At 37.3% G+C, this 72,089-nt stretch overlaps 2 protein-coding genes and 1 pseudogene across 3 annotated transcripts; all 3 read left to right on the forward strand.

The window, feature by feature from the left end:
• Positions 1 to 2,626: 2,626 nt before the first annotated feature.
• Positions 2,627 to 18,281, forward strand: LOC149846645 (potassium channel KOR1-like). Its single transcript, XM_089996470.1, has 13 exons — positions 2,627 to 2,832; positions 7,179 to 7,403; positions 7,556 to 7,619; positions 9,181 to 9,520; positions 10,143 to 10,438; positions 11,525 to 11,605; positions 12,517 to 12,615; positions 13,122 to 13,343; positions 13,607 to 13,795; positions 15,548 to 15,623; positions 15,743 to 16,037; positions 16,620 to 16,741; positions 17,942 to 18,281. Exons 1-13 carry the CDS (start codon positions 2,627 to 2,629, stop codon positions 18,190 to 18,192), a joined length of 2,466 nt encoding a protein of 821 aa, XP_089852596.1. The 3' UTR covers positions 18,193 to 18,281.
• Positions 18,282 to 23,196: 4,915 nt separating this feature from the next.
• On the forward strand, positions 23,197 to 53,036 carry LOC149846646 (NAD(P)-binding Rossmann-fold superfamily protein). Its single transcript, XM_089996471.1, has 11 exons — positions 23,197 to 23,363; positions 23,616 to 23,692; positions 24,883 to 24,991; positions 25,158 to 25,305; positions 32,575 to 32,787; positions 33,640 to 33,774; positions 34,734 to 34,868; positions 35,135 to 35,350; positions 36,310 to 36,434; positions 41,248 to 41,305; positions 52,542 to 53,036. The coding sequence occupies exons 1-11, from the start codon at positions 23,275 to 23,277 to the stop codon at positions 52,656 to 52,658; spliced, it is 1,422 nt and encodes a 473-aa protein (XP_089852597.1). The 5' UTR covers positions 23,197 to 23,274; the 3' UTR covers positions 52,659 to 53,036.
• Positions 53,037 to 67,836: 14,800 nt separating this feature from the next.
• LOC149846647 (mitogen-activated protein kinase kinase 9 pseudogene) lies at positions 67,837 to 68,991 on the forward strand (annotated as a pseudogene). The gene has a single exon (XR_016430302.1). The product of XR_016430302.1 is annotated as a mitogen-activated protein kinase kinase 9 pseudogene (transcript).
• The last annotated feature ends 3,098 nt before the right edge of the window (positions 68,992 to 72,089 follow it).

Raw genomic sequence — 72,089 nt, forward strand, 5'->3', positions numbered from 1 at the left:
TTTGGACACTTTTCTTTATTAAGTTCCAAGAAAGGTCCCAAAAGCAGTTGGTGTAGTGGGGTAGGGCCTCGGCTGCTAGACCCGCAGTCAGGGTTTGATTTTCATGGGTGTCACTCTTCTGTGCAAGCCAACACCCAACATAGGCCTATGGTGAGGGTCCTTATAGCTTTGAAGTTTTAATTATGTCGTCGGCATGATGACTGCAGATTAAGAGTGTCAATGGGTCGGGTTTGGTTCGAACCCAAGTGAAACCAGACTTGGACTAAATTTTTGGGTGTAGTATAGAGTCTGGATCCAGGTTTAATCAGGTCTACTATAAGAAAAATCATACCCAAACCCGATAAAAACTACAATAACTAATCCCTGGCCATACTTAGTAAAACCATATTTTTTATCATTTTTACATTGAAAATTTGTAGGTCTTAATCAAAATCGGGTTGGGTCTGGGTTTGGTATATAATTTCACAAACTAGACCCGGGTTCACGTATGAATCAAACCTTCAAGTTTGGACTTGGGTATTAATCAGGTCTTCTTATTTATCACCATACCTGAATCCTATAGGGTTTGGTTTGGGTTCGATCTAGGTAAACCAGACCAGTTGACAGTCCTACTAAAGGTATGGCTGGCTGAGCCATCGTGACGAGGTCTTTGTGTTGGGTGTGGTTTCTTCCGGTTATGAATGACAACTATCGCGAGATATATGAAAAATATGGCAAAAAAAATACTTGAAAGTTAAAAACAGTAATTTCTTGTGAGTTTTTGGTCAAAAACATAAACATCACGTGTTAAACATGATAAACAAGATATTTATGTTTTTATCGGCTATTTATCATGAAAATTTGTGTTTTTTATTTATATTTCTTTATAAAAAAACATTTTTTGCCGAAAATGCTAGATTTTAAAAAGTTTTCCATTACTCCCGAGTTTGTGGCTGCCGATATTTTTCCGTTTTCAACCCTTGTCACTATGTTCCCAAATAAAACCTCACGTTCGCCGCCGGTGGCTGCAGTCATCCTCCACACGTTTCTTCCGTCAGAGATACTTCTTCAAATTTTCTATTAGGGTATCCTCCTCCCTCCCTCCTCTATAAATATTTGCTCCCAGCGGGAGTAGACAGACGGACTACGACTCTGAAAACCCTACAGCGCTGTGGAGCTACCAGTGGCGCAGAGGAAATCGGAGAGCGAAAGGAAGAGCACACCGATGATTTCTGGTGATGCACGCCTTTAACCGTTTTGAGTGCAAAAGATCTGATGCTTTTAGGCGTCACCGCAACAAGGAGGTCGTGAAGCTTCACTGTAAACAGAAAAAAAGAAAAGAAAAGAGTTTCTGGTGAGGTAGTGACGAATTGTTTTATATGTCATTTTCTTTGTTATCAGAATAGTTGCAAAAGAGATGAATGGAGGTGAACGTCAAAAATGTGCGCGTTTGATCTTCGTCGTTCTCGGGTTATCTCGAGTTCTAAATTCTAATTGATCTGATTCACTTTTTTTTTCTCTGGTTGCTGCAGATTTGGAGATTGCCGATTTTTTTGGTAATTCTGCTATCTTTTGTAGTATTTTTCATGTAATCATGAAACTATCACAGGAAAATTAATTTTTTGGTTTGATATTTACACGGAGAAACCGCCCCCAGGATCGGAGACATAGCCGGCTGTGCCTGCCGTACTTAAGATCACTGTCTTAACAGAGTAAAAACTCTGTGAGTTTTTCTCTTGCTCCAAGAGAGTCACCACTTTTTAGGTTGTGCAATGGGTGACACCCATGGGATTTGAACCTAGACCGACAGACTAGCGGCCTAGAACCCATTTTGGGGCCATATATATAGATCCTATTTTCATTATTTAGCTTCAAAATATCAGTATTTCTTGAATTTTCTTTTCTTCAACAATTGAAATTTGAGCGTGAATCTTGAAATTTAAGTCAGAACTAGATTTTGATCAATGCGCGCAGGATGAAATTCACTTGGTTTTTCGTACTTTCTCGAGTTTTCTCCCGGTCATAGATTCGATTTTCATTATCTATTTTCATTTGAATCTTCGAAATATCAATATTTCTTGATTTTTCTTTTGTTGAAAGATTGAGGTGTGCAGAATTCGGACAATTAACTAAAAAATCAAGCGTGAATATTGAAATTTAAGTCCGAACTCGATTTTGATCAATGCAGGATGAAATTCACGTGGTTTTTCGTACTTTCTCGAGAAAAAGAATACTTAAGTTAAATCTCAGCGAGTTTTTCTGAATTGTCAGTTTGAAGCTTCGATCCTAGTGTACCTTTTGATTTCTAAGAAAATTTGAGTTTTTCTCTCCCTCTTGTTTCTGAAGGTCAGCTGAATGATTTTTTCCTTTTTTTTAAAGGAAGAATTCTTCCTCCTTTGAATTGCATATTCCGGATCCTGATTTCGAGGGTTTTCAAAAATGTATCACTTTTTTTCTTACTGCAACGTGATTTTGATTCTTCTTGTTGTCTATTTGCTATTTATTTAATTCATCGGGAATCTTCCGATCAGAAACGGTTTGTGATTCCGAGTCGCTTGTCGTGATCACTCGTGTAGGAATATTTGGATCCTTGGAGGGAGTGTGGCCGGAGTCTCTTGATTCTACAGGAGCGTAAATATCTATCGGCATGGCTTCTCGGGGTGGGCATGAGGATTTGGCTGAAGAGTTCGAGGTGGAGGAGGTGGGGGAGACGATCAAATCGTCTCGGGGGAGCCGGTTCAACTTGATGTCTGTCCAGTTGGGCCTGGATGGGGGTCGCCGACTCGGGAGCCGGGGGAAAGTCATCAAAGGCCTGAGAGGGTTCGCCAACTTCATCATTTGCCCGGATAACCCGTATGTAACTCTCTCTCTCGCACGCACGCACGCACGCACGAGCATACACACATACACATAATAAGGTGACAATATAGGCCCAGTGACCCGATAGGCCAAGCCAAGCCAGCTCATCATGGGCTGGGTGTGGGTCAAGGTTTTAGGCCCTCGCCCATTAGTTAGTAGACTGAAACCCAGCCCGTTATATAATTGGGTCGGGGTCGTGTCAGCCCAAAGGGCTATCAGGTCGACTTGATGGGCCTGAGCTGCCTAATTAATTTTTCAAATTGCATAGTAACTTGAAAACTATTGTTATTTACTTAATTAGTTTTATTGATTATAAGAGAAATAAAATGATAATTAGATAGGTGCATTAATCTTTCATTTAATTCACCGTTTTTGGTATTATAAGAACTAATTTATGAACTTCATTAAAAAATAACCTACAAATAAGTTTGGGCGAGGCTGGATTGGCTCGCTGAACATTGACATTGGACCAATGGATCAGATCATAGGCTGCTCTTCAAACCCGAGACTGTTAAGAACGGCGTCATCTCTGAGCTGGGCCACACTTAAAACCTGATGATCCGAACTGCTCTAAACAGGCCTGGGTCAGGTGGGGTTGGCCTGTGGGCAGGGCACCGTACTCGTACGTCATCTGGATACGGTTAAAACTGTGCGAGGCGCGCAAATATTGTATAGTTTTTCATGAAAGAAGTAGTAGATACCGTCACTCTACGTACACGACAATAAATTCAAGTATCTCTGTGACGTACACACAGTATGAGCGCCATGAATGGCATGTAGTAGAACCATTGAATCTCCCGATCAGTACTATCATGTAACCAGATTGCTGGTTATGTTGGGTCACCACTGCACATACCAGTGGTACCAGTTGATGGAGGTGTGTGTGAGCCCCACTTCCGCATATCCCAAGTGAGACGTGCGGTGGAGATTGAATATAACCTACCATTGGTAGTATACAAGAGTAGGCTGAAAACCCAGAAAAGCTAAGTTGTGGCTTGGCTCAAACATGCACATGAATATGTCAAAAGCATGAGAACTATGGATTCCATATTTGCATCCTTAACTGCCATCAACTATGGCATAAAAGGTAACCCAATGCCTCCCTCACCTCTCAAAAGGGTTGAACACTTACACAGTGTTCGCCCTGAACACTGGATCATGCCTCCGATCTTTATGATGGTTGGCTACTAATTAATGAATAAATGATCATGACAGTAGCCTTATCTTGCATACATGGTGACCATACAAGAGAGTCAGTTTGGTAGTAGCATGGAAGCTTGCACCACAGTGGGGGTAGTTTGCATGGTCATCACTCATCAGGGTGGTTACGAAGGCTCTGGATCAAACCTTGCTGGCACACAAGTTTGTTCGTAGCTTTCAAAGGTGGGCTACTTAAAGGAGAGTGGTTGTGGGCCCTACTCGAGGTTTGCCTTGCTGGAGACGGGTCTGTTAAGTGGCACGATTCCTCATCATTAAAAAATAAACAAAAAGGACGTTGCAGGTTCAAAACCCAATGGTATAATTGTATAACTGGTAGGGGTCTGCCTAACCCCAGCTTGCCTTTCAAAAAAAAAAAAAAAAACGAAGCTTGATCTTTACCGCACCGCGTATCTCACTTGATGGAAATGATAGTAGTCCCTACTTTCCAAAAAGGATCCCATCAGAGGAACTATCCTAGCCGTCCAACTGATACATTTAGATGGCTCCAAATCTATGTTAAGATGTGAATTAATCCAGGTTGTTGATTGGATGGCTAGGATTGATATAGAATGGATTTCATTACCTGATGGGATGCATTCCCCCGACTCATTCTCCCAAGTGAGACGCCCGTCGGGAATTGAATGTAAGAAACAATTTAATGTAACCAACAATCTGTTAATATACTTTCCAATCGCTCAAATAGGTTAGAAGCAACACAGTATGCCATAATGCAGCGCGTCTTTATGGGTTCACCGCATCTTCATGTGCATATGGAGGCACAATGACCCATGTTTGTAAGTGCAACTAAAGAGCAGATTCATCCGTCACTCTAAACCAGTAATAGCCTCTAATTAACCTCAAATAGGTTCTTCATCCCTATCTTCACACCCTCCTTGAGATTTCATTGATGCAAGTTGTTTTGATCAAATGAGACTCCACATATGAGATTTATATCATTCATTTAGTGAAAATCAATATTTACATAGCCAAAATCCAACTTTTGTGCAGGATTTTCTCTAGCCATTAAAAAATCAATGGTTGACAAAACACAAAATTTTGTGATTTAAAAAATCATACTTTTTTGTTAAAAAAAATAGGATCCACGGATCAATTCCGATTAAATCGATTGAACCCATGTATAGGGTCAGATTTGATCAAAACAACTTTCTTCGTAAGATTTAAAAAGGACAGATGAGGGATGACATTGATAGCTGAGCATAGATAACATTACACTTAATTTGAAGCATCATTAAAGATTGGATAAAAGTGAGTGGCAGTTTTTTTATGAGAAAGAAAAAACTAGCATTTTGATAAGCTCTTTGCACCATCATGAACCTGGAGGAATTCTTTAGCTGATGATGATCAAACATGCTTAAAACCTATTAACCATGACGAAAGTGGCACGTGATAACGATAGATATCGGACAGTAGTGCACGTGACAGTCTCTTAGAAGTGCCCCCATCAGTGAGAACTCCTTTTGTTTACGTGATATGATTTAAGACGAGACGAAAAGTCTTTGTCATTTAAAGATAACAAGTACTAGCAGTGAACCACTTATGCTTATTGATTTGCGACGAAAGAAAGGGGACATTAGGTTTTTGACTCACAAACTAGAAAGCATTAATAATTAGAATTTTTTATTTTTAAGTTGTTCAGTCCAACGTCTTCCTGTAAATTTTCAATCCTTTTAATTAAGATTTTAAAGGTCAAGAAAAACGTGAAGAATCCATGAAAGAAACCGCACCAGCTGGAATTAGAAACCTTGGTTGAGAATTTTAAAATTGATGCCTAACAAGTAACAACTTATTGTTATAACAAGACCCTGTTTTTTTTTTATGGCAAAATGGAGGAGAAACCACTTTGTTCTACTATCTTCGAGCACAAGGTCCCCCTTTGCCTACTAGGAATCAATGTTGTCGCTATAGGTATCGGCCCTGTATCGTTTGGCCAACGATTCAGGTGAATGGGCGATACCGATACTCAAGTGAATCGTTTTAAATCGACCAAAAACACAATTAAAATGATTATGTATCAGTGAGAACGTGACACGTGTTAAAGACATTAAAATAATGTTAAAAATATAAAATTTAAATGTAAATGTACTTTTTATATTTATTAAAACGTAACCGATTCATTGATACGCACCGATACTGACAACTGGGGTGCGATTTCCCGGGGCCCACCTTGACAACACAAAACAGCGAAAACGGCCGTTTTCACGAAAAACCCTCAACGGGCGTGCCAAAATACACGCTTGACGTGGGGTTTCCGCAGAAATGGTTCCCGTGGAGGTGGTTCCGATTCCGTTTCTGCGGTAAGGGTTTTCATGAAAAGGGGTGCCGTCCGCGGACAGTGCATCCTGCGCAACCATTTGGAATACATTTTGTTGTCCTAAAGTGTTTGGCCCTCTCCCTTGGAATAGAACAGGACAGGACAGGACAACCTGAAAAAAAATGCTTCCGTTCTGTCGTTGTCCAGCGCTGTGTACAAACAGGACAACATGACCTCCTTGTTCTCTCCTGTCGGCGAATCAAACGCCCCCTTATGAGCCATCCCTACCAAATGAATGGAACCTCATGGGCTAAGCGGTACTAAGCTACTAGTAAGATAGAGTTGGGGGATCTCAAGTATTCTTTACCAAGACCATGAGGACTCACTTCATCTGGTGTCACTAAGTTGAGGGACATGACGAGTTTGAAACTCATAGAGACGTTCCTTGCTGCAAGATCGAAGCTGGGTTACTCTTTAATGGCGGGGCCAACACCTGCCAAAATCACTTTGGACGATTCTCATTCATTTATATGTCATTGATGGCATTCATGATTCATCTAGTAAGTTAACACCGTCAGATTTATTTTTTTGTGGGGCCCATCCAGTTTAAAACCGACCTTTTGGATGCCGTTCATCTCCATGATGAATGGCATCCGTGTACCTTCCGTCCAAGGCTTCTTGGACTTGATCCGCTCTCAACCCAGCCCCACGTCTCTATTTGTGTATTTTGTCGAGTAGATGAGAAGGAATCGGATAACTTATCCGAGTCATCGGCTTCTTTCCGATTCCTCCCAACTTCTGAACTAGCCGACTCGACCTGCATCGTAGAAGCTGGGTCTCACTGTGGCTCCCTTCTTGTGTGAGGCAGGTGGTATCAAGCATGGACGCAGTTCATACTCGTGTGGGCCATCTATTCTTCCTTCTTCACTCCTTTGGAGTTTGGGTTCTTCCGGGGGCTGCCCAAGAACCTGTTCTTCCTCGACGTTGCTGGCCAGGCCACGTTCCTCATCGACGTTGTCATACACTTTTTCGTGGCTTACAAAGACGCCCAAACATATAGGATGGTGTACAAGCGTAGGAATATTGCTGTGAGGTGGCCATTCCCTTTTTTCTTTCCTTACTATGGAGTTACTATCTCTGTGTTTTCTCCTTTCCTATTGTACTAGTGAGGAGTATGATATGTTGGTAATGATTGGTTTTCTCAGAAAAGCTGATTTTCTCTAGTGTTTGAAATGCATCAATCAGGTACCTGAAATCTGGATTCCTTTTGGATATTCTTGGATGCATGCCGTGGGATGCTATCTACAAGGTAATCTCCTCAACCAACTATTTCTTTTCTCTTTTCACAATGATTTTTGGATTGTACTGGGTGAGACATTTTACTGGTTGGTTGAAGCTGCTGCATAATGTGACTGTTATTTAATCAAGTTAAGGATGCTATTGTTTGTGCTCTGTTTCACTAAAAGAAAATTGGTGTAAACATGTTTCATAGACCAGCATGGCTGACATTCTTGTATCTATTGTTTCTGCGATGTAACATTGGTGTTATTCATTTTTAAACTACTTTGGAATTACCTCGTGCAATTTGTGATTCAGGGGTTCTGACTTGACCTTTTGGTCTCTTAGGTGACATGTGTTTTACACTTCTTTTTTCAAGTACTTCAAACGGATCATTGTGGTGCTTTATAGGGATCTGGGACTGATGGAGCCAGGGTGGTTCCTAAAACTGGTTTAGGGTGTGGTCATGAATCGTGGGGCATGTGTGCCAGAAGGAGGAGTCAAATCTCCATTTGTGTGATGACACATGCTATTTCTTTGAGCTATTCCAGCCCCTTCTCTATGTGGTGATCCTTTTGATGAAATCTCTCTTTGTTGGATTTTTTTTTTTCTGTTACAACTGTTTTGCCATAGCATCTACTATATAGGCAATCCAAGAGAATTGATATGATCCACCATTAATTCTGGAGAATAATGCCCCACTATCCAATAACCACCTCCATAACAGGGTGTTAGTTACATATAACTGCACTTCAAGGGCCCACTAACTTAGTGGTTCATTGGATTCCTTTTGTGAAACCCAATGGCCATACTTTGGATCCAATACTTGGATCCAACAGGAACTGCATCCATTTTTTGTTGAGCTATTTGTGGTGGTCACAAGATGTACCTTCTGTGAGCATGCAGGTAGTTTTGCAGCCTTTTCCTTCGTATATTTTGCTAGCAGAGATAGTAAATGTGGTATGCCTCAAGTGTAGAAAAGCCAATTGAAGTTAAACATACAGATTCCTGAATATGTTTTCTAAAGCTTTGATGATGTTGTTTTTTTCTGTCTTTATGTAAACATGGCTCTAACTTCTAAGGTGTGGATTTGGCCTTGTTCATTGGCCTTCTTCTTATTTGGCTACAAGCCAATATGTCACGTATTTATAGTTTCACCTGATTCTACTTTTGATAGTTGCTAAAGGTTACATGTAAATGTATAAATTCCTATATTTCTCTTAAAAATTTAAGAAAAATAAAAACGAGGGTAGACAAAGTTGTATACAGTCTCCTCTGATCTCGAGAGATTCGTCCAACAACTATTTAACTACCTTAAAATTTGTTAGGAAGAAGGTATCAGCCAGTTTTTCACCCCAATAAAGATGCACACATAAAGTATTTGTGGAATATGGATCGTGCACCTTTTGATGCAATTTAGCATATTTATTTTCTTCTTATTCCTCTTAAAAACCTAACAAATTTTACTGCTCAACCTTCAAATCTACCACAAAGATGCTTGTTTTCTGTGAACTCTTCATTTAATATCCCTTTTTCAAGCATTTCATGACAAAACCCATGGGTAATTACACTAAGTAATGTGTTTTATCTAGGCTTGTGGGAGAAGAGAGGAAGTAAGGTATCTTTTATGGGTTCGGCTAAGTCGAGTGCGGAAAGTGACAGATTTCTTCCAGAAGCTAGAGAAGGATATACGTATCAACTACTTGTTCGCGAGGATAGTGAAGCTTATCGTTGTGGAGCTTTACTGCACACATACAGCTGCCTGCATCTTTTACTATCTAGCGACAACTCTACCTGCATCAGAAGAGGGTTATACATGGATAGGAAGCTTAACATTGGGAAATTATAGCTATGAGAATTTTCGAGAAATAGATCTACAAAGACGCTACTTGACATCACTTTACTTTGCCATGGTGACCATGGCAACTGTTGGTAATACTTTCTTGCCTCTAACTTTCCCTGTAAACTTGGTTGATCACTCATAATCCTCAACTTCTTATATGATTCTTATCTTGTGTTACAAAACCAACCAAAATATGGTTCGCAAGGGAGATTAACTCCATGTATTCCACAACATAAGCTTTCCTATCATAGTTTGAAACCTTGTCCATGAATCCTTTACATCACAAATATAACCTGGTGTTTATCATTTAATAGTGGTCTTGTATCTACTCATGCAATTTTTTTCTTTTCACCTACTTCATTCTTTCTGCCTTCTGTTAAGGAATGGCACTGTTAATCTTTTTTCTGTTGTTACACATCTCTCTCTCTCTCTGGTTTCCTTTTTTGAGGTCACACTATCTTTCTCTAATTTCCTTTTTTAAGGTGAATCTATCAACATCCAGATACTTTGACATTGACATGTTATCTTTCACTGATTTCCTTTTTTAAGGTGAATCTATGGTCTGCATTCAACCTGTTATACTGAACCCCAAGTTCTGTACTAAGCTTTTCTCAGCTTCATTTGTGCATCCAGTTTTTTCATGCTGAACATGCTCATGTTGATGTTGAATATGAGATGTACCTTTTGACTCATACACATTACTTGGTGCAGGATATGGAGATATACATGCTGTCAATACTAGAGAAATGATTTTCATCATGATATTTGTTTCTTTCGACATGATCCTTGGCGCTTATCTAATTGGTAACATGACCGCATTGATTGTAAAGGGTTCAAAGACAGAAAGGTTTAGAGATAAAATGACAGACCTGATCAAATACATGAACCGAAATAGACTTGGAAAGGAGATCCGCGACCAGATCAAAGGGCACGTTCGGTTACAGTATGAGAGTAGTTATACTGAGGCTGCTATTCTTCAGGATATTCCAGTTTCTATACGTGCTAAGGTACTATGAATTAAGTTTGATGAGCTTTTAATTAGAAAAATTAGATGAGCTTCTCACTAGAAAACTTAACATATACAACCGCATGTTTCCGTTTCAAATTAGGTTTAATTTATAGGATGATATGGCACAAATATATGTATGCTTCTATGTTTCTATTTCAAGTTATGCTCATTAGGATATGCTGCTGGATGTTGTAACTGTTGTTTCTGGAAAACCATAGTGAGTTATAGAGCGAGGGGCTAATGTTTCATAATATACTTGATGGAGCTTGTTATCAATATCTCAACAAAAGACCTTGTCAATAACATTAAATGGAAATGCTTCATTTGGTCTAAAGCTGCTCCACTAATCTGAGGAATTTTGTCTTGATTAAATAGCAATGACCTCTACTGGAATTTTGGCAACTTGTGCTCCTGCGGCTTATTATCTCTGTACAGGTTGCTTTGGTTATACATTAATAATGACCTAGGTGCTAAGGCTTAGTCTTCATGCTTTTTCATCGTTTGTTGCTTCTATCACGAAATGGTGCAGATCCCGATGCACTCCAAAATGATCTCTAAGAGTCAAAACATAATGCATTTGGACAAAAACATAACAACAAAAGTGAAACACATTGAATGCGAATGAATATCTTTATTAATAAAGAACACTAAAAAATACAAAAGAAATTACATAAAATCCTCACTACAATACACTCAAACACACAAATGCCTAACACTACCCATCACTCTCTCACATTACAAAGCACACACACACACCCCTATTTATAGAGAAGAAAGGGAGGAAGAAATAGAGGAAAGAGAGGAGAGAAAGAATCCTCTCAAGCAACGGAGGGACCTTCCAACGGCTAGAATTATAGCTTTTGGGAGCAAGTCAACTAGTTTGATTTGATCCCAAACATATATTATATACATATTTAATTACAATAAATATATATATATATTATGTATATACTATATACTATACTATCTACATAAATATGTATATATACAAAAAAGGATACATTCATCTTAACAACTTCTGCATACCTTTTGATTTACACATTGGTATCATTTATGATTCATGAGATTAATCTCTCTCTTGCAGATCTCACAATCTCTATACAAGGAACTGATTGAAAATGTTCCGCTCTTTAAAGGATGCAGCTCTGAGTTTGTTAATCAAATTGTAAGTAGCATTTATGTTCTGTTTCATGTGAGTCATGGAGATCTATTAGTTTGATTAGGTTGGAAATGCCATCTATATGTCCACACACACACATGTTATATATATATATATACATGTCTTTTAATTTGTATTTAGTTTATTTTTAATGTATTTTTGTTTTCTATTTTTTGTATTTCAAATGCCCTTCCAAGGGCATTTTGGGCATTGGCTAGCTAGCCGTTGGGCTAGGTCTAACGGCTAGGTAACTAGCCATTGGACTTAGCCAACATCTAGTTTGCTAGCTCTCTCTCTCTCTTTGTACATTCTCTCTCACTCCTCTCTTGTATATATATAGGGGATTATTCCCTTGTTCTTTATGCTTCTCTTGAGCATTTGAGGATTAATAAAATTAATATTTTTTTAAATTGTTGTCTTTGGCCGTTTGGTGGCTTGTGTTAGTGTATGCTCTTGAGCTCTTGTTCTTGCCTTTGGCGGCTTATTTGTATTGCCCTTAGTGGTCTTGTGATTGTGCACATCTTTGTTATTGTATTGCCCTTAGTGGCTTTTGTATTGTGCAATTGTCTTTGTAGTTTCATTACAACACACACACAGAAACATCCGCACATGCACACACACAGATAGCATATCAATATTTTCCTATGCAATTATTCTTATCTCCTAGTAGCACTTGAGTTAAAATGTGAAGTCTGTCTCATGGTTCAGGTTTTGTCATGAGCGATATTGATGTTATCCTCAAACTATGAAACCTCCTTTCCTCTTATAAGTCTAAGAGATCTTTTTACCAATTTGTTGCTTGTAGTGTTCATTTGCTTGCCTAACCTGTTTTTGTGAAGTACTATTTGTCAAATTATTGGTAAGGTTCTTTAAAAAAGAAGAATTTTTCTTATACCATTTTTTTTGTAATGTATCAGGTAACCCACCTGCATGAGGAATTTTTCCTTCCCGGGGAAGTGATTATGGAACAAGGGAATGCAATTGACCAACTCTATTTTGTTTGTCATGGCGTGCTGGTAAAAGTTTAAACTTATCATCCTTTTATTTCTAATTTTCAAGGTCCATGAAATGTCCTTATACAATGAAATTCAGCTTCATGTTTCCTCTTTATATATTTGGGAGATAATCTGGTTCCATGTGGCTATTGACATAGAGAAATGTTTTGCTAGTAGATTTTCTATTTGCATTTCATCATACATCCTGTCCAATGTGCATAGGATCTGATCACCTTGCATTGCCGATATGCATTCTTGGGTCAGTGCATTTTATTTGGAGTCATTTTGTGTTGTCATTGTATTTTTCCATCTTATCCTTCTCAACTTATGAAGCTTCTTGCACTCTCAGAAAGAATATTTTGTATTACTTTTATTTGGAGAGCAGTTATCACGAGTTGATTAATGTTGAGTTATTTTTTTGTTTGATAGCAGTTGTTGGAAAGCTCTTTGTCTTCCACTGTATTTAGCGTTTAGGTTCGAAAGCTTATTTGTATCACTTACAAGGTTGACATGATTTTCTTGTACAGGAGGAAGTAGGCATAGGTGAAGATGGATTAGAGGAAACGATTTTGCAGCTTGAACCTAATTGTTCGATTGGTGATGTTGCTATCCTCTGCAATATCCCTCAACCTTACACTGTCCGTGTATGTGAATTATGTAGACTTTTGCGGCTTGATAAACAGTCTTTCACAAATATCCTGCAAGTTTATTTTATAGATGGGCGGACAATTCTGAGTAACCTTCTCGAGGTAGATATTTTAACTCGCCTGTTACCTTATTGACTAAGACAAGTGGAGATATCTCATCTCCATATATAGGCCACACATTTTATTTTATTTTCTTGGTTTTGTTTCTGAATTTTGTCTTCATAGTTCTACTTCGTTTCTTCAGGACAAGTTTTTCTTTTACCTTGGCCTTGTGGTTCTTGGCCTATGGATGTAAATGTCACTTTATTCTGTTAATTGTACATGTTTGAAACTTGAATTAGGCAAAACAGTTTGCATTCTGACAGGTGAAAGAGTCAAATATTCGGATCAAGCAATTGGAATCAGACATCACATTTCATATTGGCAAAAAGGAATCTGATCTTGCTCTGAAAGTAAACAGTGCTGCCTTCCATGGAGACCTGTATCACTTGAAGGGGTTAATTCGAGCTGGAGCAGATCCCAATAAGACAGACTATGATGGACGCTCAGCTTTGGTAATTTACTAATTACTATGTTATCTCATCTATTTAGATCAGCAATTAATCAACTTTGCCGTGTTCAGGTGTTAATTCTTATTAATCTTGTTAAAGTTAACTGCATAAAAGTTTTAAAGCTTCTGTTCTTTTTATACCTTTTCAAGATGTGTCTCAAGATTCCATATAAGGCACATTCCTTGAGCTGAGACTTTTCTTTTTAGAAAATATAGACTAAGGTTATTAGGAGGGTTAAAGTTCAATCTTTAGGAGTATCTGAGGCAAGCAAATAGCTATGTTGTAACTGCAATTATCTGGGATTTCTTGTCAATAGTGCTTGCCTGGAAATTCTAAAGGTTCACATTTTATCGAAAAACTAAGTAAATTTAAGGGAAATTTAATTTATTCATTGACTCTCTTTGAGTTTAAGGAAAATATTCAGGTACGTTGTAATATATACATAAAAAAGATTGGATTTTATTCCTGAATGGTTAAGGTATTTCTGATTTCTTGGTTTACATAATTTCTCTAAAAAAAGGGGATAGTTTCAAATATTGGAGAGTGACAGAGGTAAGTAGCCCTGAGACCTAATTAGAAGAATGTTCATGCAAGAAAACTTTTATCTTGAATAAATTGTACATAATCAGTCAAAATTGCATGAGTGATGAACATCAGTATGCTATTATTCGGGTTTATCTGTGATTCAAAGAGTTTCGCTTTTTGGTTTGAATTTCTATACGATATTTCTGTTGTTCTCAGTATTGCACCTTCACCTCTTCAATTTTTTTACTACACCTATGCATTTAATAATACTGATACAAGCATCAAGGAACATGCTTATGTTTGCCTTCACCATGTTTTATTTCTATAACTTTATGTGTGAAACAACACAGGTTGAAAAACAGATGAATTGGTGCACAATTTTTTTGCACTTTTATTACCCTAAAGTTTTAACCTTCTATTTTCAGCTTGTGCTTTACTTTTAATTTTAGTGATGATATAAAGTAGCTAAACTCACCTCCGAAGTTGCATGCCTGTTCTTCTAATATCATCCTTTTTACCTTCCTTGACTCTTTTGTGCTTATGCTACCCTCAGAATTTGTACAAGTGGGACATATCACATCACACCTTGAAAAACTTTCTAATATGAACTGAATGATGTGTACACACTAGATGAACGTACATGCATGAGTTGAGTGAGACATGCATGATAATATAAAAGGCACAAATAAATATGCGAACACATCATTTTTTCCAGTTATTCACATTGAAGAGATTTTTTTTTTTAAATAATGCCCTTGAAGATATTAAGATGTTGTTCATGAATAATCCAAATGATGCAACAAATGGTTGTAGCTCTCAGAATAAAACATATACAGATCATGATGATCTCAATTGAAGAGAATATTTTTTTTTTAAATAATGCCCTTGAAGATATTGAGATATTGTTCATGAATAATCCAAATGATGCAACAAATGGTTGTAGCTCTCAGAATCAAACATGTACAGTTCAAGATGATCTCAATTGTATGAAAAATCCAGTTTTATTATAGTGATCTTTCAGCATCATTAACTATTACATATGTTTGTGTTGTTTGTATTATCTCTTTTCCATGTTGTCCATTTGATAATCGTAGTGGAGGAAACTATAGCAAACATATACCTGCAATCTTATAATTTGATGCCTGATGTTTAAGCACTGTTTTAATTGTTATGTTGATCATGCTTGAGATCATTATCTTAACTTTACACCAACTTCCTTATATTTTTCAGCATTTGGCATCATCAAAAGGCTATGATGACATCATTGCTTTCCTCATTCATGAAGGAGTTGACATTAACTTGAAAGGTAACCTTGTTTGCTGATTGATGTTGCTTCAGTTTCCATCTTATAATAGAAGATTTAAAATATTAAATCTTGTTATGATTTGTGGACCCAATAGTTAAGCAATATTTTTTCATTATCAGATAATTTTGGAAACACACCACTACTGGAAGCCATCAAACATGGACATGATCGAGTTGCTTCTTTATTGCTTGAGCGTGGTGCATCCTTAAACATTGATGATGCAGGAAGCTGTCTCTGTAAAGCTGTTGCTAGAGGAAATTCAGATTTCTTAAGACGTCTTTTGTTGTATGGTGTAGACCCAAATGCCAAAGATTATGATTATAGAACACCTCTTCACGTCGCTGCTGCACTAGGCCAGTATTTGTTGGTGAAGATTCTGTTGGAGGCTGGAGCAAATGTGTTTCTGAAGGACAGGTACTATTTGACATTTTTGCATTCCATCCTTTAAGTTATATATATATATATATATATATATATATATATATATATATATATATATATATATATATATATATATATAGGGACAGTATTTTTTAGCCTTGTGGGTGAGAAACCTCCTAGTTGGAACTCATAGTAGGAGGTGTTTTGAGTCTTTGACCAGATCTAACCCCATGAATGTGTTCAGTATGGTCAAAGACTCAAAATAGTAAGAATATACTCTTGGGTCATACTTTTTGGACGTAAAAATACAATTTTATGAGGGTTGGAAATTTGGTACATGATAGGCTGTTGATTTTTCAACCCTGCAAAATCTTGCATGCACGGAATGATTCAAGGACCAATTTCTACTACGACAAACATGTGGATCACATCTGAAGGGTCAGATGTGCAAAAAAACGTTAAAATTTAAAAATATTACAATTTTTTACTGGGGTTTCCTTACCCACGATGGTGGCAAATATTAACACACACACACATATATATATACATATATATATATATAGAGAGAGAGAGAGAGAGCCTTTTGTTAACTGATGGTTGCTTTTTCTTTTCTAGGTGGGGAAACACCCCTATTGATGAAGCTCACAAATGTGGAAGTAAACAAATAGTGGATTTACTTGAAGCAGCCAAGTCTTCCCAGTTGTTGCAATTCCCGGATTGCTTTAAAGAAATCCAAGGTAAATTCAGATAGCTTTTGTTTCTTCAACAAAACTTTTCAAAACAGTCAACTCACAACAAACTAATCAAGCCATCAGCGTAGCAATGAATACTGCATTGTTGACGAGTTGATTCATCATCATAACTTGAAAAATCAGCAGTTAATAGTGTCGTGTTTGAAAGGTAGGGTTTGTTCACCTTTCTGCGCATGTTTTTCAAAGCCCTACTGAGGTTTAATCTGCTGTCCAGCTCTACTAGAACCATGAACCAATAAAAAACCAGTTAAAGTTCTTGCAATGTTGAAACTTCTTTGTAGCATAGGTTCAAATAGTATGATTCTATCAAATTCATCTGGAGGCATTGAGTTAAAAAAACATGTTTAAATGGATAATTGTTTCTGTTAATTCTGGAGCTTCCTTCTGTACGTGGATTCCTGAAGATGTTTCTATGCAAAAGTACTCATAAAAGTCCTCTGTTCTTTCCCTCGAATGTATATATCTGTAACTTTCTCTGGCCAAAAATGTGTTAGCCTGGCTAGATTTCCTGTTTGGTGTTGGTCTTGGATGTGCATCCATGTCTCAGGACTGTGATAGGAATGCCTGCATCTCTTATACTTGAGATTCAATCCAATACAAGCTGTTTAGAAGTGTCCCAAATGACAAATTATTCAGGCAGGTCTTCTGAGGCAGGGGGCCTAAAGAGGATGGAAATTGTTATTTGACTTGGTTCTTTTCTTTGTATTTTGTTCAGAAAAGATCTGTGTGTCAGGCATCTTCTGTTCAAAATGTACCTTGAGGGAGCATTTGAATGTGCATCTCGTGTGTCGCACAGGACACTGGTGCAGTCAAACGTGGGGCGCACGATGGTAATAAAAAATAAAAAATGTCCCGCTGGACAATGTGTCCTGGATAAGAATACTGTCTTGTCTGTGCTGGACAGTGTGTTCTGTCTAAGCTTGAGCAAGCAGTCACACACCCTGAAATGTCTCTTTGGACCGTTCTTGAATGTTTTGGTTATGGAAATCATTTTTCTTTGCGATGGAGACAATTTCATCTTAAGAAATATAGTGTTGTGGTTTGATGATAAAATTTTGCAACATTTTGTGCAATTTCACCGGACTTTCTTTACTTCCATAACATGGTAATTTGCTTAACAAAAATTTGTATCCTTGACCCTTCATTGACAAGTTTCCTTCACCATTACAATCTTTTCAACAATAGAGAAACATGGGCGGAAAAAATGCACTGTCCTGCCCTTCCATCCATGGGCTCCAAAGGAGAAGAGGAGGGAAGGAATTGTGATGTGGATACCAGATACACCTGGTGAACTGATCAAGTCTTCTGCAGAGAAGCTCAACTGTTCCGCTTCCGGTCTCTTATCTGAAGATGCAGGTAAAATCCTTGATTTGGAAATGATTTCAGATGGTCAGAGGTTATATTTGGTTGATAATGATGTCAATCATGTATGGTGACCATAACCATGGCAAGATGTACCATATCTTCAGCAGTGCAGGGTTGTATTAATTTTTTGAATAATGAAACTGCATTTGTTCATCCTGTACATGAGTTGGTGAGCAATTGCTGCCACTGCTGATTAAACTGATATGGATAATTGTACAGTTGTATCATTAAATTCCACTAATTTGTAAATATCAAAATCAGTTTGCAGTGCCTACTTCTTTGGGGGAGCTGTAACATCAGGATATGAGATTTAAAAGAAAATTCATATACTTTCCTGGAACTTGCAATAGTGGCTTCCAATATGAGCAGTAGCAGTGCCAACCAGTCATTGAAATTAATTTTTTCCTGGATCAGATCCGATTGTGAACAAGGCTGGCTCTGATCAATCTGTGAAAAATGCACTGTTGGTTTTCTTGCACGAAAAAGTTGTAGCCATTGGCAAAACCATTTCCTTGCCAAGATTTGGACCCTCCTGGTAGGGTTGGTAGACAGGCTGAACAAACCAAATAGAAGGTGTTCAAGCTTGGTTCGTTCTTTTGGCGAGATGAGCCTAACTCAAGTTCATGGTGAGCTTGAGTTAAAAGATCCGAGCTCTAGCTGACTCGTTCACAAAAAAATACACTTTTCTAAATGAAAATTAGTAGAATTGGACTTTGAGCCTATTGAGCCAAACTCGAACTGGCTCATTTGCAGAAATAAATGATTTTCAAAGCTCTAAGTAATAGGGTTTGAACTCAACTTATTGCTTGCGAGCAAAGCACTTTACCATCTACACTATGATATAAAATGTATGTAATTATATAAGCTGAGCACTCACTGCCTATGTTTGCCGACCCAGATGCAGGAAAAGTGATGCAAAATGAAAAAAATGTACGATTTTTTTTACCCTTCTAAACGAGAGACTTTTTTTTAGAGAGTTTTTCTAAAAAGTACACTTTTGATAGGAAACATTCCTCCATGCGGGGAGGGGATTGTTTTCTATCAAGAGAAAATTTATTTTTACACTTCCCACCATCTCACCATCACCACCACCCACTACTATCACCACCACCCTCCTCTCTCATTTTTTCACATTTTCCCACTTTGTTTTTCTCATGCTACACTAACAAGCGAAAAAACTTTTTTTTTGAAAAAAATCTCGTATCAAAAACTCTGATAGGCAATACTTTCTTTTCCTATGAGAGTTTTTCTCCCTTTCAAACTTGCCCCAAATGTGATTTCAAATCACATTCTGTTTCTTATTTGCATGGGATTCCAAATTATATGTTTGGTTATCTATGCAAATAAGATAGATTCCAAGTCACATGTTTGTTAGCTGTGAAAATGAAATTCATTCCCTTATGTTTGCATTAGATTTCAAATCACATTTGAATGCAACCAAACATTAATATCATCCAGAGAGGGACCTGATTCTAGCACCACAAAATTATACCTGATCCAGACACATCTGGTCCTGCCCAAAACCAAATTGTTGTCAGCCCTAATCCCAAAAATATAAACCCAGGACAAGTGCACAACAGGCAATCCGGTTAAGTGCTATGTTTAACTTGCAAAATGTAGACTGTCATGTGAATGGGAACGTAATAACAAAGCAATCGTTATGGCTCTTCTTCTGTATGGCAAGAAATTTCCGGAAGTCCAACTTCCAAGTTGGGATGTCAATGGATCGGATTTTACTATATATCTGACCAAATCTGTCTTTGTTTGGTAGGATTTGGTAAACCAAAATGATATCCGATTATAATCAGATTCAGATATGATTTTGAGTTTTTGCAATTGAATCTGACAAATATCTGGATTTGATGGATATCTAAATCCGATTACATGTGAAAAAATAGATACAGTATGAGCTTTTCACCATCTGAATCCAAATCCATTTAGCCAACACCCAATTAGTAGAATTTGGTATTAGCCACACTCGATTCTATTCCGAACCCTTTACATCCCTACTTCCAAGAGTGTTGTAAAAATGATTTTTCCAACCACAATTTTTGGTCACTTTGCAGAAAGTTAGTGCAGCCATGTACTCAATATTTTGGAAATGGAAAATGAATGTACTATATGGCTAATTTGATGCATTTTCCTAAAAACTTTACAAATTTCTATATTCTCCTCACGTCCAAAATCACAAATATCTGGATTTAAAAAACTTTTTTACCCTTTGCAAATGCAAACTTCCTCATATATATATATATATATATATATATATATATATATATATATATATATATATATATATATATATATGAACTTCCTCCCAAATATGTTACTTTTTTTTGCATAACAATCTTTGTTTTAAGATATGTATCTCTTTGACCCGATGTTGAAAACTTGTGTTTTTATAATTGTTGGAGCTGAGATACATGCCTATAACCTTCATGTTTTGAGTTAGAACCAAAAACCTCTATTTAGGGTTCTCGATTCTAAATTCCAAAACCAAAATAGAAACATGTTGTATAGACCGAAACAATAAAAAAATTTATTTTTTAGAGGATGTTTCGACTCATAAAATGAAGGATTTCATAAAAACACAAAGAACAACAAATAAACTAGTCAAAAATATGTTTCTAATGACACTTGATTCGTTGAAAAACAATGAAGTAAAGTTGTGATATAGCCCCGATAGCATTCCTAAAACACGAGATGAATAAGAATGGATGTGCCACTTCCTTCTATTCTATAATATTTTCTGGCCACCTCTGCCAAAAATCTAAAAAACAAAACAAAAAGTAAATAGAAAGATCATAACGTTAGCTTTTCACTATCACCAAGATCATCTTGATCTGCTGTAGAGAAATATCCCCTAAAAAATAGATTGTTACTCTTAAACATAAGAATAACAAATATAGGCAACGATGAGGATGTCCACATAAAATATATGTAGACTCGAGGAAGTCCGCATAGAATATATGCGAATTTCCTCAAGTCTGCATAAAATACATTCAAACTATAGGAAGTTTGCATATATTTTATACAGATTTGAGAAAGTATGCACAAAATATACAAAAAATTGCCCTACTATACAACAAATATGATGTGCTTCCCGAAATGCCCTAAAATTTTTGCTACTCTCCTCATGTTGAAAATCGCTAATACCCAACTTTGTTATAACATTTTTAATCCTCGCATATGCGGAACTGGTCAAGTTTGCATAATATATTATTCCGTTCTTCAGGTAACACCAACTCCCACTTAAAAGGAGTTATGCACGTTTTTTCTTATGAACATTATGAAGGTCACATAAAATTATGTGCGAACATCGTGTTAATCTCGAATTTTGAAACATCACACTTATGTCACGAAGTTCACACATATGTCATGAAGTTCACATAAAATTATGTGCAAACTTTGTGAGTATAAAAACTGAAACACCACACTCTAATACTTTTTCGCATAATTTTTTAGGGTTCTTTATTGTTTCCAACCAGTGGTTCCCAATTTGCTTCTTGATGATGACTTTTTTGGCAGTATTTTTGGCAAATATTTTGGCCGGACTTCATTCTTGAGTATTTTGCAATCATCGATAGCATTTTTTTTCGGTAAGCACATGTTTGAACTAGTTTGTTTTTTTAAAGACACTTTTTTTCATTTGTTTTGATAATTCATATGCTTCTATTTCATCCTCTAGTTTTGTTATTTATATATTGTGAATTTTGTATAATAAATATGACATGTTGGGTATAATGTTTGATTTTGTTTGTTGTTTTCTTAACAATTTCCTTACCTATATTCTTTATCGTGGTATTGCAGAAAATTCTTAATTTGTTTAATACAATATGCAAACTAAGAAGACTATATTGAAGGGGTCCACACCTAGATCATTTTCTGCTGTTAGTGCATAAAAAAAGAAGCAAAGAAGAAAAATTAAGAATTGAGTCATTCTTAGTACTATGAAACATAGAGCTTGCTTGACATAAGGATAGTGTGAGAGCCGCATCTAATGACAAGAGTTTGGGTCTCCGATATTTTTCTACGAAAAAGACACTCTTCGTAAACTCAAAAAATTACGCTTTAACACTCAAGAGAAAATACAAAAAAAGTTGGCCAAACAAAAGCTAGTTGTTTCACATTGACCGATATTTAAGAAAGAATGTGTATAAAAAGTTGAAGGATTTGTGACCAAAAACTTGTCAATCACCCCCGAACCATGTAAAGAGGGAGTGGGTGACTAAGTGGTAAAAAAGAGTAACTCATTGACTCATTTCATTTTTTACATATATATTGCACAAATTTTTTTTCACATGTATTTGTTGTGAACTTTATTTTTTTCATATATTTGTTGCAAACTTCATTTTTACACATATATTTGTTACAAGAACTTCATTTTTTTACATATATTTATTACAGACTTTTTTTTTTCGTATATATTTGTTATAAACTTTATTTTTTAGCATATATTTGTCATTGAGTATTGTGAATTGCAAACATTTACATATCATATCAAACTTTTAAAAAATCTTATGCCATCCCAGATTCTCCCATAGTTGCTTTCTGCTCCACTCACAACCTTGCTGGCTGAGTCTATCTCAATCCAAGTCTACTGCTACCTATCCTAAGTCCCATCAGATTGGGTTCGATGCACCTATGGCTGCAAACAAAACATATATGGTCAAATATTCAATTCGAGCCTATGTTATTTTGGGATATGAATCTTTTGAGTAAAACCTGAAGACCGGATTTGGATTTGTTCAATCAGATTACTTTTGGATTCAGGTTGGGTACAAAATCAACATTTTAAGTTGGATCTAGAGTTGATCCGAATCAAAATCTGATTGATTTTATTTTATTATTTACATGTAAATAGCTTGTTTTCGTTATATTTTTTCGGATTCAACCTTTCCTCCTTGAATTTGATTTGGATCCGGATCTACTGTTTATATTTTGGATTCGGATCTAATAAGATACGGACCGAATCCGACCCGTTTGCCCCCAAAGTGAGTAGGTTCACCAGACGGTTCGATTCCGATCCGTTCACAGCCCTTTATAAGTAACCCGAGGCGACCAACTGGGAGAGAGAGAGCGAGAGAGGAAAATGGCGGGCGTCTGTTTATTCAAAAGGGTCACGTAGAGAGAAAAGCGTGGGGAAGACGACGATGGAGACGTGCAAGGGTCTGGTGCTGTTGGGCGCAGGCGTTATCGTGGGATCATGCGCTACGCTGGCTCTCTTGAAGCTTCTCTCTGCGTAAGTTCCCCTCTTTTCAACTCTTTCTAGGGCACGCCTCAGCAATTTAGGGCATCAACTAACCCGAGTAGAGCTAGCGAGTTCTCGACGATCCCTTTTGGAATGAGATGTTCCGTCACGATCCAAGGGATCAGATGCGAAAGGTTCGCTCGATCTGTACCAGCAGAAAGCCGATTCGCGTCTCCGGTCGCTGCGGGAATAGATTCATCGGGAATTCGTGATGGAAATTTGATTCGTATTTTTGTTTTACAGAAATGGCGATGAGTCAAGTATTTCTAAGGTTACGAAGCGCTTGATCGGCTCTACGAGCATCGGAGATGCCGATGGCGGTGAGTTTTTTTTTTTGTATTTACTACTACTAAATTGTGATTGTCTATCAACCTCCATAAAACCGCGTTATGTTATCGATGTCTTATGTTATTTTTACTTATACGCAGGAGTATGATCCACCCTGCGTTTACTTACTATACGTTGTCGAGATTAATTTTATGGATCTCATATGTTGTATTTGTTTTTCCACTATGGTTTTTAGTTTACGACACATTTACATGATTTATGATGTCAAACATTTTGATTTTTTTTTTTGTTAATAAAAAAAGTTATTATTCCTCTTTCCTTGAATTATGTGTTATTAATACATTGTCAATTTGAAGATTACTTCTATTTGCAACCTTGTTCCTTGTGGATTGTCAGCCTTCTCATATTTGAATTAAGGGATGCGGTATTCTCGTTGTGATAGTGTTTCTGAAATATTCGGTCTTGTCGGATTGGTTTACATGTAATGGAACTCCTGAGGTCTTTTATTCATTCTTAGCTATCTAAAGAGATGGATGGACTTATTGGTCTGTATATAATGTTTTGCAGTGGAAAGGGCGTGTTGTTTTCAAGCATTTGAAATCCGAACTCTGTGTGGTGTGTGCACGTGTGCATGTGTGGTGTTGTGCATGTGCTTGTGCCCGTGTGTGTGGTGTTCCTCATGTGCATGTGCATTAGCACATGTTCATGTGTAGTGTTGTGCAATGTGCTTGTGCCCGTGCGTGTGTGCATATGCATGTGCGTGTATGTGTGAGTGTGTGCACAGATACCATGTTGTGTGTGCTTGAGTGTGGTGTTGTACATGTGCTTGTGCTTGTGTGCATATGCATTTGCGTGTATGTGTGCGTACGTGCATGGATGCCATGTTGCTTGATCATGTTTCTCATTGGAATTCATTTTCCATATTTTGAAACAATTTACTTGCTAGTTTGATTTGCATTTAGGGCTCAATCTTGGATGATTTGTTTAGCTTCTGGTTATTGATTGCAATTTGGCAAGTACTCAAACTACAAAAGTAAATTACTATGTGGCTGAGTCATCTTGCTTGCGAATCTTGTTTTCCACGTATTAACATGTGCAATACATTGTGTCAACTGTTAACATAATCATTATGACTGAAAAAATTGTATACGGATGATAACATTCACATCTTACATGCATGTGGTCTTTGTGTGTTTATTTGTGTTCCAATTACTTATGACAGAAAAGAAGTATATATCTGAGTCAAGCAGAAAGATGGATGATCGGGGTGTAGATGGATCGGTCTTTCACGATCTTATGCAAGATGAAATAGTATCTGAGCAGCTTACAAGGTAAGCTACATTTGTTTTAATTGGACAAGAGTTGCTTTTCTTTGATATAATTTTTGTATTTGAAATTGTTTTACCGAGTATTGATATTTCAGTTGTGTAGTAAAGCATATTTAATTGTCCCTTGTGCGTGTTCAAAGGATTGCGTGACTTCTTCTGTTATTATTAGGAATATACAATTCTTTGGCATGGAGTTCCAACGGAAAGTGACAAAATCATTTGTTGTAGTCATTGGTCTTGGAGGAGTTGGGAGTCATGCTGCTTATATGCTTTTAAGATCAGGAGTTGCCAAGCTTCTTCTTGTGGATTTTGATCAGGTCGGTCCTTTCTTTTGCAATATCCATTTTTGAGGAATCATTTGATTGACTCCCTCTCTCTTTCTTATTATACACTCACATGCATGCACACAGCCACACACATACATGCACACATGCATACCTCTATTCTCTGTTCGGACCAGGGTTACCAGAAGTGCCATAGGACCTAGGGAAGTGCGCTTCTCCGAATCGTGTTTCAGAAGCGTGAAACGTGACACTTTGAAATGTGCTGGGAAGCACCAAAAAAATTTTTTGGGAAGCTCGCTTTCCCTTCTTTTTTTTTGTTTTTTCCTTGTTTTCTTTATTTTTCCCTTTTTTCGCTTCCCCCTCGCTTCCTAGATTACTTTCGGTTCGCTTCTCTTCTTGCTTCTGATATGATTCCTGGTTCGCTTCTAAGTCATCCCGTGCTTTCTGCTTCCTAAAATTTTGGAAATGCCTCGCTTCCCTCTCCTACTTCCATGACTGACAACTCTGGTTTGGACAATTGTTCATGTTATTTCCACTTCTCATTTCTTTGAACTCTAGATCATCTTGTCATGATCTGCTGGATACGCACGCTCCCGTATGTGTGTGTATGCATGCATGTGAATACCTTGGTGATGCAATTTTTTTGTGTTAGGACATGTGAATATCTTGGTGACACAATTTTTTGTGATAGGACTTTATATATCTTATGAAATATTTGTAAGATCTTGGTTGTAAATAGTATAAAACAAGTGTGGAAAGAGGGGATTTTTTAAAGCTGAATCTTGGGTTATTACTGTTTTTTCTTAATACATCTTGGGAAAATCTTGGCATTTAAAAGAATAAAAATATCAACACAAAAATAAAATCACAGGTTTAGCATGATAAAGTCTGTCCTTATTTTCTCTTGTTCTATTTGTTCTTCAGTTTTATGATTCATGTTATCATTTTCAAGCTTAAAACATTTTTACAGCCTTATCAAAGAGTTCAACTGTTAAAATATATGTAATTCATATATATATATATATATATATGTAATACCCGATAGGGGTATTTTTGTCATTTCACAAGTACCCGATAAGGGTGCTTGTTTTTCTTATTTTATTTTTCTCTTTATTTTTTGTAAATTCTATTTTTTATTTTTTGTTTTTTTGCTCACACAAAAGGGGCCCCACATGTAGTCGATGGGGCCCCCAACGACTACATGGGGAGCCCCCTAGGTGGCTCTCCTTTTTAGGCCTCTTGGCCCTCTCCCTCTCCTTCTTTTGTGTATAAATAGGGGTGAACCCCCCTTGTATTTCTTACTCTTGAGAGCTCTCTCTCTTTCAATAAGAGGCATTTATATTTTTATGTTGTGTTGTCTCTTGTGGGTTTGGGTATTATCCCTTGTTGTTTGTTCATTAGTGAATGTTGTAAGTGCCTAGTGCACTCTTTGCTTTTCCGCATATTTCATTACATGGTATCAGAGCCTTGTGTATGCTCTTCTTCTTAATATAGCTAGTTGTGTAGCTATATTTTTTTCGTATTATATCTCTCTTCCTTTATCCTCTTGTAAGTGAGTATCATGGAAGGAGAAAAAAAGATTGATCTCTCCTTCAAGCTCAATGGATCCAACTACATGATGTGGGCCGCCGCCATGGAGAACAACCTCAAAGGGGAAAAGCTTTGGGGATACGTTATGGGCACCATTCCGGAACCACAACTCCAATTAACTAAAATGGAAGGTGATCAAGAAAAAGCTCTTGAAGGAGATGCCCGCATGATGGCCATTGAAGATCACCAATCTAAAATAGAAGATTGGGAAAGTAAGCATGCCAAGATTCTTGCTTGGTTCATGAACAATGTGGAGCTCAAGATTTGCGCCAACATTGCCAAATTTAGGATGGCAAATGAAGCATGGTTCTTCATGAAAGGTATGTTTACACAAAAAGACCTTGCTCGTCAATTCTTTCTTCAAGAAAAAATCTGGACTATCAAGCAAGGAGAAATGAGTGTTAGGGACTACTTTAGCACTCTTGGCCCTCTATGGGATGAGCTATCCTTACTAGAACCAAAATGGGTTTCTAGTATAGATGTGGAATTAAGGAGAGAACAAATGGAAAAAGAACACTTTTTCCAATTTTTACATGGGCTTAGGCCCGAATATGAACAAGTTAGATCCTCCCTCCTACATAGATCTAAGCCTCTTCCCTTGGAAGATGCCATAGCCGAAATATGCCAAGAAGAAACCCGTCTTGGTATGATTAAAGGAGGAAATGATGTCTTGGCCGTATCAAAACCCGGCAACCATATGAAAACCTACAAACTTCCACATTTTGGAAGGCAAAATAACTATAATGGCAACTATAGAAAAGCCATTTGCCATCATTGTCAAGAACCGGGTCATATAAGACCTAATTGCCCTAAGTTGAATGAAGCACCAAAAAATAAAGTTGCTTCCGTTGAAGAAGCTACTCAAAAGAAAGAAGAAGCAATCAAATGAGCCGACTCTTTTTCTCTTGCTCAACTATCGGAGGCACTACAAACTCTACTCAAGATTCCATCAACTTTCGGTGCCGCCGTAGCTTCCTCCTCTCCTCCAGGTATGTCATCTTGGATCCTTGACTCTGGAGCTTCCTTTCATATGACCCCCCTTGAAAATGAGCTTTCCGATTTATGTAATAATTATAAAAACTCCTATGTTTCAACTGCCGATGGTACATCTTTACAAGTAAAAAGTTTTGGAACCTTAAATTTTTCAAAAGACTTCTTTGTGCCAAACGTAAGAGTTGTACCTCAACTTAATTTAAACCTCCTCTCTGTTGCTCAAATATGTGATCATGGATGTAAAATCTCCTTCTCAACTAAGGATTGCTCTATACAGGATCTTCGGTCCGGGAAGCTGATTGGGCAAGGCCATAGAAGGGGAGATCTCTATTACATGAGCAACTTGAAACTCCCCACTAACTCTTTTTGTAACCATGTCCAAGATAAAAATATTGATATTTGGCATCAAAGACTTGGACACCCAAGTTTCTCAAAAATGTACTCCTTTCCATTTGGAAAGAAATTTTGTAATGAGAAACATTTTGTTTGCAAGAATTGTATTTTTGGCAAAATGAAATCTACTCCTTTTCCAAACCGAACTTTTGTATCCAAAAGGCCTTTTGAGTTAGTCCATTCGGATGTTTGGGGTCCTTCCCCCGTCATGTCTAAGGGAGGGTACTCCTATTATGTCACTTTCATTGATGACTACACTAGGTATGTATGGATCTACTTTCTCAATTTAAAATCCGAAGTCTTTGATTTTTTCAAAAAATTTCATATGATAGTTAAAAATCATTTTTCAAGTAATATCTCTACTCTTAGATCCGATTCGGGTGGAGAATATTTATCAAATGAATTTCAAAACTATTTAGAAGTAAATGGAATTTGCCATCAAAGATCGTGTCCTAGGACTCCCCAACAAAACGGCTTGGCCGAAAGAAAGCATAGACATATCATGGAAACCACTAGGACACTTCTTATTTCCAAAGAAATTCCAAAGAATTTTTGGGCCGAAGCGGCCTTAACCTCAACTTAATAAATAGAAAGATATCTTCATCCTTACAAAATACATCTCCATACGAAAAACTATTTGAAAGAATACCCGACTTCAATAGATTAAGAGTCTTTGGATGTAAATGTTTTGTCCTTACCCATAAACGGGACAAATTATCTCCTAAAGCTATTGAATGCGTTTTCTTGGGTTATGGAGAAAATCAAAAGGGTTTTAGATGTTTTGACTTGAAAAATAACAAACTCTATGTATCCAAAGATGTAACTTTTTTGGAAAATGAAAATGGTTTTGTGAAAACTAAAGATATTGACGAAAGTGAATATTCTTTTTTATTTGATCTTCTATCTCAAGAAGATGAGACTCCTCAAGAAGAGGAAATCTCTAATGAGTCTTTGAATGACCTAGAGGAAATTCCTCTTGATAATGCTATAGATGAGAACAATAGACCAATCCAAACATATGTTAGGCGTGGTCAACAAACTCAGATAAGCGCCCTAGAAAAATACTCTCAAGGATCCAACATAGAAGAAACCTCTTTAAGGAGATCCAGTCGGATCTCCCACCCTCCTAACAGGTTTGTTTCCTATGAGTCCCTAACTCCTAGATATAGAGTATGTCTAATTGCATTGCATTCATTTCATGAACCTTCACACTATAATGAGGCCAAAAATATTCCCCAATGGGTTGAAACCATGAACTTAGAGCTTAGTGCTCTTGAAAAAGCAAAAACTTGAGAAATAACTTCGTTATCCATTGGAAAGAAATTAATAGGATGTAGATGGGTCTTCAAAATTAAAACCAAGAGTGATGGTTCATTAGAACGTTATAAAGCACGATTAGTAGCTAAAGGATATGCTCAGGAATATGGTATAGATTATGAAGAAACCTTCGCACTTGTTGCTAGAATGACTAGTGTTAGGACTCTTATTGCTATTGCGTCAGTGAAGAAATGGCCTATCTATCAACTCGATGTTAAGAATGCATTTCTAAATGGCGAATTAAATTAAGAAGTTTACATGGATCCTCCACCAGGAGTATGCATTGGTAAAAATAAAATTCTTAAACTTAAAAAGGCATTATATGGTTTAAAACAAGCCCCAAAGGCTTGGCATGATAGATTTAGTAATGTAATGACAAGTTTAAATTTTCGTTCATGTTATACTGACACTGCTTTGTTTGTGAAAAGTGCAGGGTCTTCAGTAGTTATTTTACTACTTTATGTTGATGATATGATCATCACTGGAAGTGATGAGCAAGGCATTAATGATATTAAAAAGGTTTTGAAAGAAAATTTTGATATGTCTGACCTTGGTTTCTTAAGATATTTTTTAGGAATTGAAGTGGCGTACTCTCCTCGAGGGTACATTCTCTCTCAGATGAAACTTGCTGCTGACATTTGTTCCAAATCGGGTATCTCCGATGATAAGAAGACAGAAACCACATAAGTCATCAATGCAAAATTAAGGTTGGAAGATGGAACACCTCTCGAGGATCCTACTCCCTACCGGCAACTTGTTGGGTCTCTAACCTACTTATCCATCACACGGCCAGACATTGCTCATGCCGTCCACTCAGTCAGTCAGTTTCAACATGCACCTACAACCGTGCACATGAGTGCAGTCTTAAGGATTGTCAGATATATCAAAAATACCATAACTAAGGGAGTTTTTCTTTCTTCTGCCTCATCACTTGATTTAATTGCTTATATTGATGCAGATTGGGGAGGAAATCCCAATGACCGAGTCTCAACTACCGGATTTTGTGTTTTCTTAGGTGATTCTATGATTTCGTGGAGATGCAAGAAGCAACACAAAGTATCATTGTCCTCGACGGAAGCAGAATATCGTGCTATGACCACTACAACCATAGAACTTGTGTGGCTAAGAAGCCTCCTCAGTGATATGGGCATTGTCATCTCTACTCCTTCGAAGATGTGTTGCGACAACAAAAGCGCAATCTATATTGCAAGCAATCACACCTTCCATGAGCGTACTAAGCATATTGAGATGAACTGTCATTACGTTCGGGATGAATACCTAAGAGGAACTATAGCACTACCTTACGTCACATCAGAGTACCAGTTGGCGGACTTCTTCACTAAGGCTCTTGCCGCTCCTCGGTTTTTGTTTCTGCTTAACAAGCTTTCGGTTATATCCCCGTAAAGCTTGAGGGAGGGTGTTAAAATATATGTAATTCATATATATATATATATATATATATATGTAATACCCGATAGGGGTATTTTTGTCATTTCACAAGTACCCGATAGGGGTACTTGTTTTTCTTATTTTATTTTTCTCTTTATTTTTTGTAAATTCTATTTTTTATTTTTTGTTTTTTTGCTCACACAAAAGGGGCCCCACATGTAGTCGATGGGGCCCCCAACGGTCACATTTGTGACCGTTGGGGGCTCCCAACGACTACATGGGGAGCCCCCTAGGTGGCTCTCCTTTTTAGGCCTCTTGGCCCTCTCCCTCTCCTTCTTTTGTGTATAAATAGGGGTGAACCCCCCTTGTATTTCTTACTCTTGAGAGTTCTCTCTCTTTCAATAAGAGGCATTTATATTTTTATGTTGTGTTGTCTCTTGTGGGTTTGGGTATTATCCCTTGTTGTTTGTTCATTAGTGAATGTTGTAAGTGCCTAGTGCACTCTTTGCTTTTCCGCATATTTCATTACATCAACAGCTTACATTATTTTCAAGTTGGTTAGCTTAATTATTTGTTATGTCATTTAGTGTTACATGATACTCCAAACTTAAGGTACAACAAAGGATGACCTGTAGCATTTTAACTATCAAGAATTTTTCTTTAAAATTTTTTCTACTTATAAAGTGAGTTACCGACTCATGACCTCAGGACCTGAACTTGTGTTTCCATTATGATTGGTCAAGCACTTTACCATTGCACCAAGTAATGGCCTTTTATCAATATCACCAAATATAAGCAACACACACACACATATATTGAAACTGCTAGCCATCAATTGTGAGTTATGATTACTCCCGTGCTATCCAACCCACTTGTAACCATTATTTGTGGATTACCATTTTTGGTTAAATATAACATTGATTAAATCTGAGCTGTCAGCTGTTAGATTGAAACTGCTCATACAACCCAAATGATGTCATAGATGATTGACAATCGGTTGCATCTTTCTTCTTATATTTAAATATACATATTCTTGAATGAAAATATAAATATAAATATAAATATAAATTTGAATATGGATATATGTATATGTATGTATGGTCAATAGGAGACAAATCTCAAGAGAAAATTGTCAATAAGAACACCATCTCAATTGTTAAGAGAAGGGTAGCCTTTTAAGAATTCTTTTCAACATCGCTGTGGTGGGATGTCCCATTGTCATGTTTAATGTTTTACATGCTTCCCTATGAAAGATGTTGATATATCTACCTGATGCCCTCAAAAACTGGCACTTCCTTTACTTTTCTGTTAGTTACCAAAGTTATGCACTGGAAATTGCTTCGCTAAGCTTATCGTAGTTTTCTTTCATGTGGGTTTGTGTTCATGTATGATTGTGAATTTCTCTCTATGACTGTAGGGAAAATGGTTATATCACACTTCTGTTTGTTCATGTGAAATTCTCCATGGAAGTGTGAATGTATTGATGGGCCTTTTGTTTGTTGTCCAGCATTTGTTTATGTGTTTGTCCTCATCGTTCTGTACAACTGTAATAAATGACAATTCTGACTGTTCTTGCTATAGTGAAATCAAAAGCTCACCTTTTGTATTGATTTTCTGAAGGTATCACTTTCATCTTTGAATCGTCATGCCGTAGCCACTAGAGATGATGTTGGAACTCCAAAAGCTTTGTGTCTTAAGAAGCATTTTTCATTAATCTTCCCAGAATGCCAAGTAGATGCCCGAGTACAATTGTATGATGCATCGTCCGAGGAGGAAATACTTGGTGGCCAGCCTGATTATGTTTTGGACTGCATAGATAACATAGATACAAAGGTAATTTTTCCACCTCAGATCCGAATTGTGCCCATGGTTCTTTTATGTCACTAAATATGTCCTTGTTATTTATTTAGTCCATTACAAAAATTTTCAAGTTTATTCAATATATTCTGACACTTCAGGTTCTTGGATTATTATTAACTTAACTAGAAAGATCTAATATTCTGTCAGATGAAATTGCAATATCTTCCATGTTCTTGCCAGTTTGAGGTCTATCACTACATTGTTTTGTAGCTCTATATGCCGCTCTTTTTGCCTCCTCTTTTTTAAGGTTATCATTGTTAAAGGCACCGTAATATCTGAGGAGCTTTGTTTTATTAAGTAACTTTGTCATTTGTTAGGAGTTGCTAGTTAAGTCTGTTTAATGTTAGTGTTGATCCATCACAGGGGCTGTTTTAGAACGATATTTGTCCATGATACTGGCAATCAGTGTGTGAGTGAAATGTGTCCTTAAGATGTTTAAAACTTTAAATCATATGGATCAAACAAAGAAACAAGATACAGGTATCAAAGTGTAGAAGTGCACAAACCAAGACATGACAAAGTGAAACCAATGCACAAGAACATAACAAATTACATTATTTGTGGCGTGCCTGCATCTATCAGCAAAAGGAAGGAGGATTTGATTATCTATATTTGTGTTTCATGCTTAGTATGAGGCATATCCTTTTAGTGTCTTTGTTGTAAAGAATGCTTTCAGTTGAAGTTCATAAACTGTTGAAAAATTAGTTAGGGACTGTTTTGGTAAATAAAAGCTATTCAGGTATTTGGTGTTAGGATAATAAGTGGATTTGCATAACATTTCTTCAAATACTATATTATGGTTAGATGAGTGGTGATGTATTTCAGGTGGCACTTCTTGCTGCATGTGTACGGAGAGGTTTGAAGGTGCTTTCTGCAACTGGTGCTGGTGCTCGAGCTGACCCTACACGGATTCGTGTTGCTGATTTGAGTGAATCATCGATAGACCCGCTATCTCGAGCGGTGATTACTCTCATTTGTTTCTCCCCTCACACCTTTTATATGAAATGACACAAAATGAAGAAAAGAAGAATCAATGTGATGTTCTCTATGAGGCACTTTTGCAAACCTACGATTAAGGCACAAATACTGCACTGAATTGAGCCTGATCATGGGATATTGCACTTTGTACTGCGCGCAAGATGATCTTGAGCTTGTGTTGAGCTCGAACAACCACTTCATGCATCACTAAATCAAAGTTTAGAAGTCCAGTTGCTGAGCTTGAGCTATTCCTTTTTTCAAATTATTTAAAAGTCTAATGAGATGCCACTATATAAGTTAAGCTCATTGCTGTACTTAACCTGTAGTAACATGCTCATGACCACATGTCAGTGCAGCTTGCTCACTAAAAGGATCATGGGATCTAGGACCTTTTCCATGATTTGAGAATTGAGATATTGTCATATTTGGTTGCTAGATATTGTTAATTAACAACTAAGATCTGCAGCTTTATAACTGTGCTGTGGCTGGATGTTTAACTTGGACAAGGAGTGCAGAAATGTTTTCTCAAAATTTTCCCTTCTCATTGCTCTTCTTCTCCAGTTGGAGATCTTGGATTGTATTTAGTAGAAAGTTAGAAAGTTAAAAAGTTCTATCTCTTATTTGAAACAAGCCCTACTCTATAAGATATAGCAAAATAGAATATTTGGAAAGAACACAATAAGCACACTTTTCAGAACTTATTTAAGGATGAAGTCCTCTTTTCTGTCATCTTGGACTGGGAGTCTACCTGATTTTTGAAAGGATGGTGGTTGTACATTTTAGGCTTGGTTTTGTCATCTCGCCAGTGATCCTTTAACCAATTACCCTTTCATATCTTCAAAGTTCAAATTTTTTTTCCTTTTTGAACTAAAATTCCCTTTTCCTGCTGTCATGTTGTTTTCATTAGTTTATCCTCACCTTTGGAAGCTACTCATTTACAGGTGAGACACCGTCTAAAGAAGGAACATGGTATCAGTGGCGGAATACCTGTCGTTTTTTCACTGGAAAAACCAAAGGCAAAGCTGCTTCCTTTTAAAGGATCATCTGGCAACGATGAAAATCCTTCTGATTATCAGGTTTGGATAATAGATCCTGTTTCCCTCTATGTAATATTATCGATTAATTTCTTGTGATTTAGATCTTTTAAATGAACTCTTCATTGTACTGAAGTCATTGAAAAATTATGGTGGATAAATAAACTGATTATTTTCTGCTTTACATGTGCTTGTTACCGTAGCAGAATCTGATAACTTTTTCCAACTAATCTTTGTTGGTTTAAGTCATTTTTTTTGGTTAAAAAAAATTAAGCATCAAACCTCTAACTATTGAATTCTAATGACAGATAGTTCCAGGTTTTAGAGTACGCATAATACCTGTTCTAGGTACCATTCCAGCCATTTTTGGACAAGTGATGGCATCTTATGTGGTTACCCAACTTGCTGATGTGCATGTCCAGATGGAGCCAGTTGTTAATCTAGATCTAGAACATTACCATGTCCTGCATCAACGTCTTATTGAACATGAGGAACTATTATATGGTAACACCATGGAAGTTCAGGTGGGTAACTTTATTGCTGATTCAATCCATTTGTTGCCCTGTTTTTGACTGTTATGCCTTTTCAGTCTTACTGTTTGGTTTGTTTAGTCAACATCTGGTGGTTTATGTTCCTTATTTTAAAATTAATTGATCATGTATTGCTGTTCAAGGCATTAATCTCTCTCTCTCTATATATATATATGTAGTGTTTCTTGCATTCAAATTAATACTGTGAACCAAAGCTTTCGCTATTGACTCCAATTCAATGATTTAGAGGAGATTTTTTCTGTCTTGAGCTTTTAAAATTCATTGGCCGTTTGCAATTGAAGGAGAAAGTGCATTAATGTAGCCATTTTATGCACCGCTTCTCTTTCTATGACAAACTTTGCTTGATTCTTTTCTTTAGAGTTTAAAACTGTGCAAGTTTGTACAGTTGATTACATGAAACGAGTACATTTGAGATATAGCTCCTTGTTCTTTTTTCCTCCAGAAGCATGAATTACACACCATAATTGAGATATAGCTTTATTTATCATACCCATAGTCACATATACTGAGGATATTTTCAAAATATCATGATCACAATATTATCAATTATTATTACTTTTTTATTTATTTTCTACATCTTAAATATGTTTTTCTTATTTATTTTGCATTTTTACTTATTTATTTTATTGTATATGTATTTTATTATCTAAACATGATATTTTCTTACTTATTTTTTGTTATTTTTATATATTTTGTATTTTTTAAGCCCCAAGTTTTTCCTGAGATTTTCCGAGATTTATCATCAAACCTATAATATTGTGAGAAATAGCCTCGCTGAGATACACCAATACCGATATTTGTGACTATGATTATACCATATTTTGGTTATTTACATCCAGTTTTTGTTCCTTTATCATACATTAGATTCACAAAAATGGGTTACACAATGATAAGCTATAGTAAATCATTTGATTAGTATTTTTCTTCTAAAGGTAGACGTTGAGGAAGTGATGTATGTTGTCAAAGAGTTATGGCGTGGGCGTAGTGCACGAGATCAGTCGCAAAGAGATGTAGGGCGAGGGATGTGGAGATCTGTTAATGAGTTGATGTTGGTGAGGTAAAGACTGACTAAAGCAACTATGTTTATTTTTCTGCATCATGTCTAGCTAGCTCTCTTTAGTCTACTTTTGCATATGCATTTACTGCCTTCTTAAGGCTTAACATGATTGCACGAGTAAGTTTAAGCTAATGCATAAAAACTTTTTATGCAATGATCCTGATGTTTCTTAATGATCTGCATGAGTGTTTCTCAATTTTTTTGGTTTTCTCTTCTTTTCTTTCATGAACAGTTGAATATTATATAGACAGCATCCCTATAAAATTGTCGACTATAATAATCTTTCACTTATTTTTTCCTCCCATGTCGGGACATTATGTATGTAGTGATTGCATACCAACAGTGCTACAAAATTTAACATGATGAAATAACTATGCTTATGATTTAGTAACTATAAAATCTGTGGAAAAGCCAGAGAAGAAAAGACATAGGAACAAGTCATAGCTTGGTGAGCTGCAGAATGGTGACTGCAAATGTTGGCTGTCAATAAAGCAAAACAGCCTGATGCTGCCATATGTGCCATGTTGGGGGGTCACGGGGAATTAACATGAAAATGAGGGCTTTTAGAAAAAGTCTATCACAACTTTTTGCTTGTCAGCAGAAAGGCAATGCTTTTTTTTTTCAACCTTAAATCATGAAATATTTTTCAAACTATATGAGAGAATTTGCAAGCAGTGGCAAATTCTGAGGATCTGTCTTAGGTGGACAAAAGCCTTTGTACATCAGAAGTATACATCACTTTATCAGGAGGTAATGCCATTAACTAAAGTTGTGGAAAATTAATGAACCTCTAGGATCTAGTTTGGAAAGGGAGATGGTGTGGTTGTATAAAGTTTCTATCCATATCATAGAGTAATTGGAGGGATCATATGTTTTTTTTTTTCAGTGGAACATCCTTTGCTTTGGTTGATATAGTGGAATGTTGTGGTGTTTGAGAACTGAACTATGGGCTGTTGGATGCTAGTGTCTAGGTCCTGTCAAGAGGTCAGCTCAACCAAACCAATACCACCTTGACCCATCTTAGAAGATTTAGTTACCTTTCTTAAAATAGTGGTTTGCACAATTAGTCCTGGTATGGTTCTTGTCTCGCTGTACCAGGGACTAAGCAAAGTTTGATCAGAGTCCAGACCCATACTGAACCAGTATGGGTGTTTTAAGGTTGGTTCTGGTCAACACCTAATTGGATCCAGCCTAAATTGGCTGGCTCCATAGGTGATTATGTCTCCTACATGCTTGGAGATATCTGGTAGTGGTTAAGCAAGCTGTACAATTGGTTGGTGATACTGAACGTAGAGGGGTAGGATATCTTGGCAGCACAAGTGGTGTTGAGTAAATGACTTTTGGCTGGTGTTAAATTCATATTAATTTATGCATTTATTTGGAACTAAGTGGACCACCAAGTTTATGATATAATTTTGGGATGAACATTATAATATGTATGTGGATTTATACCTTAGGCTGATCCAAACTAACTTATGGATTATATGATTTAATCATGGGTCTTAAGTTCCAACAATACATGGAAAATGGGTGCCGTATGCAGTAGTATTAAAGCCATTTTTCAAAAAACGTGGTCAGTGAAGCAGGTTTAATGTATGTCATCCTTTTGTTTTTGAAACACAAGAAAAATATTCCCATATCAAAGGAGACACAAGAGTAAAGGACCTTTCTCTTTCTATATGATAAGGGTCTACCGAAGCTTCTTGGAGTGTGGAGTCCTTTTGGAAGGCACGTGAAGTGCCTTTTTGGGCTTCTCAAAAAAGGAAGCTGGTTAAAAAGACTGGAATGCCCTTTGGTAAGTTAAAACCTTTTTGTTTTCTGTTTTTTAAAAAAATTGGACAAGAATGTCCAAAATGCATGTTTGACTGTTCTGATGCAGTCAAACATGTTTGGCAATGCAGTCAAAGTAGTGTGTCCCTGAGTCGTGTCACATGTCAGCTAATGTCATGGCAGATTCGTGGTCAAAGTAGTGTGTCCCTGTGACATAGCTTGAATCCTGTTGCTATTGTTTTGTCCATTTGATTACTTAGGAATGTTCTTGAAAGTAAATGGAGATGACTTTCTAGATTATAGCTGCTGTTTATGGCATTATTAACATAAACATTGAAACTAGCTTGTGTAAAAGCGTGCACCCTCAGGGGGGTTACAGCAAATTTTTGGAACTTTAGCAATGCGAAAGGGATTTTGTGACTGCTGTGTGCTTCTCTATACTCTCTTCCTCTCTCTCTCTCTCTCTACACACACACACACACAAGAAGGTGGATGGTGTGCCCCAAGTTTTGGTGCCTTCACTTCCCAACCTTAGCTGTCAAATCAAATGATCAAATATGGTTAAGAAAAACACCTATAGATATGTGATTACATGGTTTGCTTCATGTTTGGATCATATCATTATGATTTGAAGAAGGATTTCAAGAACATAAAAAAATAGTGGCTCCCAATGCCCCAGAATTTCACGACTAAAAAATCATGATTTTATTTTGATGAAACACGATCCGAGGTATGATTCCTAGTAAACAAACTATGCTTTACACATCCATAAGGTTTGAGTGAGAGAGAGATTCTTAACCCTGGGGCACTATCGAGTAGAAATCACCTTTTCATATTTTTCATGTTTTTTTAATAGATCAGGCTATGGATGTGATCTACAAGGTTTTTTTTAGTAAATGAGTTTTAAATTATGTAATTGTGACATATAAGTAGGTTTTTAAGGGCTTAAAAAATCAATAGCCTACGATATACCAACATTTCCAAACTCAAAAAATCATATTTTTACATTGAAAAAACATGATCCAAGGTTCCATTCTTAACACATCTATGTGGTCAGATTGAGTTGAAACAGCTTGGACCTGTCATTTGCTGCTCAATGGTTCTGTACCTTCATTAATACCAAATATAAATCCTATATATATATATATTGTCATCTTCATTTGCTGCTTATATTTTGTTGTTTACTTAGCTATAAGATTATATAATTGAAATGTTTAGTTGAGGCTCTTTGTGATATCTTGTCAGACATGAAATAATTGCCCTTTTTAAATGAAAAGGGTCAACTAAAGTTCTCATTGAAAAAAAAACTAGAAAGTTGTTGCCTTAGTTTAATTACAACTTGTGTCCTGCCTTACAATATAATATAATCTTATTACGCTACCCCGACATTGCTTATGCCATTGTTGATTGATTGCTTGGGTGACCCGCAACATCAACTGAGTTGCCTAATGTTAAGAATGCATGTTCTCATGAATAATTAAAAGTGATAAAAGGTTTATCGTATGATTTTTTCATGTTAAATGATGTTAAATTAACTTTATATACTGTATGTGTCCTTTGGCCATCCTCTCTCCATAATATATAGCTAATATAATTATCCTTTGAAATCTTCTTAAGATATACTTTTGTATAGTTGGATGTTTTTGTTAGCACTATTTATAGGTTTCCAAGAATTGATGATAATTAAAGATCTCCCTAGTAGTGGAGCATACGATGGAGCACCTCCTAATGAAAGCAACGAATGGAAGAAATTGATGAAGATAAATGATGCTATCCTGTGTAACGGGTTACTTATTTGTATTTGCAAACTTACAGTGAGTCATTGTAAGTTTGAGGGGGGTGTTAAGAGTAATGTATTCTTTTATATATATATATATTATTCTTTTTATACATATACATACTTATGTATATAGTATAGTATATACATATATGCTCAAAGTATACGTATATATATTTTTATATACATATTATATGTATATATTTTATATATGTATATATATATATATATTTATAATATATATATACATATTGGGGACTTAGTCAAACAGGTTGACTTAGTCTCAATGGCTAGAAATTCTAGCCATTGGGAGGCTCCTCCCTTTGGCTCTCTCTCCTCTCCTCTCCTCTCCTCTCATTTTCTCTAAAAAAGGGTATGAGAGTGTACTTTTGTAAAGTGAGAGAGTGATGGGTAGTATTAGGTATTGTATGTGTCTTTTGATAGTTATGTAGTAAAGAACTTATGTAATTTTTCCTTTTGTATCTCTATTGTCCATTATGACTAGAGTTATTCAATGTAATTTTCCTTTGTCCATTATGAATAAAATTGTTCATTCACTTTTTCATGTAACCTTTTTAGCTCTCATGTTTTTATCACAATGTTTTATGTTCTTGGAGACCATTATGGAGTGCTTTGAGATCCATGCCATTTCATGACAGCCTAACTCACCTTTAACAGTAGGGGCATAATTTTTTTAAAGATATGTCTTTTTTGCCCTTTTCAAACATCTTTTCTTCCTATTTTTGCCCTCCAAACACCCATCTTCAAGAAAGAAATCAAAATGTAGGTTTTGAGGGGCTTAACAAATTTTATGGTTTACAAAAGCTCTAGGTTTTGTGACAGTGCCTTCTCAAGTCAGAATTTTCTTTAATTTGTTAGTTTGCTTGTTACTTGATCTCTATGGTAGTTTCACAGTGCTAGATGCAGTTCTAGGATTTTAGCATTCACTTTTGAATTTTATGATGTCATTATGCATTTAATCATTCATTATTATGATATTTCTTGTGTTGTCTTTCATACTTGAGAAGAATGTGTTTTCACTTATGGTTGTTGCTTGATCTTGCCTAGCCTTCACTCATTTGACTCTTATGCTAGGACACATCTTGCCTAGGCTTCACTCAGTTGATACTCCTATGCTTAGGACATGAATCGCTAAGGCTCCATTCTACTCTTTCCACATCTATGAGTTCTTGTTTTTGTTTGTGCCTAAACATGTAATAATGCTTCTGTTTATTCAAGTTTGCAATTTGATGTGCACTTGTGCAGGTGGGACAGAGCAAAACCTGCTACTGTATCAAATTTGATACTTCTCAAATTTAAAGAGGTACTTAAGCATTATGTCTAGCACCTTGCAACTCGAAAGATTAATGTTTAAGATTGTTGACATGCTGAATTTAAAATGCACCACCCTAAGCTTCAAAATACAGAACTAATGATTTTTTATTATGTACTGCTATATATTTTTGTAAATGTATTGTGTTCATGTATGTGTGCATGCGTGCATTGATTTTTACAGTATCCAATATTCAAGATCAACTTTGTTATGATAATTCTAAAATTTGGTTGAATTTACGCACCAAAACAGAAAGACTATACACTGGACTTTCTTTTTGATAATGCTCATCATATTGTACTATGAAAATTTTGAAATAATCTGATTTTGGTTATTAGCTCATGTTCATGCATTGGTTGTGCTTTCTAATGTTACACGGATACTCCATTTTAGCCCTCGTACCATGTCCCTATAGGTACTAGTCTATGTCACATGGGTGCGGGTGCGGGGATTCGACACTTCCAAAAAACCCAGGTGCGGGGGTGCAGCAGGGGCAAAAATGTAAATATATATATATATATATATATATATATATAAGGGGGGTCCAAGTTTTTTTTTAAATTCTGCAGCCCATTTCATAGGGCAATTTTTTAAAAAAAACAAAAAAAAAATGGACCAAAATGACCCTGGGTGCGGTCAACGCACCCAGGGTCGGGTTGACCGCACTCGGTGCCGGCACCCTAGTCGATGCGGGTGCGGCACCCTGCTAGCCGAATCCCTGTGACATAGGTACTAGTCATATTGAAAACTTTATAAAAATTGTTGTATCCCGGTATTTGCGTTCTTATCCATGTGACACATGATTGAATGTAACTTCGTTCCTAGTTTCACCAAGCATCGCCTACATGTGAAATTCGGTTTGTGGCTCAACACGACACCATAAATTTCCTCTTGAAACTCAAAGAAGAAACTATGAACAATGTTGGAAACAATGTTAGAGGAGACATGGAGGAGAAGAATGGGAGACAAAGAGGGATGAACTTGCTCACTTGCTATGGTATGGTAAGAGGGTTGGGCTTGGGTATGTATTTAGACTTAGCTTAATTGTCTTGGCATAAATCTTACTTGGCTCACAAGCAAGTTGGGTAGATGAGAGAGGTAAATGGTCAATGTTGGAGGTGAAAGGTGTAATGAAGTGCTAAGGAAGGGATGTGATATCTCCACGAGCCACGCAAAAGCACACACATAACAAATTCGCCACTGATGGGCAAAAATACAATAAACCACAAAAGTGGTAAACACACAAAAGTGAGAAGAAAAATATATTTCACTCAAGAATGGCTTCAAAGAAGCTTGGATTACAAGGGGGACAAGCCTCTTTATTTATAGACAAAAGGAGCCATTGGAAGGGCTTCGTATGGGACGTTGGAGCCCTTTCAACGGTCATAAATATGACCGTTGGAAGTTCCAACGCCCCATGTGGTGGGCCCATTCCATAAGAAAAAGAAAAGAAAAGAAAAGAAAGAAAAAGAAGAAAATAAAAGGAAGAAAAAAGAAAAATAAAAAGAAAGGAAAAAAATACGTAGGTGTGTGAATGAGCAAAAAGACAGATTTACCCCTAGTGGGTATTACAAAGGCTATATATATATATATATACATAATTTAACACCCCCCTCAAACACACGGTGAGATCATCGAGAGTTTCCTAAGGAGGAAGTAAAATGGAGGCGATGGTAGAGCTTTGGTGAAGAAGTCCGCTAGCTGGTACTCGGTGGGAATATATGGAAGTTAAATGGTACCTCGTAAGAACTCATCATGAACATAATGGTAGTCCATCTCTATATGCTTTGTTCGTTCGTGGAAGGCGTGATTGCTGGCAATGTAGATAACACTATTATTGTCGCAACATAGCTTCGAAGGAGTGGAAAATGAAATGCCTATGTCTTTAAGTAAGCTTCTTAACCAAATAATTTCAATGGTGGTTGTAGCCATCGCCCGATATTCTGCCTCCGTAGAAGAAAGAGATACTTTATGTTGCTTCTTACATTTCCAAGATATGAGTGACTCTCCAAGAAATACACAATAACTTGTTGTGAAAATACGATCATCAGGGTTGCCCCCTAATCAGAGTCAGTATAAGCAAGTAAATTAAGAGATGATAATTTTGTTATGGTGTTCTTTAAGTATCTGATAATCCTCATGACTGCGGCCATGTGAATGGTAGTAGGAGCAGTCTGTAATTGGCTTGCACTATGAACAACATGAGAGATATCGGGCCTGGTGATAGATAAATATGTTAGTGACCCAATTAACTGACGATAAAGAGTGAAATCTGCTAAAGGAGTGCCATAATTGGCTCTCATTTTGGCATTGATCATTTCTAGAGTCTCCACTTTCTTGTCATATGTTAACCCCGATCAATGATGTCAGATGCAAGCTTCATATGTGAGAGAACATACCCCCTTGGAGAGTATGCAACTTCAATTCCTAAAAAGTATCTTAGAAAACCAAGGTCAGACATATCAAAATTTTCTTTTAAAATATTTTTAATAAATTCAATACCCTTCTTATCGTTATCGGTGATGATCATATCATCCACATATAGTAACAAGATTGTTATATTATCAGTGATGATCATACCATCACAAGAATTGTCACAACTAATTTCACTTTGGGATTTACTTCTAGGTGCTAAGTCAAATAAGAATGAGTAATCAATGTCTTCTTTAGATGTTTGAATGTCAAAACCATTTTGTTCCTCAATAAAGGTTACATTTCAGGAAACATAAAGTTTATTATTTCGAATGTCATAGCATCTATAACCTTTTTTATTTTCACCATAGCCAATGAATACACATTCAAGAGCTTTTGGTGATAATTTGTCTTATCCTTGAATAAGAGCGAAGCATTTACATCTAAGGATCCTTAGTCTATTAAAATTTGGAGTAATTTTAAACAATTTTTTAAAAGGAGAAATATTTTTTAAAGAAGAAGAGGGCATACAGTTTATAAGATATGTTGCTGTGAGAATGGCTTCGACCCATTTTTTTTTGAGAATTTTTTTAGAGACAAGAAGAGTTCTTGTAGTCAATTAAATGCCTATGTTTCCTTTCAGCAATACCATTTTGTTGTGGAGTTTTTGGGCAAGATCTTTGATGTATAATTCCATTTAGTTTGAGATAATTTTGAAAATCTTTTGACATGTATTCACCTCTAGAATCAAATCTAAATATGGCTATGTTATTTTGAAATTGATTTTGAATAAGAGTGAAATTCTTTAAAATTAGAGAAGACATCAAATTTATTTTTAATAATATACACCCATGTGTATCTAGTAAAGTCATCAATAAAGACAACATAGTAAGAATAGCCTCCTTTGGACATAACGGGTGCCAGTCCCCATACATCGAAATGCACAAGTTCGAAAGGTCTTTTTGACACAAAACTACTATGCGAATACGGAAACAAATGAATTTTTTTAAGTATACAATAATTGCAAGTAAATGTATTTGTATTACAATTTTTTTCAAAAAAGGAAAGAGATTCAACTTGGAGATACTAAGATGTCCAAGCCTCTTGTGCCAAGTCTCAATATCTTTAGATTGAATATGATTACAAAAAGATTTGGATGACAACGACAAAAAATCCATATAGTATAGGTATTCTCTTCTATGGCCTTGCCCAATCCGCTCCCCATACCAGAGATCCTGCACATAGCAATGGGTTGGTGAAAAAGAAACACTACATTCAAAATCAGTGATTTGAGAGACGGAAAAAGGTTTTAACCAGGGTTACCGGAAGCGCCTACCTAAAAGGGGAAGCGCGCTTCGGAAGCGCGAAACGTCGCGCTTCCGAAGCGTGGGGGGGAAGCGTCCCCCTTTTTTGGGAAGCGCGCTTCCCTTTAGTGGGGGACACATTTCCCTTTAATGGGGGAAGCGCTTCCCTTTAATGGGAAGCACGCTTCCCCCACACTTCCCCCTCGTTTCCCCTATTTTTTTTTTCAATTTTTTTGTATTTTTTATTTTTTATTTTTAGTTTTTTCGCTTCCCCTTGCTTCCGAGACGCTTCCTAGGTCGCTTCCGAGACACTTCCCGAATCGGTCCTAAGTGGTCCCACGCTTCCCCGCTTCCTAAAATTTTGAAAGTGCCTCGCTTCCCGCTCCCGCTTCCCGTATCGCTTCCCGCTCCCGCTTCCTCAACTGGCAACCATGGTTTAAACTAAGTTTTGAAATAATTCTTATTTTTGGAACAAAAAAATCTTTATTTTGGCCATAAATTTTTTCATGGCTTCCAATTTCTTCAACATCTAAAGATATTTCGTCGGCCATGGAAACATATGATTTAAAAGAATTAAGACTTGATTTTGATAAAAGTGATGCATTTGGAGTCATATGGAAAGAGGCACCCGAGTCAAGAATCCGCGAAGTCATACCTGAAATGAAGGAAATGGCGGCACCGAAAGTGGAAGGTATAGAGGAGTTCATCCTTCTGAATTGTTGGAGAGTTTCGGTAAGATGTGCAATGAAATCCTTAATGTCTCCATCTTTCTTTGAATCTTCATTTTAGATTGGAGAAGTCTCTCCAACAGAGGTCACTTTCTTCTTGAGCTTGGGGCAATCCTCTTGAATATGACCCGATTCATTACAATGATGACAAATAATCTTTCTTCCTCCACCATTATTTTTCCAAAAATGAGGTGGTTTATATGGTCTAACATTGTTACCGGGTCTAGACACGGCATGAACTTCATCACCATCCTTTTTCAAGGCCAAACGAGTCTCCTCTTGACATAAGTCGGCTGAAATATCACTAAGGGGACTAGAAGCCCTATGAAGGAGGGATCCTCTTAGTTGCTCAAATTCGGGACAAAGCCCATGAATAAATTGAAAAAATCTTTCTTTTTCCATTTGATCTTGCCTCATGACAACAATACTACCTTCCCATTGAGGTTCAAGAAGGATGAGTTCATCCCATAAAGAGGATAGGGCACTATAATAGTCCCTAACACTCATAACACCTTGCTTTGTTTCTCTAACTTTTTCTTGCAAAAAGAAGTGTCTAGCAAGATCACGTTGCGTGTACATCCCTTTCATAAAAAAACAAGCTTCATTGGCTTTCGTGAATTTGGCAAGAATTACACATTTTTAGCTCGACATTATTCATGAACCATGCTAATATTTTAGCATGTTCACTTTCCCAATCTTCCATTTTTGAGGAAAATTCAAGAATGACCTTTTCCTTTTCTTCTTCATTTAAGGCTCTCTCCTCATTGCCTTCAAATTTATTGAGTTTTAATTGTGGTTCCGGAATGGTTCTACACACATAACCCCAAAGTTTTTTACCTTTGCGATTATTTTCCATGACGGCTGTCCACATGCGATAATTAGTCCCATTTAATTTAAATGAGAGATCAAATTTTGAATCCTTGTCCGCCATCCTTAGAATAGAAAAGTTGAAAGCAAAAGAGAGGAGAGATATTACTTGTCAAAAAGGAATCCAATGAAGCTTTCACAACCAATGCTCGGATACCCTGTAATGAAGTGCTAAGGAAGGCATGTGATATCTCCACGAGCCACGCAAAAGCATATACACATAACAAAGTAGCCACTAATGGGCAAAAATACAATAAACCACAAAAGTGGTAAACACACAAAAGTGAGAAGAAAAATATATTTCACTCATGAATGGCTTCAATGAAGCTTGGATTACAAGGGGGACAAGCCCCTTTATTTATAGACAAAAGGAGCCATTGGAAGGGATCCATATGGGACGTTGAAGCCCTTCCAACGGTCATAAATATGACCGTTGGAAGCTCCAACGCCCCATATGGTGGGCCCATTCCATAAGAAAAAGAAAAGAAAAGAAAAGAAAGAAAAGGAAGAAAAGAAAAGGAAGAAAAAAGAAAAATAAAAAGAAAGGAAAAAAATACATAGGTGCGTGAATGAACAAAAAGACAGATTTACCCCTAGTGGGTATTACAAAGGATATATATATATATATATATATATATATAAATTACATAATTTAACAAAAGGTTGGGACAAAAACTACGCTTAGAAACCTATGGTACTGGGGCATGCCATTTTACCCTCCGTACCTGTGTGACACGCGTGTCCCTGTGTTGACATACGTCGACACCGGAACACACCATTTTACCCTCGGTACATACACGTTTGTATTCAATTTCTAATTTACAATTATATTTTCAGTTTATAACTTTATATTTTCAGTATATAATATATATTTTACGGTGCCTTCCAAAAATATATATATATATATATATATATATATATATATATATATATATATATATATATATATATATATATATATATATATATATATATATATATAGCCGTGTCCCCATACCCATAATTTTTGGAATTACCGCGTCGTATCCTCTGTACCCGCACCCGTACCCTGGTGACATAGTTAGAAACCCAAAAACATCTCAATAATAGGTTGGTAGTTGAAAAGTCAAAGGCGATTTCTAAAGAAAACAATTCTGGACTGTTGGGGGCATGATAACTAGACATATAGGACCATTGGACCACCTTTGACTTCGTGAAACATGGTTTAGCTCAGGGTTACCGGAAGCGCCTAGCTAAAAGGGGAAGCGCGCTTCGGAAGCGCGGAACGTCGCGCTTCCGAAGCGTGGGGGGAAGCGTCCCCCTTTTTTGGGAAGCGCGTTTCCCTTTAATGGGGGACGCGCTTCCCTTTAATGGGAAGCGCGCTTCCCATCACGCTTCCCCCACGCTTCCCCCTCGCTTCCCCTGTTTTTTTTAAATTTTTTGTATTTTTTATTTTTATTTTTTTCGCTTCCCCCTCGCTTCCGAGACGCTTCCGAGACGCTTCCTAGGTCGCTTCCGAGACACTTCCCGAATCGCTCCTAAGTGGTCCCACGCTTCCCCGCTTCCTAAAATTTTGAAAGTGCCTCGCTTCCCGCTCCCGCTTCCCGTATCGCTTCCCACTCCCGCTTCCTCAATTGGCAACCATGGTTTAGCTATACTAAAAAAGGCTTAGTTAAAGGTGGTGAGAAAACAGGAAAACCGTCTTAGATGGTAAAAAGGTAAGAACAAATCAAGCATGACCTAACCAAGAACAAGGCAAAACAATTGAACCAAGCAAGGCTAGAATGAAACCAAAAGTGAAGCTGAAAATAAAGCTACATTTAAATCTAGAGTTTAAAGTTCAAATTTAATTGACAAGCTCCATGATGACGGTGCCCTTTAAAATGAACCTCCACAATATTAACCCTCTGGTGGTTCCTCTTTCTATTCGATATAGGACTAAACATTTTCAAAAGGCAATGTTTTCCCTCCAACACCAAATCTTGGAAAAAAGGTTATGTAAGTTAAGTCATACAGATAATTTTGAGACAATATTCATCTCTCACGTTAATCAAAATTATGAAAAAAAGTAAGCAAGAGGCTATTAAAAAATATTAATTATATAAATTAAGATACCTTTTGCGTTTGAACTTTCACATTAGTGTTATTTAGTCAGAGTTAGTCTGGGACTCTAGTAGTGAGCTTTAAATTGAGAATCTTAAATGACTTGCCAAACACAGTATCATACACTTTCACTCAGGTGATTATATTGTATCTATTTATTTATAAAATTCTCATATTAAGGGTCATGTGTTATAACCCGGATTCATGAGTACTCTAAGGACAAGCGTAAGACTCACAAAAGGTACCTCCCAATTGATCAGTACATTAAAGGTGATAAACCTATTTAAACACCTCATCCATATGATTTATGGATTTGATTAAGAGTTTAATTGAACTCATCCTTTAACTTACAAAGCACATGACAACATGAATGAGATAAAGGTACTCTCTATCTTTATATTTAAATAAACAACCAATGACTTCAACGACTTGTTCTTTTCATTTAACCTCTAGACTTGGTTTGACTCATATCATGCAGTTAGGTTTCCATCATGGTTAGTTCCTTTTATAGGCTTTGGCTTCATTTCCCTCGTCTTACAAATGATTTTTAGTGAAAAGCCTTTTGTCAAAGGATATGCTATCATGATTTTACATATTCATTCAAATTTCATCTTGAGTAAACCGTTCACATAATTTTGTTTTAAACTTATATTATAGATTCTCCACCATAAAGATTTCTCTCCACTTGATAATCAATTGTTTGACTATCGCAATGGATAGCTACAAGGCACATGTTTATCTCTCAATGGTGTCTCAATCAAGAGATTTAAGTCATTCGACTTTCATACTAGCAAAACCTGCTATTATCAACTCTGCCTCTATTTAGAGTAGGTATCACAGTTTGCTTCTTGGATTCCCAAGATATTACTTCAGAGTAGAGAGTGAAAATTCTTTCACTCGTAAGAAAATATTCCAATGAATCATAATTTGATATCCTTCAAGTACAATGAATTTTCTCTTATAAAAGCATTTTATATTTTAGAGTTCCTCTCAAATACTTTAAGACTTTATATAACATTTCAATGTTCCATATACTCTTCAACCTAATGGTGTAGATTAGTGTAAAAATGAGATTTTATGAGACATAGGCTTATCTATAGAGTGCCTATAAATCTAGAATACAACACAACCATTAATGTGAGACTTCTATAAATAAATATACACTAGATCACCAGAAGTGAAAGTGTGTGTAATAGTGTATGGTAGGTTATTTAGTATTACCAATTCAAAGCTTGCATTATTGGGATCATAGATTAATTATGATTAAGTAACATTAATGTAAAGGTTTAAACCTAAATGGTATCTTCATTTGTGCATTGGATCTTTGTGAATAGTCTCTTATTTCATTTTTTATAATTTTGATCCGCATGATGGAGTGTTTAATATTGTCTAGAATTTGTGTATGACCTAGCCTATGTAGCTCATTTTTTAGGTTTTTATGTTGAAGGGAAAATACCACCTTTTGAAATGTTTAGTATCATATCCATCAGAGAGAGGAACCACCATAGTGTTTATATTGTGGAGGTTCACTTTAGAGGACAAAACCTTCAAGGGGCTTGTCAATTGAACTTTGAAATTCGAAATTGGACTTTGGATTTAGATGTAAATTTGGCATTGACTTTGGTTTCAGTTTGGCCCAACCCAACTCAATTAAGCTCGATTCAGTTTGGTATGACTTGGTCTTGTTAAGGTCACATTTGGTTTGACCTTGCTTTTGTACCATTTTAAACATTTTTAACCTTTGTTTGTTCATTGCTTTTGATCTAACCCTTTTGGGTATAGCTAAACTACCTTTAATTGGGTCAAAGACGGTCCAACAGTTCTGCATGTTTAGTTATTAGATCCCTAACAATCCAGAATCATCTTCTTTAAAAATCACTTTTGACTTTTAGTCTACTGAATTAATTTTGGATGTTTTTGGGTTTCTAAGGTCACTTTTTTCCCCTTTTTTAGCCGCTGCTTTTGACCATTGACCGAATGCGCATATCCAGTTTGCTTGGCAATATTTATAGTTTAGTTTTTGGGGTTCGTGTACATATATGCCTGAGCTCAATGCTCTTACTTTAGCAAGTGAGCAATCTCTCTCTCTCTCTCTCTCCATGCCATCTTCTCTTCTCTAACATTTTTTCTAACATTGTGCACATCTTCTTCGAGTTTGAAGAGGCAATTCAAGGTGACTGTGTCTATGCTTTTGATCTCACCTAGTGTGAAAGGTGCAGACTGGAATTTGTGTTTATGTGAACTTCGGTTGTATTATGGGAGCGAAGTTGCGCACAAACCCGTTGTATCAAGAAATTGATCGGGCAACTTTTGTTTTGTAGATAACTTGTTTAACTCATGCCTCTGGAGTCTGAACCAACCATTTTGAGTTTAATTGTATTTTTGTCCTACTAATTTTACAACACTCGAATGATAGAAACTGCCTATTTGGTGGTAGAGTAGCACTTCCTGCTTCAGAAATATGCTTCCTACATCTATATGAAATGAAAAAAGTCAAACTAAAAGTGTTTGACTTTGACGTACATAACAAAATGGGGCTTGTGGATAAAGGACAGAGATGGCTGCTTGGCTATGATACCAGGACACACCATTTCACCCTCCGTACCCGTGTCGACACGGGGGTGGGTACCTGGACATGCCATCTCAGTTCTATAAAATATTTATGTGATAAATTATGTTAAATTAATTTATGAATTTGATTCTTTGAATTTATTTTGTATTTATGTGATATTTAATATAGCCTGTTATTAGTTATAAATTAATTTATAAATTTGATTCTTTGAATTTATTTTGTATTTATGTGATATTTAATATATTGAGTCCCGATACCCACATTTTTTGGAATTGCCGTGTCGGACCATCCTTACCCAGCTGACAGCTGCTTGGTGAGCCCACTCCATGCTACACTGCTTGAACATACGACAGAGTCTTTCCATATGAATTTGCTAGCTCATAATGAAACCACAGCCTTGCTGTCTGATTCTTTCTCCTTCTTGGCTTATGGCTTTGGTTCTTGTCCTTGTTGCAACTGTGCAAGCTATAAGATATCTGCCTGTGTTGCCCAGAATTATGTGAATGTTGACTGCTGTTTGAAAAGCAATGACCCTTGACTCACTTGTTCATTATTGATCTGGCATGTTTGTATGCAGTGGCATCAAAATATTAATATTCAAGTAAAGCTTAATTGTATTTAGTGATTAACTTTATATAAGTTTAAAAATCAATATATTAATTTTAGATTTTTCATATTTGTGTGTGACTTAAATAACATATCAAACATCATAAATAACGAATATGTACTATTCACAAGCTGTCCAATTTGACAATCAGCTATTATGAAATGTGAATTTAGTCATCGGCTTTGATATTAATAAAGTTGTCAATATTTTGAATGGAAAAATAATATCATGAATCTAAAATAGTAAGCAATAGCAGCTAGGAAACTTATAATTTTGTACTTTATTTATAACATGAGAATGGGTTAGTTTGCAAGTAAAGCAAATAAACATTCATCTTTATCTTTATGATTCCTATAGATACCGTCATTCATGTGTAATTTAAAAAAACTAGTAAATAGAAAAAATAAATGTAAAAATATGCAGACTGGGTAAACCAATTGGGTTGACCCAGTAAGGAGCCGACCATGGGTAAGTTGGGTTTTTAGGCTATGTTGCTGATGGTGAAGCATTTATTTGCCTGGAGCAGAAACATGGTATGTTTTTCAGAAAAAAAAAGCAAGAGCAAAGTTTGTTTACACATATTCAGTTTTGTTTTTTTTTGGATTTGTTTCTTGGGGTATTTTCTTGTTTCCATAAGATAAAATTGCTTGTGCAGTCAGAAGAACACGAGGCCACGGGCATTGACGAAATAAAAGAAAAGGAGCCAGCTTTCTTTGCCATGGTCACAAATGTGCTGAAGCGAGCGGCAATAGACTTTGGCCAGGAAGACTGAAAATTGAATCAGCTTTGTAGCTCAACCGGCTGAGGGTCTTGCAGTCGTTGCATGCTTTAGCACTCCAACCCTTATCTTGATGACAGAGCCTGAGTTTCTGAACTCCAACCGAGTAGGGCTAAACCAAGATGCCTTTTACCTTCATTTGAGGCATATTCTCATGGTCAGAACCCTGCTGCAGTTTGTTCTTATGGTCAGAAAGATATTAATTATCTAAAGTTTTGTTTTTCACCTTTTAGATATTAAATAAACTGTCATATTGATGGGCCTCGATTTTTGCTAGCTGATGGTGAATTTTGCGGATTGTTTATCAAAGGGAAGCTACATATTTTTTGAGGAAGTCTAAAACAAGAAAAGATGCAAAAACTTGGTTTAAAAGTTTGTATTATTTCCTATCGTGTTTTTTTTTACTGCTGTTTTTGTGGTTTCTACTGACCGTGCCGAATGTTAGTGCGGGCCAACCTGAATCCAACTCAAGGTGGGTTGGGTGTGGGTCGGGTATAGGTTAAACCCACCCAGCTTGAATACAACTCAAGGTGGGTCGGGTCTAGGTTAAACCTACTTAGCCCAACATAAACCTCTTTTTTTGTGCTTGGAGTCTTTGATAATCTTGGAGATGATCTGGAACCCTTTTACATTGTGCTAAAAATTTGAGCTTGTTGGCATATTTAGAGTCAACATAATATTTTCCTACAAATCACATATATTTTTATACTTATAAGACAAAACTTGGGGCTTAGCAAATCTATATTTTTGAGTATTAACTGCATTATTTAGAACCCGAGAATCATTTGCCGCCCTTTTTCACTCAGCTTGCTCAAAAGTAAAACTCATGCTAAAATCACACTGCAACATTTGGATGCATATCCCTTTCCGTCTTATATATGGAAACTGCTTCCGGTTTGGTATAATGGCATACATTATGCGAAACATGTACAAATAAATCAGGCGTTAAATCAAATTATGAAGAGATGATAATATATAAACTATAAAATAAGAACGTAAAATTACCTAAAAATATATTTGTTGACCTAAAAGTATAACTAGGTGTCTCTGTAAATGATGGTTTCACCATCATTCTTCTAGCCAAAGTCATCATTGTATTCAACATATTGGTAAAGTGCCTACTAATGGTTTCTCTTTAATGACTAACATGTATTGTACTATTCTGTTTATCTCACTGTGAGCTACGGTGATGAGAAATATAAATAATTATTCTTCTACCCCGAATTCTCTATTATCACGCAACATGCCATTGTTTCTAAAATAGTTGGAGTCTCTTGAAGACATGCTTCCTCATGTGAATAGTATCATAAGCAAATCTCCAATAGCCCTCAAATATATGATGCACGTGATGGATACTATGAATGAATTGTGTACATACTCTTTTGTCATATAATGCAAAAAATAGGTCATTACACAACCTATTGATGAAACTAGTAACAAATCTTCTTCAAACCTCTCATCATTTGATGTTTCATATAAATCCATAGACAACTACTACAAATGATACCATAAGTCTAGTGACTTGATTAATATGATTAATAAATGTATAAATATCCAAACCATAATAAAAATATCAATGTTAAATGCATACTCATAAGACAAACATACACAAGCCACTCCATATTAAATATTTTCAAACTATATGATAATAAACAAATGCAAACCATAAAAGTATCAATGTTATTATATGCCCATAAATGATCGTGAAAAGCCAAGAATGAAAGTATCAAAACATCAAAGTATAAAAGTTATCAAAGTGTTAAAGTTATCATAAATAAAATCCAAAAAAGTATCAAAGTTATTGCATGCTCATAAATCAATGTGAACGTTTGTCATATTCATCCTTCAACCATACAATCCTCCTTTCGTCACTTTGAAGAGCTAGAAATACTTTGGCTTTCTCCTTGTTACTAAGGAGTATATAATCAAATATGTGAAGATGATTGTCTTTTCATCCTCTCCATTACTTGACCTATGAATCTAAACTTTGTTTTTCTTTGTGTATCAATGATCACCTCATACATTTTATTCTGGATGTCAATCATATGATTTGTGCTAGACCTCCCTCCTCTTATGATGTGTGTTGTTCCCAACATCATCTAAATCTGATACCTTTAGTGACTCCCTACAACATTATGTAGGTAGAGCACTAATGGTAGGAGTAGCAGCGTCGATAATGTCCTCTTCCTTCTCGAGCTCACCTAATCCTATGTCTGCACAAGTGTTGCTATGAGTAGTAGGAACCTCTACTTTTGATGGGGTTGGAGAAGGAACTCTAGATGAACAAGATATCTTCACCCATAGTGGTGGTCTCCCCAAAGAGAATAACACTCATTAAGAAAATCAAGTCCTCTCAACTTAAATTTCTCACAATCTTTAAACTTCTACAAAACATAAAAAGTGTATATATAACAAATCAGTTTAAAATTCTAACTCTTCGGCCTAAGATAAATATTTTTCAAATATACCTTTGCAAACTCAGCCCAAACTTTAGGTGATGTAATCTATGTATGTCGGATGTGGTCTAAACCCAAACCAGTTTCTTTAGAAAGATACACCTATACTTTTCAATCATTTTTTCACATTATCCTAATGATTTTTTGACTGCTTTGACATGTAAGCAAAGCAAGTTGATTGAGTAATTTTTTTTCATGGTCACCCAAGCCTCATTTGTCAAATGTGTTCCTGGTCTACTACACAAATCTCAATAAAAACTTTTTGTGTTTGATCATCCTAATGTGCCTTTTTCACATGCATTGGTTCGCACATGCACTGGTTCTTGTGTATTCTCATTGTCCATAGCCTAATATACAACAATATGTTTAACGGTATAGAATATGCAAAAAATGTATGTGACAACTACTAAATCACTCTTTTAGTTTGACTGGTAAGCAACATCTCATGTAATGTATACCCAATAAATATAAAGAAATCCTTTCTATTCAAAACATATAACTTTATCATGAAGTATGATTTAAACAACATATCGAACAAAAAATATTATAACAATTTTAATCTATTATACAAGAGTCAACACTTGTGGAGGGGTGACAACCAATTTCCCGATAACGGTTGGGTTACATCAAGGATCTGCTTTAAGCCCTTTCCTATTTGCGATAGTGATGGATGAGCTTACGAGATCAATTCAAGAAAATGTACCGTGGTGTATGTTGTTTGCTGATGATATTGTTTTGATTAATGAGTCTAGAGCTGGGGTTAATGCTAAGTTAGAATTATGGAGACAGACATTGGAAGCTAGAGGTTTTAAGTTGAGTAAGAGTAAGACTGAATATATGGAATGTCGGTTTAGTAAGCAACAAAGTAGTGATGGGAGTGTAGTGAAGCTTGGTGAGCAAGATATACCGGTGAATGATTATTTCAAATATTTGGGATCCATCATTCAAAAGTATGGAGAAATTGATGGAGATGTAAATCATAGGATAAAGGTTGGGTGGATGAAATGGAAAAGTGCTACTGGAGTGCTGTGCGATCGTAGAATGCCATTGCGGTTGAAGGGAAAGTTTTATAGGACGACTATTAGACCCGCTTTACTATATGGTACGGAATGTTGGGCTGCCAAGAGACATCATATTCAAAAAATGAGTGTAGCTGAGATGCGGATGCTTAGATGGATGTGTGGAAATACAATAAAAGATAAGATTCGGAACGAAGAGATACGTAAGAAGGTAGGTGTTGCACCCATTGAAAATAAGATGCGAGAGAATCGTTTACGGTGGTTTGGACATATTCGGCGAAGGCCTAATGATGCTCCAGTTAGAAGGTTGGAGAAATGGGAAAATATATTAGTTAAAAGAGGTCGGGGTAGGCCTAGGAAGACTTGGATGGAGATGATAGGAAAGGATATGAATGCTTTGAACCTCACCGAGGACATGGCGTTGGATAGAAATGATTGGAGGAAAAGGATTCATGTGGAAGACCCAAAATGAATTTCTTTTTTGGTTCATATCGCTGACCCCAATTGTTTTGGGATGAAGGCGTAGTTGTTGTTGTTGTTGTATACAAGAGTCAACAAACCAATTCAAAAGAAAAATACAAAGAAACAACTCTTAAGCCAACAAACCAGCTGATGATGTTCCTTTCTAATTTCAAATGCATTTATTAAATCTAACAAATGTTTTCTGCAAATTTTTACATAGTTTTCAACCATAGAGAATACTTATGAGAATGCTGGCACATAGCCGCAGATCTTTATGCAAAATAATATTCTAAGAGGCTTATACAAGGGACAAGAGAATATCTTTCTTTGAGACAAAACAGTAACCAAACTAATCAATACTTTTTATTGTTTAGCAGGTTTATACTCTCACAAAGCAGATTTTTATAAGCCATTTCTTCACATGACTACTGTTTTTTTTTTCATTCCAGATGCATGAAGTCCTAAGATGACATTCGGTATACGCACTAATACTTTTGTATCATGTGATGTCTCTCAGCTAATACATCTTAAAAGTACTTTTGATACTAGTAAAATCGAAAACCGCATATTCATTAATCTAGTGTGATAAAAAGGTAATTAGAATGGACAATTGCATAACTATAGATAGGCAATTGAGAGTGTAGACAACCTGATTAAGCCTATGCATAAATTTGAAAGTAAACTATTAAAAACAATTAAAGATATAAGAAGGTATCAAATGTTAGTAGGAGAATTTATCTACTTGACTATCTAACAAATGCTATGATAAATATAAGGCTAGTTGTTTTATGTTGTTCATCCCATATTATGTATCCTATTTTGAGGTATTTGAAAATAAGACTATGAAAATGAATCTTATACGCCAACCATGCTCACTATAATCTTGAGTTATAGACATGCATAAATTTTGCAAGTTCTTTCCAAGATAAAAGGTCCATTTTGAAGTATAACACCTTGTTAAAGAAAATTTTGTGTCTTGAAAGAGTAAGAAACAAAGTGTAATGTCATAGTCAAGTGTTAAAGTATGTACAAGACAATGTCTTGAGGTGAATGTAAGAAGTTGTTTCAGTGTCAATCAATCTTATATTGGAAAAGATGATAAGCCTGGTAAAATTAAATTTCCATGAAAATGATAGAAAACAAAATTGAGTCATTTACTTTTTTGACAGTAAAATTTATCTGCAGTAACCTCAATTGCCCACTGTGTCACATGAATGTTGTTCTACTACCTAATAAGTATTCTCAAATTTCTGAAACACCATTAAAATAATATAATAGAAGCACAACATCAGGTTGTAAAGACCGTTTAAGATTAGATGTAGAAACCTCTCTAACACACAATAGAAGACTAAAAGGTTACAAACTAAAGCATACATCAATCAAGATTAATATGCAGTAACAATATGCAGGCATGATGAAATTGGTTGAAGCACATAACCATATAACCTAGACTTATTGACACAATGGGTCGATTTGCAAAAAAAAAAAATTAGACTGAGATTTGAGGAAAACTAGAGAGGGGGTTAATTTGCAAAAAAAGAAAGGATCGAGTTTGGGGAAAAACCAAAGAAAGAGAGTGGGTCGATTTGCAAAAAAAAAAACTAACTAACTAACAGTGGTTTGGAAAAAACTAGAAAGGGAGAGAAGGAGAGAGAAGGAGAGAGAGAGAGAGAGAGAGAGTGAGTGTACTTGAGGGGGAGACAAATCGCAGTAGAGAAAGAGAGAGAGAGAGTTTTACACCAGCGGAGGGAGACAAATCGCAGTCGAGAGAGAGGTGTAGAGGGAGACAAATCATATTGGAGAAAGAAGGGAGAGCGTTTTGCACCAACAGAGGAGAAGAAAATCCTTCCATGAGAAGCGCGCACACACACACACACACACAAATATACGCCTGTGTATAACTGTTTAGTTATACACTGCCGGTCCCAAGCCCGGATAAAGGAGGAGGGTTGCGGTAGGCCAGTGACAACCAACATAAAAACTCAGTCATACCTGATGAATATGAACCAATATGAGAATTTCGTTGGGGCATTCCCTATTGAGCGACGCACTGTACTCTATAGGCCCGAAGGCAGTGATAAATGGGCAAGGGTTGCTAGGTCGTCGCCTGAAAGTGACGCGTCACACCGGCGTCTGAGTGTGGTGTCAAATAGGCAAGGGTTCCCTCACTTTGTTGGACGGGTGGGGGTAAAGAAGTTAGTCCAAGACCATAAAATTAGGTTAGCCACTTGGAACATAGGGTCTTTAACTGGTAAGTTGGTAGAGTTAGTTGATGATATTGTTTTGATTGATGAGTCTAGAGCTGGGGTTAATGCTAAGTTAGAATTATGAAGACAAACATTGGAAGCAAGAGGTTTTAAGTTAAGTAAGAGTAAGACAGAATATATGGAATGCCAGTTTAGTAAGCAACGAAGTAGTGATGAGAGTGTAGTGAAGCTTGGTGAGCAAGAAATACCAGTGGATGATTGTTTCAAATATTTGTGATCTATCATTCAAAAGTATGGAGAAATTGATGAAGATGTAAATCATAGGATAAAGGTTGGGTGGATGAAATGGAAAAGTGCAACTAGAGTGTTGTGCGATTGTAGAATGCCATTGCGGTTGAAGGAAAAGTTTTATAAGACGACTATTAGGCCTGCTTTACTATATGGTACAGAATGTTGGGTTGCCAAGAGACATGATATTCAAAAAATGAGCGTAGCAGAGATGCGTATGCTTAGATGGATGTGTGAAAATAAAATAAAAGATAAGATTCGAAACAAGGAGATACGCAAGAAGGTAGACATTGCACCAATTGAAAATAAGATGAGAGAAAATCGTTTACGGTGGTTTGGACATATTTGGCGAAGGCCTAATGATGCTCCAGTTAGAAGGATGGAGAAATGAGAAAATATATTAGTTAAAAGAGGTCGGGGTAGGCCTAGGAAGACTTGGATGGAGATGATAGGAAATGATATGAATGCTTTGAACCTCACCGAGGACATGGCATTGGATAAAAATGATTGGAGGAGAAGGATTCATGTGGAAGACCCAGAATGATTTTCTTTGTTGGTTCATATTGCCGACCCCAATTGTTTTGGGATGAAGGCGTATTTGTTGTTGTTGTATATATATATATATATATATATATATATATATATATATATATATATATATATATATATATATATATATATATATATATATATATATATATATATGGCACCTCTATAAATATTGGGATAATGCAGAGGTATAGATGTCATCAATGCAACAAAACTTTTTTGCAGCCCCAATGCTACACGTGAAATTCGACTCCTTCCATGATAAGGAGCTTTTTTCTCCTTGTCATTTTAATAATTTCATCATGAGTTTTCATATGGGAATGAGCACTAAAGTTTACCATCCAAACACCTTACCATCTGAATGCGCTGGGACCTGCTCCTGTAAGGCCTTCCAGGCCCTAATAAGGGGCGCCAAATGCAACCTTAGTCAATATTTGGTCAGTCAAATATGGTATTGGCTACATCCAATCCAATTCCAAAACATTTACATCCATAACACAAATCCCAGAATTTCCTTTCCTCGAATGTGCCAGTACCATTCTGATGCCAAAATCCAGTGGACGTACTTTTCATTAGCGTCCAATGATGCATATTCATTCCCCTGGAAATCCTACTATATATTTCCATATTTTCTTTTTTCTGAAAGGCAATCTGGGTTGGGCAGACCCCTACCAGTTATACAAATATACCATTGGGTTTTGAACCTGCAACGTCCCAACACAAGGTGACGTGCACTAGCTGCTCCTACCAGTCAAGAAAGTATATGATAAGATGAACTTTGAATGACCCAGGAAGTTCTCTGGGACTTTTTTCTTTTGAGAGAAAAAGGATTGAAGGATCAGGACCTGTGAAATAAAAGCCCTGATGCTTATAAGGCTGAGCTAACTCCAGACCAGGCTTAAGAAGCCCAACCTGAGGCCCACTCTTTTTTTTTTTTTGGGATAATTCAAGGGGAAACCCCCCACATCGGCTGGCCTCCAGTTGGTAAAACCATTGAAGTCCCCCCCTGCCTGCTGGAGAGTACACTCAGTTTCGACCTTGCAGCAAGAGACTGCCGCATGTGGGTTTGAGCTTGCGACGTCCCGTAAACTTGGTAGTATTCACAAATCCCCATACCAGATGAGCGGAGCTGGATCTGATGCAGGCCTTCATCGATCAACCCCCCTGAGGTCCACCGTGCCCCTTGGCAGTCTTCTAATCCAGGCGTATCGAATCTGCAACGTGGTATAAATGCGCAAGCCATATAATTGCTCAATGAATGGCAATGCCTTTTTCCAGTCTGCTGGCCCTCCCGTTAATGGGTTGGCTAATGCTAATGCTGTGCCCACAAGGTTGGCTGGGATAGATGATGGCTCTTTAATTTTTTCTGCACTTTCTTCCAATCTTTGATGATTATATTGAATCTATATGCCAAAAAGAAACTAACTGGATCAAGATGGAATCCAAGAACCCTTTATGAAGGGTTAAATGTAGCTTCTGTATTAGGTGTAGGTTTATGTGATATTATTGTATACACAGGGCTCTTCATCAACTTATCCAACACCCTTTCGGCAGTTGCTTTTACAACTCTAACAAAGCCCATTATTTTGGGTAGATATTGATGCCTCCACAGTGTGAGTCGGTGCTTATGAATCCAGCAAATGAGTGAGCAGCGGAAAAAGCTTCCTCATCCTCCCTTTTTTCATAGTGACCCTCTAACATTAGACTTTCTAGTTATTCTATACTTAGATCCTTTGCCACGTTTTCCACACCAAAGATTTGATCTCTCAGGATGGTGGTAAAATCTTCTAATAAATTACTTTTTTGGGATATCTAGGAAAAATATCTTTTTTTAGAAGGGATATTTAGGGAAGATATCAGTATGTATAAATATAAATATAAATATAAATATTTAATGTAAATAAAATATTAAATGTTAAAACATTAAAAATCTATTTTATCGTGGTAATATCAGTGTAAAAACATGATATTTACAAATTATGAGATATTCTGAAAATATAACCTTTTTTTTAAACGTATTGGCCTTCCAAAATATCATGTGACATAGCTTTCAACCCTACTCTCTCTCTCTCTCTCTCTCATGTCATTTGAGAGAGGTGGGTCACAAATTTTATTACAAGGAAAATTTCAAGATAAATTTAAAAAATGGTTTTGGAAAATATCAGTATATTTAAATTTTAAAATGCAAAACTATGAAAATAAAAAAAACTCATTAATAATGTGATAATATCATGATAAAAACATTATATTTTGGAAATAGCCAATCTTTTAAATATATGCATTTTTTGTGGCAGTATATTGGTCTTTGAAATCCTCATGGTAAAATCACAACATTTTAAAAAAAAGTGGCCGATTTTTTTTTCCTATAAAAAAACCTAAAACTTGCAACATTTTTTGTTTGCTTTTAGGAATTTGTGGTGTTTGGATGCACCGACTTGCCTAAAATCAAAGAACATGATAAGCACATAAGTTTGATTTTGGTGATTGAAAATTGGTGCACTCAATGCAATGTGGGGCAGCTTTCCCTTGAGGTTTTGTAACCTCCATACATCACTATCCAATCTTATGCCACACAGGCTGCAATGGGTAGGGGGAGATGTTTGTGCTTATCTTTTGCTCATTCACTATGTGCACATAAATCTCACCAGGGGAAGCCTAGTGTTATTAAAATGAAACCCTCTGTCTTCTTTGATTTGTCCAAAACAGAAGGTGGGGGCCCAGAGAGGACACGCGTGGGCCAGTGAGTGTGCACGTGCAAGCACGAGGAATTCATTCCGCGTGATCATTAGTTTTTTTAATATTTACATGAAGAAATCGCCCTCAGGATCGCTCTTTCCCGCAATAATTGTTTATATGTAAATCTGAATTGCTTTCCTTGTTCGGTTGTTGTTGGGTCCCCCCAACCATTTTGGCGGTAATGTATTAGTAATGATTTCTTCTAGAATGGGGAGGGGTGAATACAGTTTTGATCTCAACATTCAATTGATCAATGGATCGGATCTAGAACTATCCGGGGGGCATGCCGAAGATCTCAGCATGATATGGTAGTGTTCGGATTCAAAACTGTTGAATCGATCTGACCCTTGTTCCTTTTTAAGTTGTTTCTTCCAAAATGTATGTAATAAGACTAATTATAACATGGCTGGATCCAAATAACATTTATCAGGCTTAGTTGTATGGACACTGAAGTGCTTGACCTTTTCAAATCTTGATCTGGACCTGATTAAAGATTGAATCTAGATGGATGTACATATGCACCTAGTTTAATGCATTTACAACTCTAGGTATGTGTCAACAATATCTAACGTTGGATTTGAATCTGGATCTGGATCTGGATCTGGTTATCATGATCAAGAGGAAAAAGAAGAAACATTGGATGATCCTACGATATGAGAAGTACAAATTACAAAATAGCATATAAAAAATTATTTTTCCAGTCCGTCAATTTTCCTACTATTGGTAGGAATGTCTCCAAAAATGTTATGGATCTAGACCCGGCTCTTGGGCAAGCCGATGTGAACTGGATCGCTCTTGGATCTGAACATAACACTTTTCCTTTTATGACAAGAAGCCGATCTGGATCAAGCCCAAATTGACCCCACTCTATAGTGGTAAGCCTTGGGATTTTGGGGCTGCTTCATTCACTCTATGCCACCCTTATAGTAGTAAACTCTGGGATTTTGGGTCTGGTTCACTCACTCTATGCCACCCTCTTATAGTAGTAATTAAACTCTGAGACTTTGGGCAGGTTCACTCTCTCAGGCTTTATGACTATAGGGTGTGTGTGGCCAATTTGAGCTTGATTCTGGTGGGTCCCTCATAATACATTAAAAGAAAGGAGATAAGTGTCAGCAGGTCGGATCTGGTTCAGAGTCAGTGGATCCAATCCTGGATCTGACTTTGAGGTGCTGGTGCCAGGTTCGGATTCAGGTCCGATCGGATCTACCATAAGAAAATCCATACTTGGCTCCTATAAGGATTGCATGAACTAGACCTGGTCCATACCCAGCAAAAATAACGTTTTTTAATCTTTTTTACATTGAAAAATCACGGATCTTAATTGGGAACTCGGGTCGGACCTGAGTTCAAAAACCTTACCTGGCTCCATAAACAAATTGGACCCTTCAAGTCAGACTCAGATTATAATCAGATCTTGTATTTTATTACCAAACCCTGACTCTACCCATTGACACCCATAGAAATAAGCCTTTAGTATTTGAACTGGAGACCCCTTGGTTAGGACCTAAACATCCGTCTACCCCACACCCTCTAAGTGGGGTGTATAGTCTTCACATACAACGATACAAATATGGGTTAAAAGAAAGCAACAATGACGAATCCAATTCACATGCAAAAAGATTTGCCTGATCAATGTAAAAATCTAACCGGGTCTGGATTCAGCAGAGAATCCGAATCCCAATACTATACCCAATTGTGCCGAATTTAAGCAGTGACAGCCCAACATCCGAAACCGTTCATACACCAGGGCCCCACCAAATGGACGGCAGGCAGCCCATCTGACGTGGACAATTGGAGCCAACAGAATGGTAGCCACCCTTGTCGTTAGTGCTGATGTGGCAACCACTGATCACGTATATGGCCCACCAGGTAGGCACCCCTCACATCTGGGAAGCTACCCCTACCTCCCAACTAGGGGGTGTCAATGGGTCGGGTTTGACCCAGATCTAACCCTTACCAGACCCTATAAGGGATGATAAATAAGAAGGTTCAATTACAATCTGGTTGGACCGGAAGGGTCCGAATTAATATACGGAGCCGGGTGTGGTTCGTGCCAGACTCGGGCCGACCTGACTTCCGATTAAGATACACAAATTTTCAATGTAAAAACTATTATTTTACGGTGGTATAATCCAGGTCTGGTTCATGTAATCCTTATAGGATTAGGGTATCGTTTCTCTTATGGTGGGTTGTATTAGACCCGGGTCTGGATCCAGTACAATCATCTCAAATAACGTTTGGGTCTGGTTTCAACTGAATCTGAACCAAACCCGACCCGTTGACACCCCTACTCCCAACGGATAAGATCCAACCTCCCCTTATCCATGCTGGACCCATTCCCTTGTGGGGCCCATGCCTACCTTCAGCTAATCAGGCGTCAGCAACTACGTAATTCCTAGTTTGCAAAAATACGCTTGATTTTACCCAATATTTTCCACTCGATGCCATTTCTCAGCCTAGTGGTGCAACCGGTCGGATCTGTATCCGATTCTGACCCGACCCGAGGGAATTCATGCAGGTACCATGCGGTTCATAAGAACAACTTTCGTTTTATAAACGGGTCGGATTTGGAACAAGTAATGCTAGCCTCGGTCAGATGCGGGGCGGAATGGGCTCAACAAGCAGGCTTCAAGACCTCAGTTACGGATCCAGAACTCTGTCATGCGTTCTGAGTTGGACCCGAATCTAATACTGACATGGATTCAGTATTCAATCCAGATCTGACCCATTTGCAGCCCTATGCATTGCCTTAGAACAGAGCCATTTGAGAGTTACACGATGATAAGGAGGTATTTAGACATGGCCAATTGTACCCCCAAAGCCAACACCATGAAATTTCTCAACTTATCTCGTTTATCTGGAAAAAATGTTGCATCCCAATGCTGTCAGTATCCGAATTGGACCTGTATCGTTTGGCCAATGATTCAGGTGACTCGGCCAATACCATTCAAATGGTTCTAAATGGGCCGAAAAACAATAAAAAAATATTTTGTGTCAATCAGAACGTGACATGTGTTAAAGCTATTGAAATAATACTAAAAATTTATTTTAAGCTATTTTTATATTTATGAAAAAATAGACGATTCAGGTCAGTATGTTATCGAGTTTTTGGAACCTGCACAGAGATAATAGTTTGCCTTTTAAGTGATGTTGTTAATCATGCTTTAAGTAGGCCAATGACTCAGCTAGTGAATTTTGAGCCAAGTTTATGTTATAATATTTATCTGTCATAAACCGTCCTAAATGCTTTTAGAAAAACATAGTTGCACATTTCTTTTTTCTTAACTTTTAGATTCAATATAGTTGCTTACTCACTAAAAACCATGTTTTAGATATAGAATACATTCGATGAAAAACCTTGATTTCTATTTCACCAAGTTTTGGTGTAATATGAGCCATTGTTTTTTTTATCATTCTAAATATGCATCTAAACATTAAAAATACCTAATCTAATAGGTATTTTTTACTAAGTTAGAGAAAATATGTTTATGAGTCCAAATCAACAAAACTTTGTCCCTTTGAAACTGTCTAGGAAGGTTTAAGAGATAAGACTATTTATGACTTACTCATTACTCTCTCTCTCTCTCTCGCTATATATATATATATATATATATATATATATATATATATATATATATATATATATATATATATATATATTAAATGAGTTTTTTTGCTCTTTCTGTATTTTTTTGCAGTTCCAACCCCATAAATGTGTTGGATATAGTCGATTTATGAGGAATCCACACCTGGATCATGTGATTTGGATGAAAAAAATGATATTTGGAGCTTCAAAAATTTACAAAGATTTTGGACTGTTGATTTTTCAAACATCATAAAAACTGACCTATGAGTCCGAATTGAACACTTCAAGAGCTGATCCCTATAAAATCAAGTGCATAGTCACACCTGTATATATATATATATATATGTGTGTGTGTGTGACTTTAAAATATAAGTAAAGATAGTATTAAATATGTTGATAAAAAGCGTGATGTGGGCATGAATTGGCTTTTAGTGCTCATGTGAGTAAGGAGTCACTTGCCAAGTGGAGCTGTGTTCTGGCTTGGCCAAGTCAAGTTGTAAGTGAGAAGAGTCACTAGGATAGTTTATTATACACGATCCGTGTAATTCCGAGTTATTGCAAAATTGTCTGCAGTAATTCTAACATTTTTTACCAACGGGTCTTCGGGTGGTTGGTATGAGCTGTTGGTGCACGTCTCCTTGTGATGGAACGTTGCAGGTTCAAACCCCAGTGGTGCCTTGAATAATAACTGGTGGTGTCTGCATAACCCCCCGGCCAGCCTTTAAAAAAAAAAATTCTAACATATTTTGAGACCAATGGGGCTCCATTTGTTTGGTAGGAGCTGTTAGTGCACGTCCCCATGTGTTGGGACGTTGCAAGTTCAAAACCGAATGGTATGGTGTGTAACTGGTGGAGTCTGCCTAACCTCCCAGCTTGCCGTTAAAAAAAAAAATTAACATTTTGAGGCTGTCTCTGAGAAAAGATTTAATTCTTTTTTCTCTCGTTAGTTTGCTACTGGGCAAGCGGCGGGATAGCTGCCAATATCAACCGAAACACGAGACTTATCGGGGTAAGATAGTGTGCTCTGTCCGTCCAACATTTTCCTTGACTTATATGAAAAAGTTCCCTAATTTTCTTGGGAATGAAAACAGGGTTGTTCCATTCAGACTACAAAGCAGCACACATTCCTCCTTTTCCGTATTAAACTATTAATTTCTATATGAAATTCTCGGGAGCTTAGTATAATAATGTAAGATTTGGTAGATAAAAAGCATTACCAACATTAATAATCTCTCTCTCTCTATATATATATATATATAAAATGCTAGGCGCTCCTTCGGGAATACCTACTCTCACGTAATAGAAATCATGGTTGTAAGTTGTTTCTTATAAATTAAACCTTATGGATGTACTCATCATAGTTTATTTGATAAGAATCATGTTTAACGAATCATAGTTTATTTGATCTAATATATAGTAAAGAGTAGGTGCTTGAGATACGTGAGTGATGGCACCTAATGTTCAAGCCCCTACGTTCTATTTTATATATAAAAAGCTGGTTGATAAAAAATATGTAAGAAAAACATTTTTAATTGTTGATTCATCGCAAGAAATGGCTTAAAACAAAAAAAAATATATATATATATATAGCGTCATTTCCAACCAACCGAAACCTAGACTGAAAGCTCAAAGGTAGTCCAGAGTCCCACACCATGTAATGGTCCATGAATATGCAGACCGGATCCGTTACGCCGAGGCGTGCAGGCGAAGTTTCTGAGAAGGGCATTCTCGAAACAATTTGAAAGCGTAAGGGCTCGATGGACTGTTGCCGGTGGTGGGGGCCACGCTCCGCGTCCTCTATCGTCGCTGCTTCCTCGTCATCGACGCCTATAAAAGCTCCCATCAAAGCAGAGAGCCAGCCGCAGAAACCCAAGAGCGAAGAAAAAAAAAAGAAAGAGATGGCGGTGATAGTAAGAGAGCGGAGGCAGCTCAACCTGAAACTCCCGGTACCGGAGGTCTCCGATCTCCGGCCTCAATTCCCGCTTCCGCTTCCTCCGGCCTACCTCGCCACGCGCGGCCAAGAGGTGGAGCGCCTCTCCGACCTGGAGACCCTGCAGGTGCTCGGCCGCGGCAACGGCGGCACCGTCTACAAGGCGCGCCACCGCCGGACCGGAGAGATCTACGCCCTGAAGGTCGTCCACGGAGACTGCGACGCCTCCGCACGGCGGCAGACGATCCGCGAGATGGAGATCCTCAAGAAGACGGACTCGCCCTACGTCGTGCGGTGCCACGGCATCTTCGAGGCCGCCGCCGGCGACGTGTGCCTCGTGCTGGCGTACATGGACGGCGGCGCCCTCGAGGGCCTCCTGAAGACGGAGGGAACCTTTTCCGAGCGATCGATCGCCGGAATTGCTCGCCAGGTGCTGGAGGGGCTCAGCTACCTCCACGGCCAGAGGATCGTGCACCGAGACATCAAGCCCTCCAATCTCCTCATCAATCGCAGGGGCGAGGTGAAGATCGCCGACTTCGGCGTGAGCAAGATCATGGCGAGAACGCTCGGGACGTGCGCGTCGTACGTCGGGACGTGCGCCTACATGAGCCCGGAGCGGTTCGATCCGGACAGCTACGGGGGAAACTACGACGGGTGCGCTGGTGACGTGTGGAGCCTCGGCCTGACCCTTCTGGAGCTCCACCTGGGCCAGTTCCCGTTCCTGCAGCCTGGACAGCGCCCCGACTGGCCCACGCTCATGTGCGCCATCTGCTTCGGAGATCCGCCGTCCGTCCGCGCATCTGCCTCGCCGGAGTTCCGGAGATTCGTCGCCTGCTGCCTCCAGAAGGAGCCCCGGAGGCGGTGGACGGCGGCGCAGCTCCTCAACCACCCGTTCCTCGTCCACAATCCCCTCCACTAGGAGGAGGATGAGAAGGGGGTTTCTATTGTGTGTACATAGTTACCGTATCTTTTTTTTTCTCCCTTTTTTCACATTAAAATCGTCAGTCTGAAAAAATGGCAGGAAAATTATTTATTGTTGTAAATTTCTTATATTGTCCCTGAGATTTGTAGTAAATGACACGAGATTCGGCTTAGTTCCTTTTGGTTTTTTCCGCAATGGTTCGTGGCATTTACGGTGATACGCTTGCGTTTATGGCTGGTTCTCGGTTTGGCGTTTGTTTTTGTCGGGTATTGGGGTGACTAACTTTTTTTTGTTTGGTAGGCAAGCTAGGGTTAGGCAGACCCCCACCAGTCGCACAACCGCACCATTGGGTTTTGAACTTGGAGCCTCCGTTGGTATTGGATTTGGGGGGTTAATTCACACTTCTTAATTTATGAGTGGGCCTCTGTCGAAAAAAAAAAACTGTCTAAAAGAATTTATGAGGGAGCCTCTGTCGAAAAAAAAAAAAACTGTCTAAAAGAATTTATGAGGGAGCCTCTGTCGAAAAAAAAAAAAAAACTGTCTAAAAGAATTTATGAGGGAGCCTCTGTCGAAAAAAAAAAAACTGTCTAAAAGAATTTATGAGTGGGCGGTGGACGTTAGATCACATCTTTAGTATCGTAGCCAGGAAGCTACATAATCCCTACGTGTCGCACGGGATGGCTGCCGACAAGCCCCCCACCCCGACCATTGGTGGGTGGGGACCTGGCTTGGGTTAAACCGATCTTCTAAAATTTTCTCCAAGAGTCTAAAAAAGCTGGACAATATCTTCACTTTATAGGTCAATTTTTTTTATTAGTGTAGATTAAAAATTTTGCAATTAAATAGGGAGTGACAAACGAGCATTAGCAGCAAAATGGACCAATTCTGAACCTATTTGAGCTGAATGGACCAATTTTTTACCGTCTTAAAAATGTAAACTTATTTTATATATATATATATATATATTTATAAAATAAGTTTATATAGTGATAACATTGGTTGAGAGTGATGACAACGGCACCATGCAAGAGTAGCCTCGCAATGAGGCCTGCTTAATTACGTTTTAGTGAAGGATCTGTAGAAGATGGCTTAATTAGTCTTAATGCTATCTGATTATCTTAAAGTGGTGTTTGTGTTGGATGCAAAGTGACAAGCAGCATGTGAGTGACATTGCTGTCAATTAAAGGTGCTTGTTATCAAAAGGGAACCAACTTGTTAGTGGCCAAAATTACATAGAACACGTTTCGGGATGGCGCTATATATATTATTAAGATATGATTTTCAAACGTACAAGACACGCAAAGCTCTTGACAAATAATGATTTAAACAAGAGCATCCAAAGTCACAGGTCTTTACAGTCTGAGATCCAAATTCTCCGAGATTTTCGTCGTTGGCAAGAAATTTAAGATGCTTCTTTCATGTAATATTATTACATGCATAAGTGATGACCTCGGATCCGAGGTGGCATGGGGGGGGGGGGGGGTGCTGATCTGGCATGGGCTCCCCCCTATATGAAAATCCGAGGTGCCATCAAACACCGAATCTCGGATCCAAAGGTAGCTTGGGTTTGATACCCTTTTGTGAGATAAAAAGGAAAGAAGGTCTGACTTAAGATCCTCCGATATTAAGATCCGAAGGATTCAAACACACCTTTAGAATGCATTAGATCAATGTTGTCAGTTTCGGTATCGGCCCTGAATCGTTGGGCTGCCGATTCAGCTGTATCTGCCGATATCGATACTAAGTTCTGTATCGGCTCAAAAATAATAATAAATTATTTCTAATCAATCATAATGTGACACATGTTAAAACCATTAAAATAATTTTAAAAATAATATCAAATTAAATATTTTGATTTTTTTTTTATATTTATTAAAAATTAGCTGAATCGGCCCTGAATTGTGTTGAAATTCTGCCGATACGCCGATATTGATAACATTGCATTACACACCCTCGGATCTCAAGATTGGACAGCGCAATCATTCTCCCTCTCTATTATGTCTCCAAAATATGGATCTCACATCTGAGATCCAGCGTTTGACAGACCTCAAATCTTGGTGTGGGACCCATGTCATATCAGTGCCACCTTAGAGCAGAGGATCTGCAGTCTGAGGGTATCAAAAACACCCTTGGACAATGTTTTTTTTTTTTTAAAGGCAAGCTAGGGTTAGGCTGACCACTACCAGAACAACAACAGCCGCCCTATGTGGCATGGGGCCCACACTAAGATCCATGATAATAAAACAAACATGGAATCCGATATTCACACTAAAATGAGGATCCGAACTCATCTTTCAATAAAAATTCATGAATCTCAAATGCACAGTTTGAATACTGAGCACTGAAGCACGCCCTTATTAAAGTCACGGGGTGTGATACCCAATGTTCTCCGGCCCTATCGTTTGGCCAACGATTCAAGTGAATCGGCCCCGATACCGATTCTCAAGTGAATCGTTCTGAATTGGTTTAAAAAATAGTTAAAAAATATTTCATGTCGATAAGAACGTGACACATGTTAAAAACTATTAAAATTATATTAAAATTTTAATTTTATGTATTTTTTGTATCTGTTAAAAAAATAGCCGATTCAGGTTAATATTGTATAGAATTTCTGCAGGTATGATAAGTGTCAGCCAATACAGGCCGATTTAGGCAGCTACTGGTGCTACCATTTTACACTGCCACATAAGCGATTGTAGGTATGACCCAGTGGCGGAGCCAGAAGTTTTTTGTTGGCTGGGCAGACTTCGGGTGGTGATCATCGACCTCTGTCGGTGGCGCAGTGGCACAAAGCTTCCATGGTGGTGAAGATCATACATCGAGATCGAAAGCCTGTTTCGGTAGTTGAGCCACCTCCTTCTCGGTGGTGATCCAGCTGCAAGCCGAAGGTCTTCCAACTGAGGTGCCTCCTCATCTCTCTCTCGGAGGGGACGGTCCTCGCCACAGCATCGAGGCAGAGCAACTCTGTATCGCAGGGAGGCATGATCTCCACTCATGCACGACCCTGCTCTGATCTTCTTCGACAAGCATTCGCAAGGAAAGAATGCAACCTCCAAATCGTGGGGAATGAAGAAGAAGACCCAAGTCATATCATATTTCGACTGGGTTTCTAATTCTGGGGTGGGCGACCGCCCACCCATGCCCACCCCTGGCTTCGCCACTGGTATGACCCGCATATATAGTCAAGCTCGACCAAATCTCTTACTCCCGAGTAGGGGTGTCAACGACTCGGGTTTGGTTTGGACCCAAGTGAAACCAGACTTGGAT

This window comes from Nuphar pumila, chromosome 2 (assembly GCF_984573655.1).
Source record: "Nuphar pumila chromosome 2, dmNupPumi1.hap1.1, whole genome shotgun sequence".
Lineage (NCBI taxonomy): Eukaryota > Viridiplantae > Streptophyta > Magnoliopsida > Nymphaeales > Nymphaeaceae > Nuphar > Nuphar pumila.

Coding starts and splice junctions, on each gene's coding strand:
- LOC149846645 (XM_089996470.1), top strand. CDS start 2,627: ATGGCTTCTCGGGGTGGGCATGAGGATTTGGCTGAAGAGTTCGAGGTG. Junction 7,404..7,555: donor CGTAGGAATATTGCTGTGAG/GTGGCCATTCCC, acceptor TGCATCAATCAG/GTACCTGAAATCTGGATTCC. Junction 10,439..11,524: donor CAGTTTCTATACGTGCTAAG/GTACTATGAATT, acceptor TCTCTCTTGCAG/ATCTCACAATCTCTATACAA.
- LOC149846646 (XM_089996471.1), top strand. CDS start 23,275: ATGGAGACGTGCAAGGGTCTGGTGCTGTTGGGCGCAGGCGTTATCGTG. Junction 23,693..24,882: donor CATCGGAGATGCCGATGGCG/GTGAGTTTTTTT, acceptor TACTTATGACAG/AAAAGAAGTATATATCTGAG. Junction 32,788..33,639: donor TAGATAACATAGATACAAAG/GTAATTTTTCCA, acceptor GATGTATTTCAG/GTGGCACTTCTTGCTGCATG.